The sequence below is a fragment of the Podarcis cretensis genome, assembly GCF_951804945.1.
Source record: "Podarcis cretensis genome assembly, chromosome: 14".
NCBI classification, from domain to species: Eukaryota; Metazoa; Chordata; class Lepidosauria; order Squamata; family Lacertidae; genus Podarcis; species Podarcis cretensis.
Window position 1 is genome coordinate 24626676 of NC_137183.1, and position 72089 is coordinate 24698764.

A 72089-nucleotide genomic window follows, 5' to 3' on the forward strand; every position below is an offset into this window, starting at 1 on the left:
TTCTTACATATGGAGTTGGTTTGAATTGTTTTTACACATGGAATTGGTTTTAATGGTTGATATTTTCTGCTGTGAAATTGCTTTGAGATATTTCGTGGGAAGCAATTCATAAATGTAATCAAAGAAGTAACTAAAATGCACTGTACGTTATCTTAGCTGCTTTGAAAAGTGGAATGGTGTTGTTGTTTTTTTTTAAAAAAAAAGTAAAATAAATGTGTCATTTTCCTCCAGCCTGTTTGGACTTTGGGCAGCATCGTAACACCACACACACAGCAAAAAAAAAAAAAAAAAAGAAAAAAAAAGAAAAAAAAAGAAGACCCTCGAGACAACAGGAGAGAACATCACTTTTTTTTTTACAGCAATAAAAATACTTTGGCATCTACCCTCTTCTTTCTGCTTCCGTACTTGAATGGTGAGCTGTAATATCATGGGAGCCAGTGCAGTGTAGTGCTTAGTACAGGATTCACCAACCCTGCCCCCTGTAGCTGTTTTGGATTACAATTAGCCCTGCTATTTTATGTGCACAAACATGATTTCCATTCATGACTTGGACTGTATGTACACCATACGTTTAAACCACAGTCCACACCCCACCCCAAATAATCATGGGGACTATGGTTTGCTAAGGGTGTTGGGAACTGTAGCTCTGAGATAGGTGCATTACAGCTCCCAGGATTCTTTGGGTGGGGAGGGGAATTGTGCTTTCAAAGTGTGGTTTTCCAAACCACAAGCATGAGCGAAAGGATTCCAAAAGAGTTAAAACTTCTCTCTGTCTCCCTTTCTCTCTCTCTTTCTCAGGTGACCTTTCAGGCATGTAGCAGCAAAGAAGTTAATACACTTTGCACATGTTAGAGAGCGACAGGTGGCTGCTAAAGCCCCCCATCTGAGCTGCCTGCATTCCTCGCTTTTCAAACTGGTGGCCCTGGTATTCGGGATTTATGCTACCTCCCCCCCTTGCCCCCGGCTCTGACTGACAAGCTAATCAGTGTGCCAGAGAGCCCCTAAGCTATTGATTCCAATGTAACAGAACACCTCCCAGTCAATGGAACGGCAATGAAATGCTTCAGCAGCGAAGAAAAGAAGGCAATAGACTGTTGAGCAACTTGGAAGAAATTTGCTTGCTGGTTGCGCGGCAGATATGAAAAGACTCTTGAGGAACAGGCTTCAATAACCAGGTTATTAAAGGGGAGGGGGGCCCTGAAAAGTCACAAAGTCAGGCATTGGGTGAGCAGAGAGGCATAGTTAGGGCACAGTAAGGCATACCAAAGAGGAGAGAATAAATTGTCCCCTCGTGGTGTCAGTGCTGTTTGACAGTGGGACGGACTCCCTTGGAAGGCGGCAGACTCTCCTTCATTGGAAGTTTTTAAGCAGAGGTTGGATGGCCATTTGCCAGGGATGCTTTAGTTGAGATTTCTACATTGCAGGGGGTTTGACTAGATGACCCTTGGGGTCCCTTCCAACTCTACAAATCTATTATATTTTGATTCAGTGGCTTCTTTTATGGCTGATTGGGTTGGCCCAGCCATACAGCAAGATGAAATGGGCTGTTTTAGGCCACAGAATTTAGGACAGGGGTGGGTGGGGAAACTCTGGCCCTTGGACCGTATGTGGCCCACTGCCTAAGTATCTGAAAGACCACCTTCTTTCCTGTTAAGATTTGAAGGGGGTGGGCTTGGTAGTTCCCCCACTCTCAGAAACTTGGTGAGAGTGTGGAAGCCCAGGAAAGGTCTTCCTCTGTGGTTGCCCTTAAGTTACAGAATTCCTTCCTCACAGGGGTGTTTCTGGCACCTTCATTATGTAGCTTCTGTCATATGCTAAATATGTGACACCAGAGATACATATTTTAGGATCCACCCTATTCTCTTGACTATAGTTTGCTTCAAACTGATTTTAATACTGTAGTGTGCCTTGGAGCCTTATGGTGAAGGGTGGGTAAAAAAAAAAATGCCTCAGGGCACTCCCGGGGAACTCACTTAACACAGAAGTGGCATATGAGATGGTTACCCAGGACTGAGGTATCATACCCTCCCAAAGCCAAGCCCTGTCTTTAGGCCACACCTCTCACAATATTGCTCCATGTGCCTCTTTGAATGCTTTTGCCAGACTGGAGTCTGCACTTGAACTTTGATAATGCCTCTTGATTGCCTCATGTGTGCGCAAACCTCTGGCTGTACTCTGTACAACTCTTGCATTCGTCTGGTTTTCTTGCTCCTCTGATAATGCCAATATTCTTTTCTTCTAAGAGGGTGTTCACCTTGCCCATATGTATGGCAGGAGGCCTACCTGTTTAGAACTCACTTGTCTTCCAAGTATCCATGAAGCCCAGATTTGTCTAGGTGCTGGGTTTTTCTACTTGCCCAGGACCCCCACCCACCCTGCCACTTCCTGAATACTTCATTTATTATCTCTCTTTTTGTTCATTTTGAGTTAAGCTACAAATACCGTTCAGAAGAAAAAGTAACGGTCCTCTGATTGGGTATTTGAGAAAATGTTCATCACTCAGGCAATTGGCCACACAGAAATGTTGGTTAATTTTTCAATGACACCAAAGTGGCTGACTTGGCACAAAGTGTAACTGACAAAATTAGTCTTCTTAGGAAAGTTTTAGAAAAACAGTTAATCAATTATGACTTCTTCTAGTTTCATAGGAATGTAGGGGAACTCCCCCCCTCCCATACCCCTTCATCTGTCTCTGTCCGGGCACAGTTTCATTCATGCAATGTTAGCGGTTTTTGTTTTTCCGTAACCTGCAGATGCATAAATCTTGATGTTCCTCTAAACTTCCACTTCCATCTTCATGGATTTCTGTGTAAATCACTCCACTCTCAACTTATACCTTGTCCCTTATATGTCCAGTGGGTCGCTGTTGCAGAATTTATCATTGCAGTCCCTAAAATATCAGAAGCCTGCTCCACAGTAACTTGGAGCAGAGTTTTCATGTGTGGTGCTCTCTGTTTTGTGGAAGAGCATCCCTGTTGAGATATAACAGGCACCCATTATTTGGACAATTGCAAACATTTTGGTTTCATCAAGCTTTTCCAGCTGGGAAGATATCCCTGCCTTAGTTCTTTATTTTGTATTGTTTTTGAATCTATCGTTAATTTTTTTTAAAAAGTATTGTTTGTTTGTTTTTTTATTATTAAAAATGTGGATTGCCTGGAGACTCATGTGAAAGACAATTAATAAAAATTAAATAAGAAATAATGCAAGTTGCATTATCCAGTTATTCTCAATGCAGAATTCCTGGCTATATTTAGCCATTTGTTTAGACTGGGAATGATGACTCATCCGTGGAACAACACAGTCTGAACTTGTCCCAAGTGATGCAGGCTCACAGTGCAAAAGGCTCAACCCTGAAGACATGCTGGATGCCTGGAACCCTTGTAGACGATAATCAGTTTAGTCTACATGAAACCGGAATTCCTGCAGCAGCACTTATGCACTCCTCCCGAAAGAAAGAGAAGTCCATCTTTTTTTTGAAGTTGAATGCAAACAGGGACCAATTCCTTTGCAATCAGCCGGCTCGCAAAGGGCTTACTGTTGGCTTTAGATTAGCAATGAAGTCAGTGCTGGCGTGGCGGCCGGCAGCTGTTAATGCCTATCGCTTGCTGTTGACAGGCATTAATAAAAACCTAATCTGAGGAAATTATGAAAAACCTTGCCTTTATGCAATCTGGTTTATGTTTTGGCATGTGGCAAGAATTGGATGGGTTTTCAGGGGAAAACGCCGGTTCCAGCTTCTCCCTGCTCCAACTGGAAGCACCACGCATGCATTTTGTTTTATTTTTAGGTGTAACTGACCATGATGTTATAATGTTGCACCAGCAGTGAATGACACTCCTAAGGACACTTTTGTTAGCATGGTATGTTGAGAAACGGATCCTTTAATGCTGTCCCTCCCCTGGGGAAAAAGTAAAAAAAAAACGACTCTCAAAAAATGTGGACTTCAAATCATGGCCTCAGATTGTTATGGAAAAGAGAAGAATTGTGGTCATCATTGCAGGAAAACAGGTTTCCTGAAAACCAAGGCCACTCCTCCTGTGTCATTATACTAATTAAAGCATTAGGAATATCCCAAAGCTTTCAGAACATGAGATGATATGACCCAACCTTGGGAGCTGAACCCTCATCAAGCACACTGCTTCAAATACAGGGGGTGGACATGTGGCGTTTTGGCATATTTACTGTAAATTCCAATCCACCAATTACAATGGAAGAAGCAATGCCACCACAGATATATGGAAGTTAAGGACACAATCTATGAAGGTCTTCTTCACAGTATCCATCAAACTGAATGAAAGTTGGACAAAGTATGCCTCTGGAGTGTGAATGAGAGCTACCTTTGCCAACTCCCGTTGCACAGCTCCTCTTCCTTTCAGTGAAACTTGCTTCAGGGAATGTCCTACAGGCTTCTGTGTCATTTTAGCTAGAAAGCACCAACTGCGATCCCCATCGCTGTATTGCCTTGCTTTGTGTATGCCTCCACTGTCAGAAGCAGTATGCTTCCAGTTGCTGGAAAACACAGGAGCGGGGAGCACTGTTGCACTCAGGTCCTGTTTGCAGGTTTCCCCAGGGGCAGCACATCCTGTTTCGCCACGTGGGGTAAAAGAGGAAAGTGTTGTCCCTGCTGTACCCTTGCTTCCCAAGTTGCATGGTGGCAGGTTCCATCAAGATCTCTTGAGAACGCCACAAGATCTCATGAGAACCCTGATGAGATCTCACGAGAACCCAGAAACCACTGCCACTTCTTACTTCTCCAGTGGTGGCACCCACTGGATTCTACCAACTGAGGCAGCTGTCTCAGTCTGCCTCATGAACAGGCCAGCCCTGGGTTTCCTCCCACAGGCATCTAGGTGGCCAGGATGCTGGATTTGATGGACCATTGATGCAAGGCGCTTCTTATGTTCCTTTGGACTACCACAATCCCCATGGGTAAGGCTTATTCAGGATATATGTAACTGCTCTTTGCTGATTCAAGCCATGAGACCATTAAGCTTAGGAGGCCTCTGAATGCCAGTTGCTGGGACTCGCAAGGGAGTAGAGTAGTGCTATTGTGCTCATGTCCTCCTTGGGGGTGGGGTTCCATTGGGGCATCTTGGGGGCCACTGTGAGAACATGGTCTTTTAGCCTGATCCAGCAGGGCTTTTCCTGTGCTCTTCTGCCTGTGTGTGTATACAGACGAGAGAGAGTACAAAATAAAAAAGTACTCCCTAGAAGAAAGGAGACAAGGAGAGAGAGAGAGAGCCAACTGCACACACACGCACACACAGAGCACTCAATGTAATAAAGTCAATTTAAAATTTGTTCTACCAATCTTTTGCATCTGTAATTTTCCCATTAAACGTAAATGCCCATGAGGCATGCCATTTGCATTACATTGCATTTGCAGTCTTTAAAACAAACTATAAATCCCCCCTCCTTGTTTTGTGTGATTGATGTTGTGTGTATAAATACCACCATAAACCTCAAAGGGGGCTAACAGTGACAGTAAATTAAAGTTTTCGAGTCTGCCAGTATCACAGCACTTGAGCCCTTGATCTTAAGCAGTGTTGTTAACCCCCATCTCATTGCCCTACTGAACTCACCTCTCCCTCTCCCTCTTTCTCCAGCTCTGCCCCTCTTTTAAATTTCTTGGGTAACACCTCCACATCCATAGAAGCCACACGAGTGGCGGGAAAATGGATTTAATTAAAACAAGGCTCTGCATCTGCTCCAATGTGGCCCAGAATTGTGCAGATATATTTAACTTTTCTGCAATGGGGGAGGCTGAGTGGAAAGATACGGGTGGGGAGGGGAAGCATGGCTGAGCTTCCCCAAACAATCATCAGCAACTCCTCAGCTCATTATAAAGCCCTCCTGAGAGTTTGTTGCTCTGGTGGACAGCCACCTCTGCTCCATCTCACTTTTTGTACGTGGTCTGCTCAGGCCAAAAGCAAAATAAATAATACCAGTAGAGGCTGATCATTAAGGCTCATGAGGAACTGCCCCACCAACTTTGGTCTGCCCTCAGATAGTCCCCACCTGCCTGCCTTCTTACTTACATCCTAAGAATATAAGAAGAGCCAGTGGTGTAGCATAGGGCGGGTTGCCCTGGGCACAAAATTGCTAGAAGTGCAGAATTTCAACACCTACTGCTACCTCAATACAGCTGCACACTTCCATTGCTGGGCTCTGTGGAAAACAGGTTCTCCATGTGAACCTGGAAGTGACCTCTCCAGACAAGAGAATGACTCTTCTCTTATATCTGTGGCTTTGATCTCCTGGGTGACATGGATGCTGTTAGGCAGTCAAATGAGCATGTGTACTCTATCTGTTGCCCTCCCACCCACCTACCTGGCACCACCTACTGCTGCCCTACCAGCCCTATTGGGTAGCAACTACCACCAAAGAATACCCAGGATGGCAGAGCAGAGGGAAGGGAGCTAACCTCATCCATTTGTGTTGTATCTGACTTTTTGAGGACATCTGAAGGCAGCTCTGTTTAGGGAAGACTTTAAGGATTGATGCTTTTATTAGATATGTTGTAAGCCACCCAGAGTGGCTGGGGAAACCCAGCCAGATGGGCAGGGTATAAATAGAATGTTGTTGTTGTTATTGTTATTGCATTTTCAAAGCATTTCCTATTCTCCCCTGTCCCATTGGGAAAAGTCATGTGGCCCAACGTATCTGTCAGCAATGAACATTATGGTGGGCCTTCACAAATATTTTTCTGCCCATGAGCTTTGTTCTCTAATGGGCAACCTTTGGTTCGGGAGTGGCAAACCACTGGTGAGTGGAGTCAGAGGCAAAAGTGGGCAGAACAATGGGTGTGAATTTTGTGTTTGTGCAATTTCTGCACATATGCACCCCTCTCTATCCTCCTTGAAGGAATGCACGAGGTGTTATCAGAGTTCACACACACATTCCAGATGGGCAAAAACACCCAAGGAATGTATTGATGTTGAGAAGGGATCTCCCAAGGGCCAGATGGAGAGGGATTTGGCCCCTGGGCTGAAGGTTTACCATCTCAGTCTTGGTAAGGCCAGGCCAGACCAAGATGCTAGACTTGAAAGGAAGGTAGAAATTAAGGTTTTGGTTAACTGTGGTTCCATTATAAAAACAGCTTTTCACATCTCACAGTGAATGATAATGTATAAACGAAAGGATCACAGATATAGTCACTCATATTTTCTGTGCACACAAACACAGAAATCCCTTAGAATTATAATTGTACTTATGGCCACTCCACCTTCTTTTTTTAAAAAAACACAATCCCATAAGCCAAAAATCAATTTTTAAAAAATAACTCCAATCAGTCTTCACAGAGGGTACAGGGATATGTCTGGATTCTTACAGGATTTGTAAAGTCTTCTAGGAAATTATTTTTCAAGACCTAGGTCAAAAGAGGAAAGTGAGTAAGAGAAAGAGATGAAATGAGGAAGAGAGAGGTGAAACCCAGGAAAAGAGAAAGCTAATTAATTAATTCAGGTTATTAATCTACCCCATATGTCCTTGGAGCAACTTGGCTATGGTGGAAGGTCCCATGTTGATACTGACTGATGTATTGGCTAATATTTGTACATTTCTGAGTTGTTAAGAAATTCATTTTCAGTGCTATAGGGCTACACAACATATGATGCACAAACACTGCACCATATCACAACTTAAGCCCAGAGATTCCATTCTAGCCTACAGCTTTTGGATGAACAGAAGTGGAATTGTCCTGTCCCCCCCCCCCCCCATTTTCTTATTTTATTTGTAAGTTGTCCTGACTACTTCTTCTTCTTCTTCTTCTTCTTCTTCTTCTTCTTCTTCTTCTTCTTCTTCTTCTTCTTCTTCTCCTTCTTCTTCTTCTCCTCCTCCTCCTCCTCCTCCTCCTCCTCCTCCTGCTGCTGCAACACAAGCCTTCTTTTCTGAAGTTTTATTTTGACATCTTATTTGCACATATGGATCTGCACTATGCATCTTAAGAAGTATTAAACCTTAAACAGTCATGGCTTCCCCTTCCCAAGAATCCTGGGAGCTGTAGTTTGTTAAGGGCACTGAGAGTTGTTAGAAGACTCCTATCCCTTTCAAAGAATTACAGTTCCCAGAGCGGTTTAACAATTAATGCCTCTTCCCAGGGAACTCTCAGAGTTGTAGCTCTGTTGTGGGAATAGTGGTTTCCAGAATGCTTTGGAGGAAACCATGGCTGTTTAAAGTAGTATGATACTGCTTTGAATGTATGCTACAGACAGGTCCTAAGATCTGTCTTTCTTCATTCTATGTGTTATGTTAAACCAGGAATGGGGGGCCTCTGGCCCTCCAGATGTTACTGGACTGCAAATCACTTCACCCCTCACCATTGGCCATATTGACTCAGGCTGATGTTAGTCCAACCAACTGCTTGAGGCCACCACACTGGCCACTCCTGCGTTAATAGAGGGGATACTGGCAAAAAATTAAGGCTAGGTTTACTTTATCCACTTAAAACACAGTGAGGTCATTTCCTTTCACTGCATTTCAAGTCACATTTGCATCTTGTTGTACACATCAGAGAGGGGATGGGGATGTCTTCACCCAATGCACACCACCTGTTTGATTTTTCCATGCTTGCAACCACCCCCTCTCCCATAACTCCTATTCAGGAAACTGTCTTCTGTGCATGCATGATGGCTGTCTCAAATGTACATACCTGGCTTAACTGCAAAGCAAACATGGCTCAGGTTTTATAGTCCAAATGGAGCTAGCTTGATGTACAACACACCAAAAACAGCAATGTTTGTTTTAAAAACAACAGGACCAGGATCAGTATGGATTTTGGCCAGTGCTGAGTGTATGTAGATTCAAAAACCAGCAATGGGAAAGCATAGCATGTCAAATAAATGGTAATGTGCACACAGCCTTATTCTCAAGTGCTTCAGTAGTAGAGCACATGCTTTGCTTACAGAAATGCAGAAGGAAAGGTTTGAGAGACTCTTGCAGTTGAAGTAGACAAAACTGAGCTAGATGGATGAGTGAGTGGTCTGGCATGAAATGAGGCAACTTCAGTTTGCAAACGCACATACACACAATTCTAGCTGCACAAGTAGAATAGGGTTTCTCTCTCATGCTAGGTGAGGAAGGCTTCTCAGAGCTTGGGTAGACAAATTCTGAGGCTATGTGATTTCTTTCTCTGAAGACTTGAGTGTTGAGTGTGCCACTGGTCTGGCTCCCCAGTCCTTTGAGCAGCAGCGACTCACCTCATTCAATTTACACTTCTCTGAATTTTGCAACACGGTATTCCAGCCAGATAATACACACAAAAATGCATACATTAGGATAAAGTGTACATACAAATGCATATGTTAGAGAAAAATGAGATGAAGAAATGCATTGCATTAGGGAAAAATACTTCATAAATATGTGTGGATTAGGCATGTGTACAAAAATGTACATATTTGAAGAATTTCACACAGAAATGCTGATGAATTTTGCCCTGGTAAATGTGGTTTTGTTCACCTTGCTTGGCTGGAGGGCTACACTGCAGAATTCAGAGAAATGCACATTTTGATGGCTGGCTGTTTTTTGTTCCTTTTATTGTTTCAGAAAGTGCAAAATAGGTAGGGTCACCTTTAAATGAGAACTGAATCAAATTTCTCCATCTATATCAACAATGCTTGTTTGGAGGACTGTGATCTGAGTCTTGAGCTTCTCTGGGGGTGGTGAACAATCAAGATTTATTGGAGTCTTCAGCACGCTGGGAAATGAAGCCACCGAATCTCATTAGCATGCCTATTAAAAAGCAGAGTCTGGGGTCCATCTCAGAAAAGATGTATTCCTTTTTCAACTGTGCAGCAAACTGTGAAGTACAATAGGGACTTGAACTATTTTAAAATGCTCTAAGCTTAAGAAAGGTTAAGGGGGGAAATGATGATCCCTTGCCTCACTGCACCCCCAAACTTTTTTTTTAAAAAAACTACCTCATTGTTTCACACAGTTATCATATTTTTTTTTAAAAAAAACCAAACTATATATTTACTTTCTTCTAGATAGTCAGCCCCTCTCTTTGATGCCAAGGTTGAGGGATCGTGGTGAGTTATTTAGGAGAGAACACAATGGGGGGGGGGGGGACATGAACAATGACCACTTGAATTCAAGTTAACCCCAATTATAAACTTTCACCTTTGTTAATTGGATTAATTTGTCAGCAGGCACAGCATTATGGAAATACACCAATCCAACTTTTGCACCATTTATTAAGAGTTCATGTGTGCAGTCCCCAAACTATTTATGTCAAAATAATCCTGTTTTCGACTGAATGACCCTGGAGTGAACAGAGGCATAGGAGCATAACTGCCTCAGACTGAGTCAGACTTGTACTCTGTCTAACTCAGTGTGATCTACTGTTCGTTTATTTATTTACAAAAATATTGCTATACCACCATGTCACGTCACAGTAGAACAATACAAATAAACATTAAGGTGACTGGTGAATAAATCTAAACAGCTGCAAAGGCTGGTCTGCATAAAAAGGTCTTCAAGAGATATCTGAAAGTTAAACGTGAGGGTGCTTCTGTCAAATCTCTGCTGGAAGAGGGTCCCACAGCACAGGACCAGTGACACTCAATGCCCAACTTCCAGTTGGGCTCAGTCAGGCCTCTGTAACATGTGGGACAACTAATAGCACTCCTCTGGAGGATCTCAGTGATCCTCTAGGATATAAGTTCACCCAAGTTGTTCAGGGCTTTGTATACCAGCACAAGAGCCTCAAACCTGCCTGGTCCAGTAGCAGCCAGTGTAGCTGTTCTAACAGAAGTCTCATATGCTGGTGCGCACCTGCTCCCATCAGCAGACTAGCTGTTGCATTCTGCACAAGCTGGAGCTTAAAGACTAGGTCCAAATACAGCCCCACACATGGCTTATTGCAGTAACCCAGAATTTTTACTGGTGGACACTTCTTGGATCTCATGTTGAGACCTTTTCCAATTTTCTACCAGAGGTTCTTTTAGTGGAGAAGTCAAGACAGCATGTATTTTTTAATGTTTTTATTGCATTTGCATCCTACCTTTTCCTCCAAGGATCCCAAAGTAGTTGTCCTCCACCTCATTTAATCCCCACAGCAACCCTGCGAGAAAGGTAAGGCTGAGAGGCAGTAACTGGCTCATGGTCACTCAGTGAGCTTCATGTCTAAGTGGGAATTTGAACCTTGGTCTCCTGGGTCCTAGTCCAACACTCTAACCGCTATACCACACACACACACACACACTAAGCTATGGTCTCTCCCATTGCTTGGAGCAAGTTTACTGTACAATGGGGTGAACTGGAAACAGTTTTATGGAGGGAGCTCTCAGTTTGTTTTTTATTCCTTGATCATAAGACATATGGGTTCAGTGACAGATTTGTGGATGAGTGTAGACTAGGGATGGCAAACTTCAGGCCCAGGGGATGCAGGTCACCCCTGTCCCAGGTTTCTCTACCTAATCCTTGGGACTCTCCTGTTACTCTTTCTGCAATGGGGTCCCAGCAAGGTCCTTGTCTCTACCCTCCTCCTCCACATCCTTCTTCAGATACAAGCCTCTTCATGTTATCTCCCATGTCCTCCACTGTTTGCTATCTGCATCCCCATGAGCTCTGCTGTTAGTTTTAGATTACACACCCACCCACCACATAGGTGTTCATCCCCTTGCTCTTTTAAAATTGTATGGTCTCCACACCAGCATGGCTTTGTTCCATCAGACTGAATCATCTTTTGCCACATCTCCTACACATGCCCATTTTAACTTTGCAACCTTTTGACAACTACATTCAGCATCCTATAGCAGACCAATCAGCACGAAAGAGGAACTTTTTAGCCACTGAGAATAAGTCTTCCTACCCTTTGTATTGATTGGAGTGAAAGTCAGCCACTGAGTATGGCTCCTAGGCTCACTCTGGAGAAGGCACATGGGATGAACACAGAGGAGGTGTTTGTAAAGCTAATCACTTAGGAACACTGAAAAAGCAAGTTGCTTCAGTGTCAAGAGAAGGTGTCTTCAAGTTCTGTTATATCACTCTGAAAGAAGATATTGGAACACTCCAAATTATTTGCTCATGTATGCACACAGAAAATAGCAGATCTAGCTGAAAGGCAGCACACAGCATTGATCATTGTGATGAACCCCTAATTACTATTCCTGTATAATTATAAGATTATTGCATAATCTTAGAAGGAGCTGTGGCAGTGATGGCTCTGTGCTACCATGAAGAAACCATGCACTTCTGTTTTTTTTTTATAATAATTTTTATTAATTTCCACACATATAATAAAGAACAATATAAAACAGTATCACATCATACTCATCGGTTCTTACCCTTCTTTCTTTGACTTCCCCATACCTCCCCATCCCTGCATCCTTGTTTAATAATTCTTTAGCAACCCTTAAGTCCATTGTCTTAGTTCCCTTTCGTAAAAGTTTCTTAAGTTTTTTTGTTTACTGCTGCAATTCTTTAGTTCTTACCCCCTGACATCCTAACATTCCTCAATTTTGCAATTATTTTTAAGATATATTTTGAAGTTCTTCCAGTCCTCTTCCATTGTCTCTTTCCCCTGGTCCCGGATTCTGCCCGTCATCTCGGCCAGTCCCATAAAGTCAATCACCTTTGTTTGCCATTCTTCCAGAGTAGGTAGTTCTTGCGTCTTCCAATACTTTGCCAGTAGAATTCTTGCTGCTGTAGTGGCATACATAAAGAAAGTCCTATCCTTCCTTGACACCGCTTGGCCCACCATGCCCAAGAGGAAAGCCTCTGGTTTCTTAGGAAAAGTCCACTTAAGGACCTTCTTAATTTCATTATAGATCATTTCCCAGAAAGCTTTAACCTTTGGGCAGGTCCACCAAAGGTGGTAGAAAGTGCCTTCAGTCTCATTACATTTCCAACACTTATTATTAGGCAAATGATAAATTTTTGCAAGCTTGACTGGGGTCATGTACCACCGGTAGATCATTTTCATAATATTTTCTCTTAATGCATTACATGCAGTAAATTTAATACCGGTGGTCCATAACTGTTCCCAGTCAGCAAACATAATATCATGACCGATATCTTGTGCCCATTTAATCATAGCTGATTTCACCGTTTCATCCTGTGTATTCCATTTTAGCAGCAAGTTATACATTTTTGATAAGTTCTTAGTATTGGGTTCCAACAATTCTGTTTCTAATTTTGACTTCTCTTTCTGAAATCCTATTTTCCTGTCCTGTTTAAACGTCTCATTTATTTGATGGTAGTGCAACCAATCTCGGACCTTAGGCTTTAGTTTCTCATAACTCTGAAGTTTCACCCTTTCACCATCGTGTTCTAAAATCTCATGATATTTTGGCCATTTAGAATCCATATTAAGCTTTTTTACTTCCCTAGCTTCCATTGGTGACACCCACCTAGGGGTTTTACTTTCCAACAAATCTTTGTATCTAATCCAAACGTTATACAATGCTTTCCTTACAATATGGTTTTTAAAGCTTTTATACACCTTTACCTTGTCGTACCATAAGTATGCATGCCAACCAAAACTATTATCGTACCCTTCCAGATCCAAAATGTCAGTATTCTCAAGAAGTAGCCAGTGTTTCAACCAGCAGAAAGCTGCTGATTCATAATAAAGTCTTAAGTCCGGCAGGGCAAACCCCCCTCTATCCTTTGCGTCAGTTAAAATCTTAAATTTAATTCTGGGCTTTTTGCCCTGCCAGACAAATTTTGATATATCTTTCTGCCACTTCTTGAAGCATTCCATCTTGTCCACAATCTGCAACGTCTGGAATAAAAACAACATTCTAGGCAGTACATTCATCTTAATAGTAGCGATTCGGCCTAGCAAGGAAAGTTTCAGCCTTGACCATATTTCCAGATCTTTTTTAACTTCTGACCAACATTTTTCATAATTGTCCTTAAATAAGTTCACATTCTTGGATGTTAAGTTTACCCCCAGGTATTTTACCCTTTTTGTTATCTCCAAGCCTGTTTCATTCTGAAAACTCTCTCTTTCTTCCATTGTTAAATTTTTTTCCAACACTTTCGTTTTTTGTCTATTCAATTTAAAACCTGCTACTCGACCAAATATATCAATTAATTCTAATACTCTTTTAGTACTAGTATCTGGCTGTTGCAAAGTCAATACTAGATCATCTGCAAATGCTCTTAATTTATAATGTCTAACTCCGACCTGAACTCCTTTAACCAACTGGTCCTTTCTAATCATGTTTAACAATACCTCCAGGACTGATATAAAAAGCAAAGGGGATATTGGGCAACCCTGTCGTGTACCTTTTTCTATAGGTATTTCTTCTGTTACCACATTATTTACAATTAATTTGGCCTTTTGTTGAGAATATATTGCACCTATACCGTTTTCAAAACCTTGGCCTACCCCCATCCCTTGGAGATTCTTTTTCATAAAAGTCCAACAAATATTGTCAAAGGCTTTCTCCGCATCCACAAAAATCAAAACTGCTTTCCTATTAATGTCAACATCCAACAGCTCCAAAATATCTATAATGTTTCTCACATTGTCTGACATATGTCTACCTGGGAGAAAGCCTGTTTGGTCCTTATGAATCTCTTCTGCTAAAACTCTTTTCAATCTTTTTGCCAAAATGTCTGCAAAAATTTTGTAATCCACATTGAGTAAAGATATAGGGCGGTAGTTTTTAACCTGGTTCTTCTCAGTCTCTGTTTTCGGTATAAGTGAGATGAAAGCCTCTTTCCACGATTCAGGTGCCTTTTTCCCCTTCAAAATTTCATTGCAAACTTCCTTCAATGGTTGTGTCAGCCATTCTTTCAACATTTTGTAGTATTTGGCCGTCAGGCCATCTGGTCCTGGTGATTTTCCCAATTTCATATTTTGAATGGCACCCTCTATTTCTTGTTCTGTTATTTCCTCATTTAAGATCCTTTTACTTTGTTCTGAGATTTTTGGTAAACCGTATTTTCTGATGAATTCTTCTATTTCTTGCTCGTTGATTGGCCCTTGTGCATACAATTTCTTAAAAAAGCTTTGAAAACAATTGTTGATCTCATTGGGTTTATGGATAATTTTTCCATCCATTTCTAAACTTGTTACAGTGTTCATTTTCTGCCTTTTTTTCAATTGCCATGACAGAAGTTTCCCACATTTATCCGCTGATTCAAAAGTTCTTTGTCTCATTTGCCTTATCTTCCATTCTATTTGTTGGTTCATAAGCTCCATGTACTGCATCTGATAGAACTTTATTTCTCTCAAAATCTCATGGGATTTAGGTTTAGACCTCAACTTCTTCTCTCCTTCTTTTATTTTTTCTAAAAAATTTTCCTTCTTCTCATTTTGTTGCTTCCTCTTAATAGAATTTTGTTGAATTAGGAAACCTCGCATCACGGCTTTACTTGCGTCCCAAATTATTCTTTTTTCCACATCTGTTTTCCTGTTGATCTCAAAGTAATCTTTTAATGTTTTAAGGGCCTTCTTGTGGATCTCTTCATCCTTAAATAGGGTGTCATTCATTCTCCATCTAAAGGATCCAGTTGTTGTTAGTTTCATCTCCATCTTCACCGCATTATGGTCGGAGCACGTTTTTGGACATATTTCTACTTTTTTTGTTCTTGGCGCCAGACTACTAGAAATCCAGATTTGGTCTATTCTTGTCCAGAAACCATGCACTTCTGAATTTACCACTGTACTACTGATGCCTCCACATTAGTTAGTGTATACATGACAGCCACTTTTTGTGAGATCCTGCTGCTGCAGAAATATCCATTGTCCATTGCGGGACAGCCTGTTTACTCAATGAGCACCTCCGTGTGAAAATCATCCAGCAACAACACAATTGCAGACAAGGAATAGGAGAATTCCTACTGTAAGTCTCTGGTACAGTAAATTTTGGGAAACTGCCAGAGCAGAGTATCCTACGCATGACATCCATGTCATCAAGGGAGAAACAAAGCAGGACGCCTTTTATGCAGAGTGGAATAATATTATTTTTCATACTAGTAAAACTGACAGTACAAGGACCCTCCCAGCCCATCACATGACAGTTTGAAAAAAAATATGTAATGATTAAATGACTGGGAATTATAATCAATTAGTGTTGGTGATAATGCTTTAAGTCATCTCTGTTGGACAAATATGATAGTGGGGAATGCTTTCTTCTATACTAGAGCCTTAACTAGAAACCAGAGTTTAGGGGTCACCAACCTTTTTGGACAAATGGACTCATCCGGAATTTTGAGAATGTGTTATAAGTGCCAGTCATAAAAATGGCTGTTGTGGAAGTGTGGCATAATGGCTGCTACATTTGAAGGAGGTATCGGGACCACAAAATGGTGCAGGCTTGCCCCTTCCATCAGCCACCCCATTACTGCCCCTACATCAGTCACCCCAAAACTCGCCAACAGAGAGAAATGATTTGCACCTCAGAACAGAAGTGAGGGAGGGAGTCAAATTATGGCATCCAATGAAATGTTGGTATGTTAAAGGGGGTACATCTAATTTAGGAGAGGCTGGGCCAGTTCAAAGGGGAGCTGAGTAGGAATCTAGAATAAGTCTAGAAATTGTGGCCGTCCAATGAAGCTGAACTCGGTGCAGATAAAAGTGCAGCACATTGCTAAATTATGGAATTTGCTCCCACAGGAGGCAGTGATGGGCACCAACCTGGATAGCTGTAGAAGAGGATCTGAGAAGTTCATGGAGGACAAGGCTATCAGCTTGATGGCTATGTTCTGTCTCCACTTTCAGAGGCAGTATGCCTCTGAATACCAGTTTCTGGGAATCTGAGGTGAGCAAGAGTGCTGTTGCACTCATGTCCTGCTTTCAGGCTTCCTACAGGCATCCGGTCAGCCACTGTGAGAACAGGATGCTGGACTAGATGGGCTATTGGCCTGATCCAACAGACTCTTCTAATGTTTGCATGTTATTGTGTTAAGAGCAAACAGCCTATTGTGCAATGTGAGTTTTTCAGGGGATACTTACTGTGACCTTATTGGGATGCCATTAGAAGCAGTGGCAGGCATACTTTTAGGTCCCATCTCAGTAGCTTCTGGTGCATTACGTTAGCTCAGCTGTCATCCTACTGCAGTTCTTGGGCCCTTTGGCTCAGAGTTTGTTTTGTTTAACAGTGTTGCTGATAGTCTTAATGGTGTTCTGCTGCATACTGCTGAAGGAATGGCAAAGGGCTGCCATCTCAGTTCTCTGAGAACAGAGTGCCTCTACTTATTGACCAGCATGAACAGTTAATAAAATAAAACTGTGAAGCACTTTTGCCGTGAATTATTATCCTAGCTCTCTCCTTAGAAATAGTCACCCACCCATACTACTTGGAAGCAGGAGGGATAACAATTAGTTACATTCCACTGAATATTCCATAGGTTAATAAGCAAAGTTGCAGACCCTGATTTCAGTTCATAATTGGTGTGTTATGTCTTCATTCCAGGGGGAGCAGAAATATCTGCCTCAGGCACCAAAACAAACTGCTTAGCAGACTATTATGGCATTAAGCAGTATATAGATTTAATAGTAACATCAATAGCAATAAATATGTTGTTTATAGATTCAGGTAGGTAGCCGTGTTGGTCTGACACAGTTGAAATAAATAATAATAATAATAATAATAATAATAATAATAATAATAATAATAATTGTCCAGTAGCACCTTAGAGACCAACTTAGGTGCTACTGGACAATTTTTTAATTTATGTTGTTTCTGTTATACTGTTCTCTAGTTTCAAACTTCTGAATTGTTTCTCATTGCAAATTTTAGGTGAAAGCCATGTTGATGACGTACACATTCATAAGCTGCTTTATAGCCAGAGGCCATCAAAGCAGTATACAAAATGAATATATATATATAAATTCCAAAAGCAACAACCATTTCTACAGACTCTAAACACAATAAACCATTTCACCTATATGACACACTTATATCAGTTTTAAATCACATCCAATGGGATTTCCCTCAAGGAATTCTGGGAATTGTAGTTTAGGGAGAGATAAATTACTATTCAAGCAGTTTGAGCATGCAGTGTACATATTGTAGTGGCACCCGGAGATGCAGATGAACTGACAGAGTCCCTCCCTGGCGTTCATTGGGTCTTCTTGCCCATCCCACTCACCGATATTAGGCTTGAAACGAAGCACAAAACATATTGTGGTGTGTGTTTGGGAGTGGTGTGTGTGTGGTGCCCACAACTGTTTCTCTGCTTTGCAAATATGCATCAGTGGGCAAGCTCCTTACTGGGATAATGGGGTCCAGTTGCCTTTGTTTGCAGAGTGAGCAGCATTTGGTTAGTGAATCTGGGTTGGAGAGTAGACTTCACTTGTTACAACCACACAAAGAGAGATACTTGTAGGAAAGAAAGCAACAACGTTGTTCATTGTAGGAAATACATAATCTGGATAGAATAGTTTCTAGTTGTAGCCTAACTAGTCTAGGGTAGAACAAAGCAGCCATGCTTTGCTCCTTTGTTCTCCCAGAGGATGGTTAAAGAGGAAGTCTCATCTTGAGGTCTGAGAGAGAAGGGTGAGGAAGAGGGAGTTGTGAACAGGATACAACCTAAGACATGTCAGTCTAAACAACAAGAAGATAGAGAAGTAAGCTGATAGGCAGGGTCAGCAAACTTTTGCAGCAGGGGGCCGGTCCACTGTCCCTCAGACCTGGTGGGGGGCCGGACTATATTTTGAAAAAAATAATGAACGAATTCCTATGCCCCACAAATAACCCAGAGATGCATTTTAAATAAAAGCACACATTCTACTCATGTAAAAACACGCTGATTCCCGGACCGTCTGCAGGCCAGATTTAGAAGGCAATTGGGCCGGATCCGGCCCCCAGGCCTTAGTTTGCCTACCCATGGGTTAAAGGCACAGGGACAGTCCAGGAATGTGGAGACCTCTCACTCTATCTGCCATAACCCTATGCAAACCCCTCTTTTGCAAGTTGTACCAAAACTTCTAATACTGTCTTTAAGAATCAGGTCAGTTGTGGTCAGATCTTCAAGGAATGAAGGAATGATTTGTTTTTAAAGTTCTGAATTGGTTCCTAATTATTTGCACATGCATGTTCTTGCACTTGGGTAATTGTAGTTCTGTAGATGAATCTGTCAATTTTGGTTTCTCTCAGTTTCTCACTTTTCCCATTTCTGCATCTGTTTGTGATTTTTTTTTTAAGTGCTTGTGAAAAATCATCAGTATTCAGGCAGGAATTGTTCTTGATAAATATACTTTTTATGCAATTCCCCCATATATACATATTTTTAGCAAAACAACTTTCCCCATTAATACATTTTTGAATGCCATTTTCACTCATATATGCAGTACTTTTTTTCTAAAAAAATTGTTTAGGGGTACTCTCATTTTGACTCAAGAAAATCACCATTTTATAGTTCAAATTGGGAAAAATAAATACAGTAAATGGACAAAAGTACAAAGATTCACAAAATGTTTAGGGGTATGTGTCCCCCTGCATCCCCCCAGAAAAAGCACTGCATATATGCATGCTATCATCATCATCATCATCATCATCATCATCATCAAAATCATCATCCAAGGATCACAGGGCAGTTTACAGTACAAAAACTCAAAAATACGCAGCATAATAAACAAAACAATACCTGCCAGTTTAAATTAGTTTAATTAGCCAAATTCCTGGGAGAAGAGGAATATTTTTGCCTGGTTTCTACACACTTTATCCTCATATACACATTTTTGTATGCATGGTTTGGTAGGATAACTGCACCGCAAAATTCACCAAACTTTGAAGGAGAACTGCCTTTACATATTGTTTCAGGAAGTGTGACTTACTGAGTGTTGCAGTAAAAGGCAAACTGAACCAATTTCCTCCTCCCCCCATTCCCTAGTAAAGAGTTAATGCTGTTCAACGTCTTTCTGTGCTCACCCACAACGCAGCTGGCTTTGTAGTTCATGTGGTTTAACAGCAATGAAGGAGTGGTTCGGTCAGCACAAGGGGGTTTAGCATTAAAGAACTTTTGCATATGTTCCTACAAAGTTGTTGGATCTGGGTGTGTGTCTGGTCTGTCGAACACTGACTGTCAAGTTACATTTTAGACTGGAAGAGATATTTGGGAGGAAATGGCTCTTGATTCAGAATACAGCTGATTTTTGTGAGCTAGACAGATTCCTATGCCGAGTGAAGGAATGACAAATTTCAGTGGCATTGCTGCTTTACGTCTTACTTATGAGTTGTAGACCATATAAAAATAATGGACGTGACTAACTTAGGCCCATTGATTTTAATGGATCTACTCTGAGTTGAAGTAGTTGGGCACGCCCTATAGAAATATAATCCAGTAATTTGGTGTGTTGATGCTGGCTTGTGGTAAATCTAACCAGCAGCACTCACAAGTGAAGGTTGGGGTAAAAATGAAGGGTTTGAGCCCAAATTCTTGGCACATGCCTTATTTTCAGAGGAAGTGTGCTCCAGACAGCAAGTACCACCTACATTAAAGACCCTACACCAAGTCACAACAAGGTGAATGACAGGAGCATGAGGCATCACCAAGTGGGCATCAGCAAATGATAGCAGTGACCACATGAGGTGTGCAAGGGTGAAATATAGTCTCTCAGGTAACCTGTCCCCAAGTTGTTTAGGGCCTTAAACTTGGCCCAGTAGCATATTTGCAGCTAGTGTACTTCCTTTTGCAGAGGAGTTCTGTATTGGTGATTGGTTGTTCTATTCAGCAGCCTAGCCATTGGCTTTCAGACTATCCACAGCTTGAAGGGCAGCCCCACATATAACACACTGAAGTAATGGTGTCTTGAAGTTCCCAATGCATGGACCACTGTGGCCAAGATAGAACCCTGGAATGGTCAAAGTTGATAAAAGGCATTCCTATTGTGGGAAGAGGGATGCGGGTGGCACTGTGGTCTAAACCACTGAGCCTAGGGCTTGCTGATCGGAAAGTCGACGGTTCGAATCCCCGCAATGGGGTGAGCTCCCATTGTTTGGTCCCTGCTCCTGCCAACCTAGCAATTCGAAAGCACGTCAAAGTGCAAGTAGATAAATGGGTACCACTCCGGCAGGAAGGTAAACAGCATTTCTGTGCACTGCTCTGGTTTCTCCAGAATTGGCTTTGTCATGCTGGCCACATGATCCGGAAAGACAAACATCGGCTCCCTCGGCCAGTAAAGCGAGATGACCGCTGCAACCCCAGAGTCGTTTGCGACTGGACTTAACTGTCAGGGGTCCTTTACCTTTACCTTTTTATCATGGGAAGAGCAGTAGCACCTGGCCCTATCTGAACTTTGCAGTAAAAGAACTACCAGTCACAGCTACTTCTAAAGAACCATTGGAATTGTAGCTTGTTAAGGGTGCGGAGAGCGACAATTCTCAAACTTGATAGGGAACAGGAAATGGTTTTTAAACAGCTCTGGGAGTTGTAGCTCAGTGAATAAGGGGACTCTTAACAACTCCCAGTCTTCGTTTCAGTCCCTGGCATCTCACAGTGGGACTGGACCAGGAGATGTGGTGGTGGAGCAGTAGTGGTCACCTGACCTCATGACAACTGCATTGTTGCTGTTTACCATTGGAGGAGGAGGGGAACAATGAGGCGCTGGGGGTGGGGAGTCAGCACAGTGCAGTGGCATACAGGAGCACCAGATTGGCTCTGCCACTGCATTTGCACCACTACAACCTCCCCACATCCCTTCTCACTCCTGGTATGCAGCAGTGAGTGACTCAGCTGTTATGCAACCCACTACTGTAGGTCTGGGAATATCCCCTGTCTGAAAACACTGGACAGCTGCTGCCAGTCAGTGTAGACAATATAAAACAAGGGTTTGACTCTGTTTAAGGCAGATTTCTTGATTCCTTTCTTAATGGTAGATACTTGCCACCCTTGAATCCTTGTGGAGGAAGGGCACAATATAAATTCAAAAAGCAAATAAGCAATAAGTAATGCTGTTTCTCTCTCTCTTGTTCCGATTCACCAAATGCCACCCAAGCTGTGACCTCAGAGTTGTCCCTGAGCCATCTAGATCCCCTAGTTGTCTGTGGGAGATGGCAACACAACCCTTGTTCTGAAACAATCAAAGCCTCCCATGAAATGAGCAAACAAATTAAACCCAGATTATGGAAATTACAGAAGCCTTGCTGTTTTATGCAATGCTTATTAGAGATCCAATTATTTTGGGGATAATTTAAGGCTGCCTCTTTCCCTGTTGAACTGGCTCACCTGTTGAAAGCTGATGAGCTCTTGAGATGGATCAGACCCTGCTAATGTACGCTGACAGTAAATTATGAAAACAATAATCGTGGTTCACCGGCCCCCTTTTGTGGAAAACTGTTTATTCTGATTTCAGTGCCAGCTGCCTCAAACTTTAATTTAAGTGCTAGCTCGAGGCGAGACATTTGGAATACTAGTTGAGAGTGTTTTATAGCCCCAGCAATATGTTTTACTAACCTCAAATACTATGGTGATGATGATTTTAATGGGAAGTATAATTTGTGTGCTGGGGTTTTGGGGTGAGCTTTGATTTACCCAGAAATAGGCACATGGTTGGGGGGTGGGGAAATACTTTGTGGTTTCTGACTTAACTAGCTGCCAAATCTGAGATCAAATGAAGGAGTAAGCCACAGGGGGTGGTGGAGGGGGTGGCAGAAGGAGAGAGCTTCAACCTGAAAAGCAAAGGCATAGCAAATCATTTACCACACTACCTAGAGCTTAATGATAGATGGCTGTGCAAGCAGGACAGGTGGCCACGAGGGAGGGGGAAAGCTGGGTGGAGGGGCCATCAAAGCAAAACTTAAACTGGAAAGCCTGAGTAAGTGCTCCAACTCAATACTAGGAACATGGGAAGTCAGGCCAATGGCCCACCTAAGCTCCATACTGTCTACACTGACTGGCAGAAGCTCTTGTAATACCAGAGCCTGGGGGCATCCACCAAAGCTGAATGCAGGAAAATTCAGGAGAGTGAAAGGAGGCATTTCTTCACATAGAACAGAGCCAAACTCCCAGGAGATGTAGTGTTGACTTGAAAATAGCATTAGACAAAATCCACAATGTTTTCTGTTTTTAAGTATTCAATATTGGAGACAATATGCCTTCCAGTACCAGTTACTGTGAATCATAAGTGGGGAAAGCACTGTCATACTCTCCAACATTCCTCACTCCCACCCCCCAACTGACCCTCCTCAACACCCCCCCCCATTTTTTGTCCCCACCCTTCAGAAGAAGGGTGAGACACAATGGGACACAACACACATGCCCTCCAGAGTCCTGAGTAGACCCCTTAATCCTGATTTTATTTTATTCCTTGGTAGATTTACAAAAAGAAAAAACACAAACCAATAAGCAAATTTTAGAAAGGGGCAAGATTAGACATGGATGCACAGAGTATTAGAAAAAAGGACAAGACTCCTTGTGCTCTGCTCTAGTCCCCTTTTCTTCCTGCCCCTCAGAGTCATCGTGCCACATGGGGCTGGGCCTCAGCAGCAGCAGCAGCAGCAGCAGCAGCAGCTTCTCTTCCTCCTCACCTGCTCTCCAGCAACCACTATGAGCTGCCCAAGATGGAGGTTGGCAGCAGTGGCCATGGAGAGGCAACAGGATGTTCCCTCACAGCCATGGCCACTCCAGGCAAGCACTGGTTCATCCTCCTCCCCAAGCTCAGCACTGGCACTGGCAGGGGAAATAGGGACATAGGGATATAGGCTTCTCTCCAAAGTAGAATAGGTGGCCACACAAGACTCTTCTGTACCACATCAATGAAAACTATAATTCATATTTTGGGATTTTTTATAGGGTTCAGGTCTATGCTATGATCCATCTATCATACTTAGAAGTTGAGTAGTGGGGTGTCAGCTTCATCAGCCCTGTGTTTGAGTATGCAAGAAGGTGGATGCTTTCTTAAATAATCTTGTTTCACCAGACCAGCCATGAATTGGACTTTGTGGACTCTAGCCATTCTTATTTATGAACACACTGGGTAGAATGTTTGAGGACCCCCACCAATACATTTTGAGTTGAAGCATCCTGATGGGAACTTGGAGTGGGGGAAAAAAACACACTTAAATCAAAACCACACCTCCAAGGCACCCTGAAAAGGCAATTAAAGTCGTTTCCCCATGTACAGCAATGATAATGTTTCCTAAATGCTCCTAATTTTCAACATCTGTTATGCCTTGTCAGGAGTTCTGCTCCCCCACCCCAAAACAATTTTTAAAGATTTCTGCCAATGTAATTTAATTTAAAGCTTTTAATGTCAACTCAACGGGTCATGCAACTTTCCCCACGTCTGGGTTTGCCTCATGGAGACAAGGCAAGAAGTATGATGAATGCTTTTCGGCGGAGGATTTTTATTCAGAGCAAATTGCAATGGCATCTTGTTTCATTATTTGCAAAGCGTGCTTTGAAAACATTGCGCACTTCCCCTGTTCTCTTACATGTGCACACAGCACCCGATATTTGCAAGCCGTTTTATTGGTCTGGTGAGTTATTTGCAGTTCTCCTGCATTGCAGACAGTAATTCTCAACCAACGGCAATTATTTGCAAAGTGCTATTGTAACTGTTCCTCCGCTGTCTGCGGAACTGTTTGCTAAACAATAAACTCAATCATGCATTCATTTCGGCAAACGTTGCCCTAAGCGAGTGAGCGGACACAACATTGCTCCTCATTTCAGATATGGCCACTGAGAAATGTGCCTTGGTAGCCTTCAAACCACCACAGAAGCAATTAAATCAATGACCACCAAGCGTGCTGAACGTTATTTGAAAACAAAATTTCCACTGCTGAAACCTGGCTGAAGTGTCTTTCAACTTCCATTCTCCCAAGATTCCTCAGATGTTTCCCCTGAGGAGCAACCTCCAAACAGCAAATTTCACTTGAAGCCAAATTTGTAACAATCTTGACTCCCACAGTCTCTCCCTGAGAAATATCTCTGGTCTTATCAAAACCCATTACTGTTATGACACCCAACATAGCTCCACCCTCGAGGCAGCCCATTGGTCCTCCCTCAGCTGGCCTGGCTATAAATACACCCAGGTCCACCTGACCCTGGGTTCAGTTTCCTGACACCCAACCTGTGTTTGTTGTCTGCTGAACCTTGGTTACTCATTCAGGCTCCACACACTCTGTGGACAATATAACAGTTTTATGAAACAAGGTTACATCCAGCTTCTAAGCACCAGGTTTCTCTTAATCCAGGGGAAGAGAGGGAGACTCATTTTTTTTTGGGGGGGGTGGTGGTTTGTGTGGAAGTCATCCCACTTTAATATCATATGTGGAACTTTAATGACTCATTCAGGCCTTCCCTACTGGAATTGGGCAACCCTGTTACAGACCTGTGCTTTAGAGCCCTGACAGCTTGTTGTAGATACACTGGTGGAGGAAGAGGAGTGTGGGGGGAGCGCACCACCCCCAGCAGTGTGATCCTGGTGGGATGCCATCGTGGTTGCTCCCCCACCTGTGCTGGGCGCCATGCCACGCCCCTGTGGGCAGCACACCACGCCCCCAGGACACGCACCAGCCCTGCCCCTGCCTGCTCTCTGCCCCCCGGTGCCAGAGCATGAAGCTCCGCCGGTGTGTAGATATCCTTGTCTGGTGTCATCAATGCATTTGTAGAGCACAATTCCAAAGTCAAGACTGAGCAGACAATACCCTCTGTTTCCCACAACTTACTACATCATCCTCAGCTCCGCCTCACTTTTGGCTTGGAATCTCTCTGAAATTGGTTGCCATCAATGGACTGCTAAGTTGGAGACAGCTTCAGCTACTCCTGATTTCAGTTCTCCCTAGAAGAGGGCAAGGGCCATAGCTCAGTGGTAGAGCATCTGCTAGGCATGCAGAATGTTTCCAATTCAATCCCCTTGCCTGACTCCCTGACTGACACCCGTGAGAGCTGCTGCCAGTCATAGTAAGCAGTATTGAGCTAGTTGGCCTGACATAGGCAGCTTCCTATGTTTCTGCACTCAGAGAAGGGTAACCATCATTAGGTAAGGAATCCAAATAAAGCTGACAATGTCCCGATGTTATACAGTATGGTGCAATCATTCTTGGATTAATGTGTGTGTTTCTGGTTGCCACGTCTTAACAAGGATATTGTAGAGCTAGGGAAGGCCTGCATCTCAATGGTAGAGCATCTGCTTTGCATGCAGAAGGTCCTAGGTTCAATCCCCAGCATCTCCAGGTAAGACTGGAAGAGATGCCTGTCTGAAATTCTGAGCTAGATGGACTCATGTTCCAGCTCAGTATCTAAGGCAGCTTCTTACATTCCTGGAAGAGAGTCACCCCAATTTGCCGTATGGCTAGCTTTCCCTCCATTTTGGCTTTCGTGCGGACTGGCCTTGACACTCTCCCCAGCTACCAGTCCTTATTCGTCCAGGATTTTTGCTTCAGCTCCTGCATCCCCAGCATGGAGAGAGAGAGAGAGAGAGAGAGAGAGAGAGAGAGAGAGACTGAGACTTTGTGGGGCCATTGTGTGTGTCAGCACAGAGGTGGCCCATCTTCTGATGTGGTGACAGGGAATGAAGCTGTGAACCTTTCAGCATCAACCACGCCTGACATCCCTGACCAGCACAGGCTACCAAGGAGAGTCTCCCCCCGCCCCAGACGCCTCTTCAACCCGGCAGTCCCTCTCCACTAAAAGAACTCAAAGGTCAATTTTCAATGAAGTTCTTACTTACTTGAATCAATGTCGCCTTGATTCTTTGTGAAGGGTGCAGCAGGCATAAAATGTGATATTGATTCTCGAGATGCAGAGCGTTCCTTTGTTCCTGGCCGTTTCAAAAAATGCAAAGTATTTCTTTCATCCCACTGCAGAGCATGTCACCTTAAACAAACTTGAGGTCAGCACCCTTTCCTGCCATTTCATGTTGGCTTGCACTGGCTCCTTCTCAGCCCTCCCTCTTTTTTTATATATATCAACTCTCTTCTCGCTTATATCTTCCTCTCCTCATTTTTAAAAAGACAGACTCTCTTCCTCTTATCTTCTATTCTAATTTCTGTATTGCCCTCCGCCTCTTGATCTCTGGAGTACTCTTTGGATTCTGATCTAATTTATCATATCCACCTCTCTCCACAATGCTGTGGCTCTTACCCATCCTTTGACACAGAAACTCTTTCCCACCTGATTCCCTGTTGAGTTTTAACCATTTATTGCCAGCCTTTCCACAAAATCTGCTTAACAGTACAGTAAACCCAGAAAACTCCCCCCCCCCACTGCAATAGGACCTCTTTGCACAGTTTTTCATGTAAGGTTCTCAGTTTTGTTTCTCCAGGTGAAAAGGCTTGGAGACAAGGCATCGAAAGAATCATCTTTACCCATGTGAAATTGCCCACACCTTAAATCAGCATCAGAGGCTCTGCTGAAGAGTCCACAGTCTTCAGAGGGGAGACAGGAGGCAACCATTGACAGGGCCTTTTCAGTGGTAGCACTGCTTTTTCTTAGAGCTCAGTCATCAGGAAGGGCTGCAGAACCTTTGCCAGTCAAATCAAATCAAATCAAATCAAATCAAATCAAATCAAATCAAATCAAATCAAATACCCTTATTGGCATCACAGTATAAAACATTTCAGGTCACTGGGATATCCTTTGCCAGTCAGTGTTGATAATACTGAGTTAGATGGACCAATGGTCTGACTGGTATATGGCAGATTCCCATGTTTCTAAATTCAGGTGTAACCTGATCTGATAGGCTCCTTCTAGTCTAATGTACAGGTCAGAACTTAGGTCACATTTGCACCATACATTTAAAACACTCTCGTACCAATTTAAAAGTCATAATAGCTGTCAGGATAGGACAGGAGACTACTCTCTGCACTTTCCAAAAGCAGTTGAATACATATTTGTTCTGCTAGGCATTCCTAGCTGGATAAAAAAAGGTTCTTCACCATGAATGTCCTCTTGTTAGGCCCTTAGTCTTGTGTTTTTAACTGCTTTTAATTATCTGAGATGTCAATCGCGTTGAGATGGTGGTTTAGAAAACAATTAATAAATCAATGGTAACAACAACAACAACAGTAATGGACCCAACCAATTCTGGTTTAGTCTCCATTCACGTTTCTGCCGAGTTATGCAAGGGGTGGAAATGTGACCAAAGGAGCAGGGCTGGATCAAGAAATTTTGCTGCCTGAAGCAAATGATGAAATGATGCCCTGCCATTCCCCATACAGAAGTGGACTGGACTGGCAGTTGCATCAGCACTGTGGTGGGATAGCCTTCTTTACAACCCCAGAGGGCAGGAGGCTGACTTAGTACATTCAGGGCAGGACACACAGCACGTTTAACTCTTTCCTCCAAAATCTTGTTGCTGCTCCTTGTCACCCACCATCTTTCACTTGAGGCAGCTGTCTTATTCTGCCTCCTTGCTGAGGATGGGGAAGGAAGCCAGCAGACAGTGCCAGACCCTGGACCGGTTGTAAGTAGGAAAGCAGGCAGGTGGGGAACTGGCTGAAGGCAGACTGAGGTTATTATGGGAAGTGCAGCAGCCTCCACCAAATGGACTGATGCACCCTTTCCTACTTAGCAACTTAGGGTTTTTTTTTGCTCGGTGGTTTATATAAGGTTAACATAGTAGGAAAAATAAAAAAAATAAAAATGGATATTTTATATATAGTGGAATTGGGTAGTTAAGGAAAGGGTACAGTTTGCTTGCTACCTCAGGCTTGAAAATTTTTCTTACATACTCCAGCACGAAGAGTATTAAAGCAGAATGTAGTGGAAATGCAATATATGGCAATGAATGTCTCCCAACCAGCAATTTAGCACTGAAGCTGAGGGCAAGCTGCCTGTGCACCGACTTTTAATACCCAGACGATTTGTGGCTGCGCACAGTTCCTGCCTTAGGCCAGAGTTGTGCTGGTCTTCTAATGGGTCTAGTTTGTTTGACTGTCAGAATCGCAGAGGAATGGGGAGCAGAGAGAGGCCCTCATCTTGCAAGCGGAAGAGATAATTAGAAGGTCTGTCACGGGGAGAAGGGGGCCAGAGCACTTCATGGGCTGTCAAAGGGCGGCAGTGGCTTGGGAGAATGTGGAAGAATCTAGGGCACACAACAAACGCTTTTGCATTTGTGAGCTGCATGTTACCTACACAAGTCACTGGCTCGCGACCCTATGGTTTCGGGAGAGGGCACGGCCACAGAGACCAGGGCAGTGTCCAGCTGCTGCCCCTGGACAACAGCTAAGAGAGGGTGGAAGGGGCGATGCATGGATCTGCTGCCATGGATGAGCTTTAGGGGATCTCCTCGCTTGCCCAGGGTGGTTTCTGCAATGCCTCAGAGATTTGTGCTTTGTTTGATCTTCAGCCTGTGCCAGCCTGATTATAAGTTGCTTCCGTGGTAGATAACATGCATAAGAGAATGACATGCACCTATGAGTCATAAGAACACAGGAATCTGCCTTATACTGAGTCAGACCTTTGGTCCATCTAGCTCAGCACTGTCTACACCAACTGGCAGCAGCTCGCCAGGATTTCAGGCGGGAGTCACTCTCAGCCCTACCAGGAGACGCCAGGAATGGAACCTGCAACCTTTTGTAAGCAAAATGGATGCTCTATCACTACGCTATGGCATTTAATCGATATTTATATATTTAAAACGTACCTATTACAAGCAAATCTCTAAAGCAATTTCTGAACATTGGCTTACCAATGTCTGTTTTGTGAATGACCACTGCTATGCACTTAATTATCGCTGTACTTTTTACATTTCGTTTCATTTAATTTTTTACTGTCTCCCCCCACCTCACCATGTATATATATTGTTTATTTATTTAATTCATAAAATCTATACACTATTTGATGGTGGTTTTTTTGTTTTTTTAAAAAACGTTTAAAAAATTAAAATCAGCACACAATTAAAACAGGGAAAATTAAAATCAGCAATCAAACTGACAATCAGGACACAAAAGTTGCTGAGCTTTTTTGGCAAAGTTGCTGAGCTTTTTTGTTTTGTTTAGCCAAATTCTACGCTTCTGACATAGTTGCTATACGTCTGGATTTTCCCGGACATTATGTGGCGGTTCCTGCCCGGACCCTTTTTCCCACAGAAAAATCCTAGCTATGTCCGGGAAATTCCTCTGATGAAGTGCACTGTAGTCTATGAAATCTAATACAATTATGAATTTGTTAGTCTTTAAGGTGCGACAACACTCTGTCATTTTCATTCAAGTCATGCAATTTTATCAGATTTTTTTTAAAAAAAAAATGTGATTGCACTTTTATTAAGTTCGTAAGTTCTGCTGGTTTCTGGAGGTCTGCTCTAAGCATGACTTAGGACCCAACAAAGTGGTACTCAGAGTACAACTCTCAGTGGCCCATTGAAATGATCAGACCTAAGTTAGTTATATATGTTAATTTCAATGGGTCTACTCTAAGCAGAACTAACACTGGATACAATCCAGTATCTGGATCCAAACCCTATACTTTTGCAAGATGCACAAAAATCTGCTTTTCTTTTAATATATATATATAGAGAGAGGGGGCGGGGAGAAACTGCTTCTGCCATGATCAATTGCAGTGCTGCCTTACAAGCTGACCATTCACTTGTCAGATATAGGATCATGGTTTGTTGATGCTGTAATTGATTTTTTTTTTTAAGGAATAAAATACATGGCTCATATTAACGGATAAAATATAGCCTCCGCATGAGAAAACATTACCTTGAAATATTAGCAGTGTAATATGTTAATTTTGATGGGAGGATGTGACTTCTGATATATATGGGGAGATGGAAATTTCCCTGCACATTTCCTGGCACTTCCTGTGTCAACATAATTCTTAGGAACTTGCCTGCACTATTTTGTGATGACTTATATGATGATGTATAACAGCTTAAGAGGGTTTAAAATGCAGTATTTTGACTAATGCAGTTTGGTAAATAGCTCACAAGACAATTTTTTCACCACCTTCTTAGTTTTATGAGACAGTCCTGCTAGTCTCCAGTATTGATAATAGCAATTGCATAGTAAAAAAAATCAGAAACATTCAGGAATGTTGGCAAGCATCTGCATAAACTCATATAGCCATATGAAATGCTATTAGCAAATATAATTATCTTTATGGATACAGTTTGTTCATTGTTGTCTCCCCATCTGTAAAAAAAGTGATTGTAAGATCCTGAGGGCAGAGACCTAGCTGCGTGCGCATGCACACACTTTTCTTTCTTACTGCACAAAACACTATGTGCATAGATAGACCTATATTCATCATCATCATAGGTGCTAAACAAGCTCATATTATCTGCAAACTGGAGGGTTAATAGGGTTTACATTCTTTTTTGTACTTCAGCATTTTGAAATTATTTTTTTTGCCCACTGAATTTCCATGAAGACATGCCAAATTTCTGTTAAAGGTTAAGGTGCCCCCCCAAATATGGCAAATAAGACAAAAAGGAGGTGATATGAAATTGAACCAACTTATACACACACACACACACACACAGAGAGAGAGAGAGAGAGAGAAATCAGAAACAAACAATAAAACATGTCTTAGTTTTTAAAACCAGCGGCATTAAAAAATTCATATCTGAAATATTCCCACCCTCTATCCAGCACCAAAAGAGGTTTTTTTCCCCTTTGAGCAAAACTACAGTGTGTGTGTGTGTGTGTGTGTGTGTGTGTGTATATATATATATATATATATATATATATATATATATATATTAACACTTTATATTCTGAAAACTTTGTCATTGTTTTCTTCAAAACTCCTTGAGAAATATTGGTGTGTATAATATTAAAGCTGTATTTACCAAGTTAAAATAAAGAGGAGGGTGCTGATCATGCCAAGGTTACAGATTTGATCCCTGTTTGGGATGGCTGCATATTCCTGCATCACAGGGGGTTGGACAAGATGATCCTCGGGGTCCCTTCCAAATCTACAATTCTGTGATTCTGTGATTCTATTTCTTTAGGTCAAAATATGAGACCATAGTGCATACACAGACACATACACACACATGCCAGGGTGGCTATGTTCTGTCTCCACTGAATGTCAGATGCAGTTGCTGGCAGTCACAAGTGGCGATAGTGCCGCTCTTGAACTCATGTTCTGCTTACGGAATTTGCAATGGCATCTGGCTGACCGCAGGAAGCACGAGATGCTGGACAACAAGGCAGCAGATAGTGAGCTCCAGCTTTATGGAGGCATTTGGAGCTGATTGGCTCAGTATATCACCTGGCCAGGTGTGTGGTGCAGCTTGTAAATTCTGGCTGGGTGGAGCTTCTGGTCGGTGCAGCCCAGCGCATGCTTCCTTTATCTGACCAAGCTGGACTATTCAGATGTTACACTCAGTCCAGGTTCAAGCTGTCTCAATAGTGGTACAAGTATTTGTGTGAAAGAGTGTACACTTGTTTATTTGTACAGTTCTGCACACAGATTGTACACTGATTGAACATCACATATGAATCATTGTCTGAATGTAGAACTCAACTATTTGTGTGCATAGTTACAGATCATGTACTTGTTGAATGTAATGTGTGAACATCTCTACTAACACAGGGGGAGATTCAGAGAGCTGCTTATCAGGGCTCTTCATTCAAGATCCTTGAAGTCTTCTTACAGTATCCATACATTCCCCTGGTGTGTTGTGTTGTGTTGTGTTGTGTTGTGTTGTGTTGTGTTGTGTTGTGTTGTGTTGTGTTGTGTTGTGTTGTGTTATGTTATGTTATGTTATGTTATGTTATGTTATGTTATGTTATGTTATGTTATGTTATGTTATGTTATGTTATGTTATGTTATGTGTGAGTGTCTGGAGGCGGTTGGAGGATGGATGGCGGCTAACAGATTGAGGTTGAATCCTGACAAGACAGAAGTACTGTTTCTGGGGGACAGGAGGCGGGCAGGTGTGGAGGATTCCCTGGTCCTGAATGGGGTAACTGTGCCCCTGAAGGACCAGGTGCGCAGCCTGGGAGTCATTTTGGACTCACAGCTGTCCATGGAGGCACAGGTCAAATCTGTGTCCAGGGCAGCTGTTTACCAGCTCCATCTGGTACGTAGGCTGAGACCCTATCTGCCTGCGGACTGTCTCGCCAGAGTGGTGCATGCTCTGGTTATCTCCCGCTTGGACTACTGCAATGCACTCTACGTGGGGCTACCTTTGAAGGTGACTCGGAAACTACAACTAATCCAGAATGCGGCAGCTAGACTGGTGACTGGGAGCAGCCGCTGAGACCATATAACACCGGTCTTGAAAGACCTACATTGGCTCCCAGTATGTTTCCGAGCACAATTCAAAGTGTTGGTGCTGACCTTTAAAGCCCTAAACGGCCTCGGTCCAGTATACCTGAAGGAGCGTCTCCACCCCCATCATTCTGCCCGGACGCTGAGGTCCAGCGCCGAGGGCCTTCTGGCGGTTCCCTCATTGCGAGAAGCAAAGCTACAGGGAACCAGGCAGAGGGCCTTCTCGGTAGTGGCGCCCACCCTGTGGAACGCCCTTCCAGCAGATGTCAAAGCGATAAACAACTACCTGACATTCAGAAGACATCTTAAGGCAGCCCTGTTCAGGGAAGTTTTTAACGTGTGATTTTACTGTATTTTTGGTTTTTATGGAAGCCGCCCAGAGTGGCTGGGAAGGCCCAGCCAGATGGGCGGGATATAAATAATAAATTATTATTATAATTATTATTATTGTTATGTTATGTTATGTTATGTTATGTTATGTTATGTTATGTTATGTTATGCTATGCTATGCTATGCTATGTTATGCTATGTTATGTGTTATATATATACATATATATATATATATATATGGAAGTAAGTTTTCTCATACAAACTTGAAATGGTCCCTTTAAAAAGGAATGTTTCTACACCCTTTAAAAATAGGGGCAGGGAATAACACAAGCTAGTACATAACCAAAATTTAGCTCTTCTTAATTTAGCTCAGTCTCTTCTGTAAAGTTTTAATGGTAAGAGCAGTTATCTAGATGCGACATTGCTGAGAGATACTAGTCGGTGTCAAGTCTGAGTATGAAAAGCCTGAACACTCTGCACACTTTTTGAATCTGGTCCTGTTCACTCCCACGATGACGTCACCACCGGAGGTCTGCCCACAGCAGAAGAGGCGGATTTGGTAACAGTGTGCACACCTTAGTTTAAAGATGAATTTGCATTGTCTTGTGCATTCCAATCACTGTGAAGCTGAAAACAAAACAAAACACGTCAACTGCTTTTCTTCTATTTCTTCAAAAAGAAATAGGACACACACACTACTGAGAACTTCTTTTGGACATGGGTTAAAAATACAGCATCGGAAACACAGTGAGTGCATCTTAAATTAAGTGTGAACATACCATTAGTCTCTTGAAACAGAGTTTTCTGCCACAACTTTGTTGTGGCATAAGCATCTGTGGCTCCAAGGCCACTTTGCCAGATGCATGAAGTGAAATCTCAGCTGGCAGGGATATAAGGGTGGGGAGTGAGGCAGGAGCTCAACGGCAAGGGGATGCAAACATTAGCAGCCAGTGACAGTTAGCACATCAGTGTATGTTAAATAGGTACACCTATGAGTGATAAGTGATGGAAGGATGTCTCTTAAGTCCACTGTTGAAACTGAGAGGGCCTACGAGTGAGCGTGTTTAGTTGGACTGTACTTTCAGCACCATTGTGCATGTTTTGTTAAGTTCACTGGTAGTGAATCTCTCAAACATCATGAAATCTACTTTTTTTTCTAGCATGAAAGGAAGGAAGAAGGAAGGAAGGAAGGAAGGAAGGAAGGAAGGAAGGAAGGAACTAGTGGAGTTATTCCATCCTTTAATGGCCTTCTCAGATGCTCCTGTTTAAGCCAGAGAATGGTCCAAAGTAACATGGCACCCTTAACAGAACAGAAACGAGAGAGCAGGACTGTGTACGTCAAGAGGTAACTGCACAGAACCCCACTCTATGCTAGGCCTCTGCAATCAAAATTCATTGGGGTCATTTTGGGCTTTGATAGTCAAATACAGCCAGAGGGTGTGGGTCTGAAGCTCTAGCTGAACAAGTAGTCCACCCCCTCTCTCTTGAGAGAGCCATTCCCTGTCCAGCTATGGCTAGTCTCATTTGTCTCCTGCACTGTCATTCACAAATCCACTCTGTGAATCTCTTTAAATGTAAAGCAGCTGCTGCGTGCGGCAGGGCTGGCTTAGGATCTCTCAACAGACAGCGTCTCAAAAGCCGGCCCTGAATGCTGTCCATCCCATAATGCTCCTCATTTGGAAACAATTAAACCCTCCATTGGAGATCTTCTCAAAAGGACCCCATTCCATGAGCCCTCTAATCTGCTGAAAAACCCCGTCCTGTTTTTCCCTCTTCCACCCCCAGCCTTTGCTTTTGGTCAGGGAATAGTCACCGTCTCCTTTAAGAACATCTGAGAGCTGGCAGCTGCTTGGCAGACAGTAACCATATCCGTGGTGGGGGAATTTGCCATCTTAATTTTATTTATTTTGCTGCACTCATCCGTACGGCTCAGAGAAAGCCAAGCCAGAAAGAAAGAAAAAAGCAAAGAGAAAGCAGGCCGGCCTTTGCTCACACGCGGGGCGTTCCTACACGAGTCCACATTTCCTTGGGCTCTTTCCCTGGATCACGGGGGTCTTGTTCATTTTACACATGTTTGCCATCAAGCGCAAGGCCTCGGTATCGCCGCGTCTCAAGTGATATGATGAACTTGAGATTAATCTCTTCTAAGGAGAAGCATCTGGCTCTGAGCTAATAAAATCTCAATTTGTAACAGGGCAGGGGAGCTCACAATCAGAGAGGCCTCACTCCATCGCTTTGACACCCGAATTGGCATGAGGAGCTGAATCTTCCTTCTTGCCTCCCTAGGCCACAGCCTTCGCTTCCTCGAAAGCCTTGCGGGTTTCTTTGGAATGCCACCCTTCCCACTGTTAATCACATCACAAAGCGCTGAATCCTGCTGGTCCAAAGCCTTTCCTCCCTGCTCCCCCCCCAACCAAACGGTTTGTTAGCCAGATGTGGCAGACCCCTTGCTGGGACGTTAAACTGGCAACACTCTTGATCCAGGCAGACAGACACTCAATCGGCAGCTTCTGGAAAACTTCCCTCTACACTGGGAGGCTTCTGACACAAACCAGCTGAAGACATTGCAATACCAGAAAGTGCGGCGGCTTGACTGTGTGACAGATTGGCAACACATAACGCTGACTCGGAGTCCTTCATGGAGGGAGGAGAGAAGGAGAGGGAGGATTGCAAAACTGCTCATTCATTGTCCATGCGTTGAGCCACTAATCACAGTTTACATTAGGCAATTGGATACTATTTCACTACAGAATGTATCTGCTTACTGGTTCCCTCACCTTCCTGAAGCATGCATGTGTGAATTAGTGCATGGGCAGATGAGGGGCCTGGGACTGGCTAAAGGGCAGAACTGGGCTGTCTTTACCCGGGGGTGCAAGGGGTGTGAGGCACCCGGGTGCCAAATTCTGGGTGGCGCCAGGCACCCACCGCTGAAGCCACCTAAGTTCTTAACTATCTAAAGGTAAAGGGACACCTGACCATTAGGTCCAGTCGTGGCCGACTCTGGGGTTGCAGTGCTCATCTCGCTTTATTGGCTGAGGGAGCCAGCGTACAGCTTCTGGGTCATGGCGCACAGAAACACCGTTTACCTTCCCGCCAGAGCGGTACCTATTTATCTACTTGCACTTTGATGTACTTTCGAACTGCTAGGTTGGCAGAAGCAGGGACCGAGCAACAGGAGCTCACCCTGTCACAGGGATTCGAACCACTGACCTTCTGATCGGCAAGTCCTAGGCTCTGTGGTTTAACCCACAGCGCCACCCGTGTCTCCCACAGCGCCACCCACGTCCCCTTAACTATCTACCTGTTATGAAATAATAAATAATTTTGATCAAGCTAGAAAATATAGTAATATCTAGGTATTACTGAAATATATACCTACTGTTTCACTAAAGGACTTTCGACTTTGTGTGCTCATTTACCAAGGATGGGCTGCACCAGCGGCGGAGCTTATCATTCACAATGGCATTGCTTGATTCAATGTTGGCGCTTGTCATTCTCAACGGCACCGTGCATGTGAAATTAACTCTTACATCCAAATATTATGTTACGTATTGTATTGAGCTGCACTGCTATGTCACGACTGATGTTTCTCCTGATTAGGTGCCTAAAAAATACTTATAAGTTTAAGTGTGGTGGTGTTGTATACTAAAGTATAAGTGTATTGTAAATAAATGAGCAAATAAAAAAGTTTGTTTCTTTTTCCTCCCTTCTATCGTAAACAAGAGATAAGGTATAAGCGTGGTGTCTGACATAAGCATAATAAAAGTTAATTTGGGGGCTAAACTAAATTTGGGGGTGCTGGGCAGATCTTTGCACCCCGGCAGCGCATATGCTAAAGACTGCACTGGGGCTGCAGTTCTGGCTCTAGACCTGTGGTTCCCAATGTGGGGCACATGCCCCACAGGGAGGAAATTTGATTTTTATGGGGGGCAATTCAAGAATGAGTTATTAACAGTGAATGGCCTTTTAGGCTTCCTCCATGTGAATAGGAGTTCACTTTTTGAATAATAAGAATTACATGTCACTGGAGGGGGGGGGGAAGGATCAGGATTTTAGAGATGCTTAGGTGGGGTATGGCCAAAAATAGGTTGGGAACCACTGCTCTAGACTTTCAGGGCCCTCCACAATGCAGTATCAAAGAATTTCTGAACCATTCGGGGTACAAAATAAGCAGGGAAGCACACTAGGTCTGAGGTACAAGATGAGAGAATACTTCAGAGAAGGGATGAGCAGATCTAACTGTTTTGGTTCTTTCAGTTTCTTGTTTTCTAATCATAAGAGTAAGTTCTCCACATTTCCAAATCTGTTTGTGATTTCTTGTAAATAATTTTTATTGGTTTTACAATTTCAGATTCAACAATTATTTTCCATCAAAAGAAAAGAATGAGAAATACAAAATATCCAACATGAAATATAAGAACTAAAACAAAAAACAAAAAACATATTTTCGGAGGTTCTCTTTAACTTCCTGACTTCCCTCCATTTCCTTTCCTGGTTCATTGACTATATATATTTTCTGCATAATTATACTTAAACCTCTTTTTTCTTATCCTTGTTATTTTATCTTAATTACATACCACCAGTTTTTATTGTTTCAGTCCATATTTCCTTCCATAAACTTTATCTTATTTTAACTGCTTGCAAGTGTTAAAGCTGCCAATGTTTCTACTTGTTTACGATGTTTTTGTACATATACAATAAATGCCTCCCTTTTTTAAAAAAAGTTTCTCAATGTCAATGTCTCTGAGCTTTTCTGTAAGTTTTGCCATTTCTGCATTGTCCATCATTTTCAATTGCCATTCTTCTATTGTTGGTATCTTATCTTCCTTCTACCTTTTGTTTGTGATTTCTTTAAATGAAGTCATCGTGAAATTTTATCCTCATCTTAGTGCAAATTTCTCCCGTTATACACATTTTTGCATGCAATTTTTCATTATGCACATTTTTGCAAGCAATTCTCCCTTATGAGATGGAGTATAGAAACTTAAGGAGTTGCTTTATAACAAGTCAGATAATCGGTCCATCTTGCCAAGTATTGTCTGCACTGGCTAGCAGAAGCTCTCCATGGTTCCAGGCACAGGGTATTCCCAGCCCTACTTGGAGATGCTGAGGATTCAACCTTCTGCATCCAAGGCTCTTACCACTGTGTTTTGTTTTTTTCATATAAATTTTTATTGGTTTTCCATCAATTATACATATATACAGTCTAGATTACATAAGTTGCATATAACATAGCTGTTACAAGAATCATATATATAGTACACAGTTATTTTGGGCTCTGCCGAGCCTCGGACTTCCCTTCACTTCATTGGTAAGTATCAGATAATTTCTAAAGTTACGTGTTTTATATCCTTTACATATTTGCCAAACACAGTTACAGTTGTTCCAACCCTGCCAGAGTCATCGAAGTTCTATACTTATCTCTTATATACGTCAGATATTTGTTCCAATTTTCATGAAACTTCTGGTCATCCTGGTCTCTTAGTCTTCCTGTTATTCTAGCTAGTTCAGCATAATTTATCATCTTGATCTGCCAGTCATTTATAGTAGGTATTAATTCCATTTTCCAGCTTTGGGCTAACATAGTTCTAGCGGCCGTTGTGGCATATAGAAACAGATTTTTGTCCTTTTTTTTGATTTCCTTGCCAACTATTCCTAGCAGAAAAGCTTCAGGCTTTTTGGGGAAAGTATACTTAATTTTTTTTTTAAGTTCGTTGTAAATCAGTTCCCAAAAGCAAGGCTCTTACCACTGTGTTATGGCTCATCCCTTGAAGGGGAGGAATTTTGCATTTTCATAAATACATGCATCAATGTATATCTATATCCCCATTTCTCTGGAGAACTGCATCAGAACATTCAGAGAAGTGCAGTTTTCGAAAGGCAGCTGTGTTTTGGTTTGCACATTGTTTTGCAAAGTGCAAAGTTCACCTTAAAATCTCAACCAAACTGAATTTCTGCTCCATCCTTACATATCAAGAACTTTAGGAACATAGGAAACTGCCTTATACTGATTCAAACCATTGGTCCACCCAGCTCAATTTCATGTGCAATGGCTGAGAGCAGCTCTCCAGGTTTTCCTTACCCTGCCTGGAGATGCAGAGAAATGAACCTGGGATTTTCTGCATGCAGTGCAGCCACTCAGCCACTGAGTGTTCTTGAGATGGGAGCTTAATATGAAAGAAAACAGAAATCCTCTCTGTAAGCAAAAAAGAAATAAAATAACAGGTTAATATAAAGATATAATATAATATTTTATTATTTATGCCCTGCCCATCTGGCTGGGTTTCCCCAGCCACTCTGGGCGGCTTCCAACAGAATATTAAAAACACGATAAAACATCAAACATTAAAAACTTCCCTAAACAAGGTTGCCTTTAGATTTCTTCTAAAAGTCAGATAGTTGTTTATTTCCTTGACAGGGCGTTCCACAGGGTGGGTGCCACCACCAAAAAGGCCCTCTGCCTGGTTCCCTGTAACCTCACTTCTCACAGTGAGGGAAACGCCAGAAGCCCCTCGGTGCTGGACCTCAACGTCCGGGCTGAACAATGGGGATAGAGACGCTCCTTCAGGTATACTGGGCCGAGGCTGTTTAGGCTGTTTAGGGCACCAACACTTTGAATTGTGCTCGGAAATGTACTGGGAGCCAATGTAGGTCTTTCAGGACTGGTGTTATGTGGTCTTGGTGGCCACTCCCAGTCACCCGTCTAGAAGCCTTATGAAGAAGTCTCCCTTGCTCATAAGAAAATAAGAAGAACCCCATGAACAGTTGGAGGCAAGCATTCTTGCCTCCAACTGTGGCTAGCAGCCATTGATAGTCTTCTCCTCCATGAATTGCTCCAGTCCTCTGTTAAAACCATCCAAGTTGGTGGCCACCACTGCCTTCTATGGTAGCAAATTCCACAGTCTAACTATGCACTAACTAACTAACTAACTAACTAACTAACTAACTAACTAACTAACTTTATTTTATGTGTCCTGAATCTTCCAACCTTCAGCTTCATTGGATGTCAGTGAGTTTTCATGTTACTGTTTACACTCAATATTTTCTAGCTCAAGATTGTCTACACTGACTGGCAGTGACTCTTGAGTGTTTCAGGTAGGGGCCATCCCAAATCCTACCTGAAGAAACCATGAGTTGAACCTCCTGCATATTCTCTATATGTCGCAGCCCCTTCCCCTTAAAACTTTGATTTTAAGGAGTCAGTATGAATTCTCAATGATATGGAGAGCACCCAGAAAAGCATATTTAAATTTAGCAGCAGCTGGAGTTAACTTTTTCTCCATTAATAAGGGAAGCAACAAGGATATTACAAGAATAGACGCTTCCTTCTCTGAACCTACGGATTTAAAACATGCACACACCAACACAGAGACAGAGATAAATAAATCATGATCTTGACAAAATGGGATCTTGCTGAGGATAAAAAGACATTTATTAGGTAAATAAACTGTATTAGTCTAACAAGCTGGCATGTAGAGACTTGGTGCCTGAGAGGGAGGAAAGGGGAGAGTTGAGGAAGAATGGATTACTCATTGAGGCAACTTGCCTGTGCCACTAATAAAATTAAGTGTTGGAAGAAATGTTTTAATTTCAGTGCAAATGTTCCAAGCTATACCAGACCCCTCCCCCCTCTGCCCCCTCCCAGCCTAGACTAATCCATTTAGAGACAAATTTACATTTTATTTCCCCAAACCCATTAGCATTAATATAAAGGTCAATGCTGAAAAGGCAGCCTCCAGAGCTAACATGCCAGTTTAAGGCACTCTCTTACCAGAGGAGGCCACAGCAGGTCTCTCACCCACTGAGGCTGACAAGAATTTGTAATTTAAGAGGTTGCGCCTTCCTCACAACACTCTGGCAGAGAGAGGGTGGAAGCACTAGCACTGCTAACTCCGAACCAAGATCTGAACTTTTTATTTTTATTTTTGCAACGCGGAAGATGCTGATGAAATTTGGTTATAAAAATGCATATAGAAATACACCATCCTCGGACCGTCTTCTCTATGTGCTTAATGCCCTGCAGAGGCAGTCTCTGTCAGTGAGTGTACACTACCGCCTGCCAGGGATGGGTGCACAGCATGCTGGATGTTCAGGGGCAGGGGAGCCTGCTGCGGCCACGCCACGCCACCCTAGCCCTTGCCGCTGCTTCAAGGGCACACTCACAGTGTCCTGGCAGCCCTAAGCAGATTCACGAGGCTGGTGTCGGACTGTTGGATCCCAGCATCAGAAAGTGGCTGTGTGTGTGTGTGTGTGTGCATGCAAACATGTGATGGAGCCCAGTGGAGGAGAAGGGTGGTGACGCCACTGACGCTGCCTCTCATCCTCTCTGCTGCTTCTGTCCCCAGGCAAGGCCTGACCCAGGAGTGGAGTTGTGGTCAGCTGGTGGTGTTGGGACATCGAGCCTCCACAGCTCCCTCTCGTGCCGGAGCCAGACCCATGACAGGTTCCAGCCACAATAAGGGAGCTTGTGGTGGGGGTAAAGGTAAAGGCTGTGGGTAAAAGCCTCAGCGCCTAGGGCTTACCGATCGAAAGGTCGGCGGTTCGAATCCCTGCGGCGGGGTGCGCTCCCGTCGTTCGGTCCCAGCGCCTGCCAACCTAGCAGTTCGAAAGCACCCTCGGGTGCAAGTAGATAAATAGGGACCGCTTACCAGCGGGAAGGTAAACGGCGTTTCCGTGTGCGGCTCTGGCTCTGGCTCTGGCTCTGGCCAGAGCAGCGATGTCACGCTGGACACGTGACCCGGAAGTGTCTCCGGACAGCGCTGGCCCCTGGCCTCTTAAGTGAGATGGGCGCACAACCCCAGAGTCTGTCAAGACTGGCCCGTACGGGCAGGGGTACCTTTACCTTTACTTTACTAAAGGTACCCCTGCCCGTACGGGCCAGTCTTGACAGACTCTAGGGTTGTGCGCTCATCTCGCTCAAGAGGCTGGGAGCTGGCGCTGTCCGAAGACACTTCCGGGTCACGTGGCCAGCGTGACAAAGCTGCATCTGACGAGCCAGCACCAGCGCCGCACACAGAAACGCCGTTTACCTTCCCGCTAGAAAGCGGTCCCTATTTATCTACTTGCACTTAGGGGTGCTTTCGAACTGCTAGGTGGGCAGGAGCTGGGACCAAATGACGGGAGCTCACCCCACCGCGGGGATTTGAACCGCCAACCATGCGGTCGGCAAGTCCTAGGCGCTGAGGTTTTACCCACAGCGCCACCCGCATCCCTCTTGTGGTGTGGGTGCACCCCCTCAAAGAAATTGTGCCTGGGACTACGGCCGCCCAACTCCCCACACTACGCCGCTGTTCTCTGTGGCAGCCTCTAAGGCTGTTGTACTCCCTCCCCAGCCTACGCTTGGTTCAGAAATAGCAGTTAGTGCAGAATGTGCTGTGCAGTTATGCAGCACAATTGTTGATGGGTGCGAGAGCCTGTCAGGATATTGTAACCCTGCTCAAAGATCTGCACTGGCTGCTGATTTGTTACTGGGCCAAGTTCAAGGTATTACTATTAGTACCTGGAGCCCTCAACAGCTCTGGACTACCCCAAACATGCCCACTTATCTGCTTTGATCAGCAGAAGTGACACTGTTACAGTTGCCACGTAACGTCGGTTCCACCCTTTTAAACTGACAGGATGGCTCAGTTGGTTAGAGTGTGGTGCTGATAATGCCAAGGTTGCAGGTTCGATCCCTGTATGGGACATCTGCGTATTCCTGCACTGCAGGGGGTTGGACTAGATGATCCTCAGGGTCCCTTCCAATTCTATGATTCTAACCTACAGGTTCAAGGAAGTAAACAAGTCTTCTTTTAATCTTTTTGTTGTTTACCTTATTAGCAGAGAAAAATGAACTCCAGCTCATGCCAGATTAAGTATAATTTTAATTTGTGTGGCTGTGAAAATGGGTATCTGTTCCTTAAACCAGGAGACCCTCAGGCTGAGGGGCCAAATGTGACCCCCAAGCCCCCTGTCTCTCCAGGCCGACCCCCTCCCATAGGCCATAACCTCCTTAAATGTTTTTGCCTGGGTGGCATGTGTCCTTGAACTATGATAATACCTTTCTTGCTGTCTGTAAGTTACAGGGCGGTTTTTTGTGTGTAGAAGCTAGCGTACTGTACAAAAAGGTAAGATTCGCATTCATTGCTTCACCAACCTTTCCTCTGACCCTGCCCACCAGTGGCATGCAGCCCTCAGAGTGTTGCGTGGCAAGTTTCCTCCCCCATGTGAAATGAAGACTCGGACACATTGTTTAAGGTTAATGGGCGTAAAAGGCCACAACTTTATTGATTACAGAATTGAAGGTATTGGCCTTAGGCATTGGCTACTAACGACTACCCGGCATGGTGACCGGGAAGGGTTGAACACAAACCGCGGGGGTCCTGTTGAAGTACGCCAACTAGGATCCCACGGGTGTCACCACTCGGGGGCGTGCCGGAGGCCCTACCTCTCTAGGCTTCGGACAAGGCCACGCCCCCCCTGGGAGTCCTTTACCGGACTACCCCTTCTCCTTGGGGGAAGGTGATGGCGCTTCCTTCCCCCCCTCCATTTGCATAACAACTGCCCCAAGCCAATGCCTAACCGCCGATACCGCGAAAGTTGTGACGATTGCTACGAGGTAAGCGAAAAAACCAAAAGGCCAGAAGTGCGCCAACTTGGAAAAATTCCTACCAGGCCCCTTGCGGCGACCAACCGTAGTCCATAGCAAGGTCAAATCTAGCTAAACCTAAGGGTGGGCGGGATGGGAAAACCGCTCAGCTGCTGGGCGAGGAGGAAAAGAGGGCGGTCCCTAGGCGTGCCTGGCCTTCAGTAGCCTAGGCCGCACCTCCCCCGCCCGCCAATTGGCGGGCTGGGTTGCAGGCACGCCAAGGGATTCCCCCAACTCTCGCGGGGGCGAGGGAAGCCCCCACGAATGTGGGAGGAGCCTGCCCGCAACACCCTCTCCTCAGCAGGATCGGAAAGGGCTTTGCCTAGGAGGAAATGCAGACCTTGGGTTGCAAAGGATTCCCCACCTCTGTTGCAAGGAAAGAAGAATATGGACCACAGAAAACAAAGCCGCCTGCATCTGGTATACTGGTTTGGTTCAGAAAACCCTTTGAGACCTCGTTTAGTCTGAGCAAGTTCAGAGTTTACTGCAAAAAACTAACAGGCACCTTTCAGCACTATCTCAGTCTCTCAACTTTCCCTCACTTTGGGACATGACGGGTTTTCTTGAAGTGGACATGTGCAGAACTTACGGCCACTCATTTTTTGCAATGGCCTATGGTATGTAGTGACCTATGGTTACAAGAAATAAATATTTATCTCATTTCAAAGAATGAGACTCCATAGTTGTGGCAATAATTTGCCCACCAGTAGGACATGGACCCCAGAAAGTTTTCCAAAAGAAAAGGTGGCCCTGAATCTGAAAAAGGTTCTTCACCCATGCCTTAAACCACACCCTCCTACATTTTTCCGATGAAAATAGTGATGTTCTATTTAATAATATTAACAACAACAATAACAATTTTATTATTTGTACCACGCCTATTTGACTGGGTTGCCCCAGCCACTCTGGGTGGTTTCCGACATATATAATAACAAAACATTAAACTTTTAAAAACTTTCCCATACAGGGCTGCCTTAAGATGTCTTTCAAAGGTTGTAGTTACTTATCTCCTTGGCTTAGGGGGTCATATAACTCCATACCCTCCAACATTTCTCCGATGAAAATAGGGATGTCCTAAGGAAAAGTGGGACATTCTGAGATCAAATTAGAAACTGGGATGGCTTCTGTAAATCTGGGACTGTCCCTGGGAAATAGGAACACTTGGAGGGTCTGTTGAAGCAGGCTTCTTGATGTGGCCTGACACTAATTTTTCCACACCAAATTGCAAAGGAGGGTTTGATGATCCACTTTTTTTGGATGACAAGGTTAATGTCCCACACAGCAATCTCCCTTTGCTAGTATAAGATGAGAAAGTGCTGCAAGCTTCCCTCTTCTTCCCTACTTGTTCCATCTATCAGCCATTCCATTCCGTTAACCCTTCTTAGAAAACACACAATGTATAAAGCAATCAATATTTTCCGGCATCCTTCTCTTAATGTCCTGCCACTCAGCTGGTTGAAGAGGGCTGGGGCCGAAGAAGCAGGGGGCATGGTGTGTGGGGGGGAGGGGGGAAGCCGATGGGTGGAGAAGAAAGCTGTACGCGATCCTTATGGAAGCCCGTTAAAATTAATTGGAAAAAGCTTTTAAAGACCCCAAGACGAAGACCAAATGGATCTCAGGCACACTGCCTCATCCCTGACGCCAAACGGGGGAGGTCACAGTGAAGCTGTAGATTTATGCGGAAGGCTACAGCGATGGAAAATTGAGACAAAAGCGTTTGGATTTTATTATTCCATTTACTCTGACCCGGGGCCAGCGAGGGGTTTGGGGAGCCTGGTTTATGTATTCAGCTGGTTGCCACACCGACCAGCATTTGGAGGCACTTAAACACAACGGCCGCCACACACACCCAGCTAACAGCTGTAACAACACCGTATCAAATACAGGTTAGAGTGGAAATGCAGGCCCAGCGTCTCCAACAGGTGCACATGGAAGGCCCTTTCCGACTGCCTCGCCCCTTGGAAATGTTGATCTTCATGCTGTGGGTTTTAGAGAACCTACAGGAGAACTGTCACTGGGAGTCTGCCGCTCAAAAGGCAGATTTGTCCAACAAAAGAGAGCCCTGGGTGGGCAGATGAATCTGAGTCTACAGTTTGAAGTGAGCCAAGGCTGAAGGACCGGTCATGTTGCCTCTGACCAATGACTCAGTCCAATCCCAGGGGGAACCATGTCAAGGGAAAGGGATCCTTTAAACCCCCAGTACAAACAGCTGAGAGGCTAGGCAGAGCCCTCTCCTTTACTGTGCAGCTAAGATTATAGGGAAGGGACAGAGCTCAGTAGCAGAACATCTGTTCTGAATGCAGAAGGACCCAACATCAATCCCTGACAGCCTCTCTAGGTAGAGCTGGGAGAGACTCTTGCCTGAAAGCCCAGGAGCTGCTGCCAATCAGTGTGGACAGTATTGTGCTAGATGGACCAATGGTCTGACTGGGGATAAGGCAGCTTCGTAATTCCCTGTGTTGGCTCACATTGCTCTATTCCCCCACCGGTCTAGGCAAAGGGAAAGAAGAAAAGGGGTGCATTCTGGGAATCACAGAATGGGGGCAATGGAATTTCCTCCTACTGAAAACAGCAGCTCAAAGGAGAGATTTTCACCTGAATGTCACAGGTGAGGAGGTGGTTAAGCCCCCAATCCTCAGCAGCCACAACCCTAGAAATTGTCAGCCGACATACTAATTACTGTATTTTTTGCACCATACCACTCACTTTTTTCCTCCTAGAAAGTAAGGGGTAATGTCTGTGCGTGTTATGGGGGGAATGCCTATGAGTGGAAGGGGGGATCTGCTGCAGTCGTGAGCAGAGGATCCATGGTTCCCCTTCCCTCCCTCCTCCGTGGCTTGCTTTGAAACAGCAAAGCGGGAGAAGAGTCGCTGAGTGGGGAGGAAAGAGGGACAGAGAGCCTGCTTCTTTAAAGGAGCAAAGCTCCTTCTTTAAAGGAGTAAGCGGCTCCTGTCCAGTTGGTTCCTTTAAAGCAAGCAGGCTCTCTGTCCCTCTCTCCTCCCCACTCAGCTTGCTACATAGCAGCAAAGTTTTTCAGCTCGCTAAGCCGGGGATGAGTAGGGAGGAGGGAGAAAAGCAGAGCCTGCTTGCTTTAAAGGATCAAAGTGGGAGAGGAGAGGAGCCTTCTCCCCTTAAACCCCTCTTCTGCATTATTAGCAGCATCCTTCTCCACCCACCCCATGCGTGTTCCTTCTCCCCTTAAACCCCTCTTCTGCATTATTAGCAGCATCCTTCTCCACACACCCCACGTGTGCTCCTTGCCCCTTGAGTGCTTTTCCTTCCCTCCCCACTTAAAACGTGGTTACAAAGCACGGATCCACATGGATCCTCAGGATTTTTGCACTGGGTCACCCCAAATTCACCATCAGATCACATAGCATGTCCATGGCTACATCTTGCACCAAAAAAATCACGCACCCACTGTTGCCTGGGGCTGCAGTGGTGCAAAAACGTGGTTACAAAGCATGGATCCACATGGATCCTCAGGATTTTTGCATTGGGCTACTCCAAACTCACTGTCAGATCACATAGAATCATAGAATCATAGAATCATAGAGTTGGAAGAGACCACCAGGGCCATCGAGTCCAACCCCCTGCCAAGCAGGAAACACCATCAGAGCACTCCTGACATATGGTTGTCAAGCCTCTGCTTAAAGACCTCCAAAGAAGGAGACTCCACCACACTCCTTGGCAGCAAATTCCACTGTCGAACAGCTCTTACTGTCAGGAAGTTCTTCCTAATGTTTAAGTGGAATCTTCTTTCTTGTAGTTTGGATCCATTGCTCCGTGTCCGCTTCTCTGGAGCAGCAGAAAACAACCTTTCTCCCTCCTCTATGTGACATCCTTTTATATATTTGAACATGGCTATCATATCACCCCTTAACCTCCTCTTCTCCAGGCTAAACATGCCCAGCTCCCTTAGCCGTTCCTCATAAGGCATCATTTCCAGGCCTTTGTCTGTGGCCACAGCATGAACCACAAAAATCATACATCCACTGTTTCGTTTAGAATATTTTTTTTCTTGTTTTCCTCCTCTAAAAACTATGTGCGTGTTATGGTCGGGTGCGTGTTATAGATCGAAAAATACGGTACATTTTTCCTTATGCACACCTTAGATGCATTCAGGGCTAGCTTGGCTTCAGGTAGAGCCCCTCTAGGAACAGGAATGCCCTTAATTCTGCATAGGAGTGCAGAATTGTGCCATAATTGCCAACTGCTGGAATTCTAACAGGGAACAGTGGAGTTTATACTGAGTCCTTTGGTCTCAGTACGCTGACTGACAGCAAATCTCCAGGGTTTCAGTCTCTCCCAGTCATACCTGGAAATACTGGGCATTGAACCTGGGACCTTCTGCATGCAAAGCAGGTGCTCTACCACTGAGCTTGGGCCCCTCTTCTCTATCAGTTGTAGCAGCAACCTGCCCCCTCCTGTTCCTATACAGTGGTACCTCAGGTTAACAACTTAATTCGTTCTGGAGGTCCATTCTTAACCTGAAACTGTTCTTAACCTGAGGTACCACTTTAGCTAGTGGGGCCTCCAGCTGCCACTGCACTATTTCTGTTCTCCTCCTGAAGCAAAGTTCTTAACCCGAGGTACTATTTCTGGGTTAGCGGAGTCTGTAACCTGAAGCGTCTGTAACCCGAGGTACCACTGTATATGGTCTTTCTAACCTTCCCCTTTAACTCTTGTTTCTTTCCTGCCTCTTAAGCCCCCCCCCATCAGTGCCCCCCTCCCCGCCACAACCCTGTGGCTTCAAAGTTGTTTAGACAACAAATGGAGTGAAGCACTCAGTCTTGTATGACAGGAGCTCATTGTATGCAATTTTGCTAGTCGTGCTTTATTTTGTGTGTCTTCTGGAAAATAATCCCCGTCCTCAAGGGTGGAGCCTGTGATGGGCCGAAGGAAAGATGGCCTCAATCCAGAGACCGCTGAGTGGGGAAACCGGTGTTACTCCGGTCTGCAGAAGTCACTGCAATTTGATCCCTGTCACAAGGATTAGACTGACCCTCATGGGATTGTTTTTATGAGCTGACTAGCCAACTGTTTGGTTTTCAAAAATAAATTAGGAAGGTAATAGCATGAGCATATATTCTGGCTGGGTTTTTTTTTTTTTTTTGCCTCTTGTTAGTGTTGTTTCCAAACAGGTATAGTCAGGTAAGGCACCACAATATGAACAACAGCAGCTAGTGGTCTAGTAACAGCAGCTAGTGTAGTTCAGTGCTAGAGCATCTGTTTTCCACGCAGAGGATTACAGGCTCAATTCCTCGCAATTGCAAATAGAGCTACGAATGTCTGCAGTCCAAAATCCTGGAGAGCTTTTGCCAGTCAGTGTAGGCAATAGTAAGCTCAATGAGCCAATGGTCTGATTCAGCTTCCTATGCTCCCATGCAGTTTCTTGGTGCTGAAATATACCCATCCCTACGTCTGTTTATGCAGGATATTATGTCGGATATGCTTCATTAAAATGAGCATGACAACATGTGTCAGGTGCTGCTTGGGTGTGGCTCAGAGAAGTTCCTGTCCTGGCAGGTGATAACCTAAGAAGAGCCCTGCTAGAACCAGCCAGTGGCCCATCTGGTCCAGTGTCCTGTTCTCACATTGCCCCACTAGATGTTTCTGGCAAACCTGCAAACGGGACCCAAGCACAAGAGCACTCTTCCCTCTTGAGGTTTCTAGCAATTGTTATTCAGAAGCATTAATAGCAGGAAGGGCCCAGATTCAAAGCCCTGCTCATCCATAAAGTGCATCTACTCCAGCAAAGCAACAAACTTCTTTGTTGAGATAAAGTTGCATGATGTCATGTATATTGCCCTGCAGTTCCTGGAGGAACCTAGGGATGTAATGAAATGTTTATTTTCTTCTGTTTAATGTATCTGTATCATGTCACTTTTAGCAAAGCAACCTCCACACCAGGACAAATGAAAGCAAAGATGCATAAGAAACAAAAGAGCATTGTATAACAACAACAACAACAACAACAACAACAACAACAATGTACCAGTAATAATAATTTATGAATTGGGGCAAAAAAGGAAGACTTAAGAGAGGTTGCCTCTGGTTGTTGTTTTTTGGAGCGATTTCTAAATGGAGGATGAGGGAGATGATATTTAGAACAACTGTCCTTTGCAAAAAGGAGAAGTAAAAAGTTACACTTTCATTCTAACTTCTTTCGTATTCTCTCCCTGCTGCTGCAGTTCTATAGACATGCAGAGGACAAACACAATATCCACCTCTGTTAAGCAAACCGGTGTCCATTCCTGCAAACAAAGAGAAGGGGGATAATATGTAAATTTCTTTTTCTTTCAACTCTCCCCTTTTCCTTTTTGTAAAAGAGAATCACCCTCCCCACCACATTATTTGAAAATAGCCAGGCTGCTGCTAGAGTAATGTTCTTAGATATAAATTGAAATCCTTTTTGATATTTACACTACTGATTTCTGCACTTTCTTTAATCTCCTCTTTCAAATTAATAGACAATAACAGCAGATTCTTTCTTTGGCTGGCCTGCCGCTTGTTCATATTTACCCAAGTGTCTAGAGAGGAGATTGTACACATTGCTCTAATCCACCTGGCTGTGTTAGTTAAAAGCCCAGATAAAATCAGCTGCACTTAAATCTTAACCTTTTAAGTCTGAAATGTTTTTGAACGTCTGGGATCATGGCAACTGTCCGGAGGGAGGGAAGGAAGGGGACAGAAGGAAGGGGAGCCCTCCAGCATTGCAGGGCTGAAACAATTTGTTTTCTCTGCCCCCCCCTGCCCCCATGCTCTTAACTTGCATGGATAGTCCACACAATCAAGTAAAACAAAGAGGACTGCAACACTTTATAAGCAAGGGTGGGGCAACTTGAGGCCCTTAGCCTAATTTCATGTGATTGGCAAGGAAGGAGAGATGAGAAATAGGAAGAAAGGGGGTGGCAGAAAGAGAGAGTGAAGAGGTGGCGGAGATGGGGTAGCAAAACAGAGAGCAGAAAGGGGGGTGTCGGAGACCAAGAGGAATGGCAGAGACACCCAGAGTAAAGGGGGTGTCAAAGAATGAGAGAGGGGGAGAGAGCAAGGGGGACAGAGAAGGGGTGACAGATGCACAGGGAAAGGGGGTGTCAGAAAGCAAGTGTGAGAGAGAAGGAGGTGTCTTGCTCACATTTAGCCATGGCCCCACCCACTTTAAATTTAAGTCCTGCTGGCATGAGGCTCCCAACAGATTTCCTTCAAGGGAATGTGGCCATTGGCAGAAAATATAAAGTTTCCCCACCCGCTGTTTTTAAAATTCTGATATATTTATTGTGGCAGAGACTTACAGGAAGATGAAGACCATTATATATAGATGTCTGGGGAGGCCATGGGGAAGGGCACCAATGGGCACCAATGCCACAGGGAATTTTGTCAGGAGACACCACTTCTCTACTTCCTGCTCCACAGGGTTACAGTTCAGTGGATGTAATCTCACGCATTTCAGGTCAAGATGCAAACACAACAGAGCAGAATCTTTGTGGCTGAGGGCACTGAGGGTGTTGCCTTGGAGAGAATAACTCTTTCAGCTGTTGAGCTCCCAGCTGTGCTGTGCTCTCGGTTTAAGAACAGCCCTGTTTACAAACTATTCGGTATATGAACTCCGCAAAACCGGAAGTGGTGTTCTGGTTAGCATACTTTACCTCGGTCTACGAATGGAAGCCAAATGGTGGAAGAGCACTGGCAGTGGGAGGCCTCATTAGGGAAAGCATGCCTCAGTTTCAGAATGGCTTTGGTTTAAGAATGGACTTCCGGAATGGATTAAGTTCATAAACCAAGGTACCACTGTACATATAGAGGGCACAGTGTTCTTGATGGAAGATACTGGTATTCCCCATTGCATTTCCAAAGGCCCAACAGCAGTGCACCAGGGAATGCTAGTTTCTGGGCAGGGAAGGTGCGAGTGAGCGAGAGTGCTATTGCCCTGTTTGTCAGCTTCCGGAAAGCCAATTAGGATGAATGAAACATAACCAATTTGTTTTATTTTATTTATTTCTAAGATTTCTTACCCACCCTTCACCATAAGGTCACAGGGTAGGTTACAACAATATAATATACAATTAGAAGAACAAGTAACTCATAAAACAAGCAAAACCATTCCAGATGGAACAAGATAGTTTGAATTTAACAAAAGAGGCAGGTCCCCACAAAACAAGATACCTTAACTTCTAGAGGTCAGGGTGAAGAGGTGCCTATTCAGCATATGGGGAAAGCTGTGCAGTGAAGATGCTAGACAGGCCCATCTTTGTAGAGAAGGAGTTCCACCACTTAGGGGCTGCCACAAAGAATGCCTTCTTCTGGGCTGCCATCCACCGCACTTCTGAGGGTGGCAGAATCACTAAGAGAGCCCCCCCTTCTAATCTTACAAGGTTGGTAGGGATTTTATTCCATAATTGTTGAATTATTATGAGAAATATTTCTTTGCTTCACTCAGATTTAATTCCATTTGGGACTTTTGATTTTTGCAGTGTAGATGGTGGAGGTTGTAGCCAAAGTAGGTCTAGGCTAGCTTCCTGTCACCACAAGGGTTTCCTATGTAGGTAAGTTTTTAATGGTTTATGTTTTGTTGTTTTGTTGTTTCTGTATATGCTGGAAACTGCCCAGAGTGACTGGGGTACTACCCCCCCCCCCATCATCATCATCATTATAGAATTGGGCCGAATCTGGCTGAGGTGAATTCCATAATGATTTCTAAACAGGTTGGGTGTAGTAAGATGTTGTAAGTGGATCAGTAAAACCAATAAAAGTCCTAAGAGAGTTTTTGGGAGAAGGGTCTCTTTCTTCTACCTGATCTCTGATGAATTGGTAGATCATTCCTTTCTTTCCATTTCAGACAATCCTTAATCTTCCTGGAGGTCTTAAGAGCAGTGTCATAGACTACATCATAAATGCTTCTAAGTTTACTGAGCATGATTTCAGCAAACATTGCTTCATTGATGCCATGCATGAGCTGGCAGTGCTTCAGAAGAGTACTTGGAGATAGGGGTTTGGACTCCTTCATGCTTTGCTTTGGCAGAGGTCAGCAACACACACACACTTTCATAAACAGTAACCCTAAAATTATTCAAAAAAAATAAATTAAAAAATTCCTTCCAGTAGCACCTTAAAGACCAACTAAGTTAGTTCTTGGTATGAGCTTTCGTGTGCATGCACACAAGGAGGGTGGACAGCCTAGCTGGTAAGGGGTGTGGCCTACAGAGAAACCTGAGGGCCATATAGAATGCTCCAGAAGGCCACATTCAACTGCTAGTCCTGAGGTTCTCCAGCACTTCAGTTGTGGATTGACATATAAATCTCTCCTGTATTATAGATTTCTATTGCAGTAATAATTTTCATAAAGCAGCCATTATTGGTACCAGATATGTTACCATGAAGCTTATACTTCCAGCAGTGGGCTTAAATCAGTTACGTTTTATATACAAGACTTGAAATAGATCCATGCAGTGCTTTGCCATGTATATAAGACAGTTAATTTGCAAAGCACTCTGTAATAAAAATATTATCTATTTTATGGCTTTTCACATAAGAAATGAGTCTAATCTTAATCATAATGAATGCTGAATTACTCTGGCCATACCTAGATGATGCAAAGCACTTAGAAAGGTAGCTTTTTAGTGGAACAACTAAAGGTCATACAAGTAATAATAACATTTAACACTTACTGTATATAGCACGTGTTGAGTGTTCAGAATGCTCCACATTCATTCGTCACACCAATAATACATAAATATATATACCATTAGCATTAGTGTCTGGTCTCCTGAATCTTTCAGATACCCTCAACATAAAGCTTGCATCATACTACAGTAGGAAATCACAGTAGAACGAGGTGGCATTGTGTGCATGCCTGTGTGTCATAGTGTTGGGGCTGTTGCTTGGTGTGACCTGGCCTGGCTGGGTTGAATAGCCATGGGAAATGGCCACACAGTGCAGCCTAATGAAGCCCTCATCGTGTCAGGTAAGGAACCCGGGGGTGGGGCGTGGGTGAGCAGGGGCATGATTTCCTCAAGTGGGGGCATCTGTGGGGAAGGAATGCTCACTGAACTCCCTCTTTCCCCTTTCACATGTCTGCACCTACCCCCCCCCCCGTGGCTCCTCTTCTGCCTTGCAGGGTTGCATCACCCTCTTCTTCTCCTTCCCTACTTCCTCCTGTTCTCCACCTTCTTTCTCCTTCCATCTCTGCTTTTTATGTGAGGGAAGGTCTTCCTTCCTGAACTGGGCAAGCCCTGGGAGGGGGGCTTTATGTCTTCCATTCCCACCCCTCTTTTGGTGGTTGGGTGGATGTGCTAGATGCATGCAGAAGACACACACACCTCAGCATCTCCTCATTGGGCTTGGAATGTCCTTTGCCTGAAACCCTGGACAGCCACTGCCAGTCAGTGTGAACAATAGTGAGTTAGGGCCTCTTACCAGCTCTTAGCGCCCTTAGCAAACCACAGCTCCTAAATTTGTTTGAGAGAAGCCATCACTGTCTAAAAACTGTATCATGAAATGTATTGTGTGAATGGGGACATTGTAAGGAGATTCCTGTTCCCCTCACAGAGCTACAGTGCACAGGGTGAGCCTAAGGAAGAAAAACTGATTGTTAAACTACTCTGTGAACTTCCGGGTTGGCGCCATCGCCGAATGGCGGACTCCCTCCGAGCTCCGGAGGGAGCCTGCTCGGCAGGGGCTGGGTTCTACTGCGCCGGCGACGCGGGGACCCTCAAAAACCATGGGCGCTGAAACCCATGGGCATGGTGACTCGGCGGGCACCGTTTGCGCCCCCCCGACCCGCGAAGGAGCCTTTTTAAAGGCTGCGGAGCGGGTGACGGGGGGGGGGTGCTGTGAGTCCTCCGCTTCCCCTGCCGAGTGAAGCTGCATGCCATTCGACGGAGAGCGCTGACTTCTTCCATTGAAAATTTGGTCTTTAAAAGAATAACCGGTGAGTAATTGGAACTTGGATTAAAAAAGGGGGAAAATTCTATTTAAATTCGGAGCGAGCGGGGGAGGTGCAAAAAGGAAGTCAGCCTCCCCCCTGTTGTAGAGGAGCTAAAGCAAAGGATTTGACAACTAAGATCGAGTGTAACCTTTTTTTGATAAAGTTATTAACTTCGCGATGGAAAATTATAAGACTGGGCTGGAGGAGAAAAGTGGAATGTGAATTAAAATGCAACCCCCCCCCCCCGGAAACCCCGGGAGCGATCTGAAAGAGCGCCGGGAGAGGAGAAATAGAGGTTTTGACAGCTGTCAAAGGAGCTGTCAAAGCGGAAGAACAAAAAGAGAACTTTGTTACGAGGACTTTGCTGGTCACATTTGTTACAAATTGGATATAAATTGTTTAAAACAAGGAATAATAAGTTACTTTGACTGTTGGGTGTGATCGGGAAGGAAACTGAGTTACTATAATCCCTCTAGAGGAGCTGTGGGACACTACAAGTATTGTTGGCATAGAATTTGAATAGGACTTTTTATCGCCTGGGAAACTGCAGAAATGGAACACTATTTTGTCTACAGAGGTCTACACACTAAAGGAGACAATAGATTTATCTATTGAAGAATGGAAGGGACTTGACGTAATGTTTTGTTCCTGAATAACAAAGCCTCTGCAGAGGAATTAGAAGCTTTTTGGAATTAGAACATTTGTGCAGGAGAGCAGGGGGGGGGAAGAGGAGGAGAGAGAACAACAAGAACAACAAGAATAACAAGAACTGGACAAAGTTGGAAGATAGACTCCTTCCAAGATTGGACATTCGAAACCAAAGATGACCAAAAGATGGCAAAGACTAATAAAAAGACGGCAAAGCGGACTGGTGAAGGACTGTGGTTTAGATGTGGGAGCTCCAGGATGACAGTAGACATTGATGGACATTGGGAACGCAACCGGGAAAGGGGGGAGGGAAATTTGGAATCCAAAGGGTGTTAAATTACATTTTATTCTTTTTTTTATCTTTCTGTTTATCTTAATCTGTACTGCATATTAAAGACGGGAACTCGTGGAAGGGAACAGGTTGATTTTAGGGGATGGGAAAATATTTTTTTTAAATTGGGCCAATGATAATAATTTTAAAATTTGGGGTAAGAATTTGTTGAATCTATTTGAAAGAATTGGAATACAAGAGGGGGATGGGAGGGGAAGTCCTGGAAAGATGCCAGTGAAAATAAGGTTTTAAATTTGGATGTTTTTCTTTTTCTGTTATATTTGAAAATCTTTAATAAATATTATTAAAAAAGAGAGAAAAAAAAGAATTGTAGCTCTGGAAGGAGAATAGCACCCCACAGCTCCCATAATTCTTCACAATGAGCCATGACTTTCTAATGTACCACGGCAGCACTTAAAATGTATGGTGCAAATATGACTCCAGTCTTATAGACCCTTCGTCATGCCATTGATGACTCCAACCCTAGATGTCGCTGTTCAAGACTATTGCAATGTGACTATTTATAGCATATTATTATTATTATTATTATTATTATTATTATTATTATTCTGAAGTTTCAAACTAACATGACTACTGAGAAAAATATTGGGAAAGGGGATGTATGTGTACATCACCCCCCTGCCCCATTTTGGGTTCTTTCTCTCTGTTTCAATCTAGCTTCAACAAGGGTGTTTATAGAACACAGCATAATGGAGCATTGTTTGGCTCGGGATTTAATTTCCCTCCATCACAAGCTGCCACGGCAGCCCCTGTCATCACGATTGGTCACACTTTTTGTGCGCGCTATATCTCGCCGAAAGTCACAGCCCCTCCTGGGTTGCATAATCTCCCTCGTCTGGAGCGGAGCTCCCTTGACATTATAAGAAGCGGAGAGGGGGGAAGTCAGGGGCCACCATTGTCAGCAGAAGCCTCTCTGTCCTCAGGCTTCCCCCATGCCCCCTTCACTCCGTAGATTCACACACACTGAGCAAAGCAAACTTAAGAGCCAAAGCACATGCAGTGCTGTGTTCCTGCGTTTTCTATATTTTTGAGTCTAGAGGCAACCCCATTGGTTGATGGGAGGTGTAATCCAATCCTCTCCAATGGTGGGCCACCAACTGGAGCACTGCTGAGGGATGCCACTCAGTCTCACCAGGGAGCCAAAAACCCTCTGAAAGGATTTCATAAGGAAGTGAGGGGGAAATAAGAGAAAGGCCAGTTTGGATTAAAGGAAAGAGCTGACCCTAATCTTGACCCAACCCTATACTAAATTGATGGGCTTTTTTGGAGTGGGGGGTGAGATAACCCTCCATGAGTGGCCATTGAAGCTCAGTAGGCAAATCCCCTCCTCCTCCCATTGCCCCCCCCATCTGTCAAAACTGACAGCTGGTAAAATAAGACAATTTTATTTTTAACCATTGTGTGATAAATCATTTCTCCCGCTAATGCTTCATAAGTGAGGAGCAGGTTGTCGGAGAGTTAAGGTTTCCACACAAATTCTCACACCCACAGGGAAGGGCGTTTATTTGATCTACACACCAAAAAGTAAAGGTAGCGGTAAAAGCTTCTGCAGGGTTTTTTTCCTGGAGATGAACTGAAAGCAAAATTTCACCCCCCACAGAGGGAGGATTCGGCTTGTCTGTGTTCACCACATGAGTCATCGCTTGGATGATATGACTAGAATCTGGGTGGCTGTGCACCAATCAATTCCCAGCATGCCATTTTCCAAGCCTGCAGTTGGTGGTTAGAGCAGCCTCCCCACCAACCTGATGCCCTCCAAGTGTGCTGGGTGAAAACTTCCATCAGCCTCAGCCAGCCTGGCACCACTGAGTCCAAACTGGCTGTGAAGGCTGCAGTTGATGGGAATTGTAGCCCATACTGGCTCTGCTAGCTGCAGTTGGTAGGAGTTGGAGTTACAAATGGCCATGTTGGCTGGGGTTGATTGGGGTTGTAGTCCAAACTTGCTGTGCTGTATGGCGTAAGGTTCCCAGACGTCCCCGTTTCCCGGGGCGGGGACAGTCCCCGGATTTACAAATAAGTCCCCATACAAAATCCATTGAAGTTGAAAAGTGTCCCCAGATTCACTGAAAAAAATCTGGTAGCCTTAGTATGGGGTGATGGTTGTCCTGATGGTAGTTCAACATAGCTGGAGGGCAACAGGTTAGAATGAGGGAGTCAAAGTGTTGTCCTGTTGACCAGGTGAGAGCAAACAAGGCCAGGTTCCTACTGTAGTCCACCACCTGGCCTGGCCATTTTTCAGCCAACAACAGAGCCTGATGTAGAACAACCCTGTTCTCTTCCACAACTGGAGAAGACTTCAGGGTCTGAGCACAGACAGAAGTGATACACTCATTTTAAGGAATTTACTCTTTATTACAGAACTTGAATATTTTGGCACTAAGAATGAATAACTCAAGTGAACAAATGGAAAGGAGATGAATTTGATCTCTCTCCTTTCCCTGGAAACAAAATTATCTTTGATGGCCTTCAAAGCATACTATCTTGCACTGGTATAATAATAATAATAATAATAATAATAATAATAATAATAATAATATATTTCTACCCTACCCAACTGTCCGGGTTTCCCCAGCCACTCTGGGTGGCTTTCAACAGAACATTAAAAACAGAATAAAACTTCAAACATTAAAAACTTCCCTAAACAGGGCTGCCTTCAGATGTCTTCTAAAAGTCAAATAGTTGTTTATTTCCTTGACATCTGATGGGAGGGTGTTCCACAGGGTGGGCGCCACTACTGAGAAGGCCCTCTGCCTGGTTCCCTGTAACCTCACTTCTTGCAGTGAGGGAACCACCAGAAGGCCCTCAGTGCTGAACGTTAGTGTCTGGGCAGAACAATGGGGTGGGGGGGGGAGATGTTCCTTCAGGTATACTGGGCCGAGGCTGTTTAGGGCTTTAAAGGTCAGCACCAAAACTTTGAATTGTGCTTGGAAACATAGTGGAAGCTGACCTTTCCTTTTCTTATGCAGGCATACATCTGCATGTCTGAAAGCCAGATTTCAATAAACCTTCAAAAGAAGGAACTTAGCCAGGAGAAGACTGCACTGCAAAAGCTTTACAGTGCAAGATTTGGCTGACAGTGGATACAAGTGGGGAAAAAAGATTTTTAATAGGTTATGGCAATAAGACATCTTTGGCTTCTAGTACCCTGGATGAGGTCTTGCTTCCGATTTAAGTTTTCCTTGGAATACTCTCCAAGTTATTAATCCTTCTGTGCTCTCTCTAAGCCAGGGGGAGCAGTTGTCAGCATGCTTTGGGGGCCATCTCTGAACATGCTGGCCTGCTGCTTGGTATAGTATTTCTCCAGGAAGATCCCTTGGGTGGTCTTGTCTTGTGAAGGCAGAGAAGGAGAGATAACGGAATCCTTTCAAGCATGTTGTTGCTGGTCTCTGTCCTTGGGAGGGGCACAGATTCACCTTGAAGGAGACAGATTGCCCCCCAAAATGCAAAACAAAATGTAGGAAGAGGTCGGGAAGAAGGGCAGCCAACTCAAGCCCCTCTTGAAAGAAAACACTTTTGCTTGTGTGATACTGAGTGGCTCTATTTCATTGGCACCGGGGTTTCCCACAGCAAAAAAATCCACCCTGAAACCCACACATAAAAATAAGGTCTGAAACAGGAAAGATGCAGCACAGCATCACCAGCCAAGCATAGTGGCCTACCACATGTGTGGTGTGGAGAAAGTGGATAGGAAGAAGTTTTTTTTACCTTCTCCTATAACACTAGAAAGGGACGCAGGTGGCGCTGTGGGTTAAACCACAGGGCCTAGGGCTTGCTGATCAGAAGGTCGGTGGTTCGAATCCCCATGATGGGGTGAGCTCCCATTGCTCGGTCCCTGCTCCTGCCAACCTAGCAGTTCAAAAGCACGTCAAGGTGCAAGTAGATAAATAGGTACCGCTCTGACGGGAAGGTAAATGGCGTTTCCGTGTGCTGCTCTGGTTCGCCAGAAGCGGCTTAGTCATGCTGGCCACATGACCCGGAAGCTGTATGCCAGCTCCCTTGGCCAATAAAGTGAGATGAGCGCCGCAATCCCAGAGTCGGTCACGACTGGACCTAATGGTCAGGGGTCCCTTTACCTTTATAACACTAGAACCTAGGGGCATCCAGGGAGGCTGAATTTGGGAAAATTCAGGACAGACAGAAGGAAGTCCTCCATACAGCACATAGTTAAAACCATGGAACTTGCTCGTACAATATGTAGTTATGACCTCCAGCATGGATGGCCTTAAAAGAGGATTAGAGAAATTCATGGATAAATCTGTCAGTGGCTACAAGAGACAATATCTATGTCCAGCCTTCACTGATGGAGGCAATCTTGCTCCTAAATACCAGTTGTGGGGATTAACGAGTGGGAAGAATGCTATTGTGTTCACGTGTTTCCCACAGGGGCATCTGGTTGACCACTGTGAGAATAGGATGGTGGAGTAGATGGCCCTTGTCCTGACCCAGCGGGCTCTTCTTATACTGTAAGCAACAAAACAATTGAAACATGCTACCCTGGACTTCTTTGGAAGGAGAGGTGGAATATAATATGAATAAAGAAATGTAATGAAAACATCCCAAAATACTACCAAAATCTAAAAGTATCAAGAACTTCTAAAAAGTCTAAAAACAATTCCAGTACAGATGCATACTGGGAAAGAGCTCAACCTGAAAACTCATCAGAAGAAGACCTTCAGTAGACACTAAAATACAACAGAGATGGCAGCTGTTTAATATTGTTATGGGCCATCCCAATCTCAGAGTGGTGTGAGATTCCAGGGGTCTTGGCACTCAAGCAGGGAGACTGCAGTGTCTTTATGATATGTGGTATATTTACACCTATTTATACATACCTGAGTCAACAGTAGAGGGATTTCCAGCATTCAAATCACAGAGACACAGCACTGGATTCAACAGCAGCCAGACAGCCATCTCTGTGTTTCTTTTTTTTTATGATAATTTTTTATTAAGGTTTCAACAAATTTTATAATAACACAAAAAGCAAAACATCACAACAACAATACAAACAAACAATACAAAACAGAAATCAAACAAAATTAAAAGGTTCAATTTTTGGTTTCATACAGCTTTCTTTCCGGACTTCCTCACATCTCCCTTTTCTGTTTTCAAATTTCCAATTTAATTTTAGCAGATTATTCCCCTATTTTAACCATATTAATATGTCTTAATTTCTTTTAAAGTTAACCATTCCTGCTGCTATCCACTCATCTTTTTCTCTTCCCTCCTTAGGTTAACTAAACTGTGGTTCTCTTATTTGTTACTAATGAAACATCTTTGCATATTCCTTCAGCTTTATCACTAATGCCACATTGTCTCAATATCCTGCATCATATTAACATTCATATAATTTACAATGTTTTTGCAGATAATCTTTAAATTTCTTCCATTCTTCTTCTATTTGTTCTTCTCCCGTATCTCGGATTCTGCCAGTCATTTCTGCTAAGTCCATATAGTCCATCAATTGCATCTGCCATTCTTCCAGAGTGGGCATATCTTGTGTCTTCCAATACTTTGCGATGAGTATTCTTGCTGCTGTTGTTGCGTACATAAAAAAGGTTCTATCCTTCTTGAACACCTTCTGATCAACAATGCCCAAAAGGAAGGCCTCTCGTTTCTTCAAGAAGGTATACCTAAATACCTTTTTCAACTCATTATAGATCATTTCCCAGAATGCCTTTACCCTTGGGCATGTCCACCAGAGGTGAAAGAATGTTCCCTCAGTTTCCTTACACTTCCAACATTTATTATCGGGCAAATGGTATATCTTTGCAAGCTTGACTGGTGTCATGTACCACCTATAGATCATTTTCATAATATTTTCTTTCAAGGCATTACATGCCGTAAATTTCATACCAGTGGTCCATAACCGTTCCCAGTCAGCAAACATAATATTATAACCAATGTCTTGTGCCCACTTAATCATAGCTGATTTAACCATTTCATCCTGAGTGTTCCATTTTAACAGCAAGTTATACATTCTTGACAATGTCTTAGTTTTAGGTTCTAACAATTCCGTTTCTAGTTTTGATTTTTCCACCTGGAAACCTAGTTTCTTGTCCATGTTAAAAGCCTCTCTAATTTGGTAATAATGTAGCCAGTCTCGCACTCTATCTTTTAGCTTCTCGAAGCTCTGCAATTTCCATGTGTTTCCTTCCTGTTCTAATATCTCCCAATATTTCGGCCATTTGGCCTCCATATTGAGCTTTTTCAGAGCCTTAGCCTCCATAGGTGACAACCACCTTGGGGTCTTATTTTCTAGCAAGTCTTTATATCTTATCCAGACATTAAAAACTGCTCTCCTGACAATATGGTTCTTAAATACTTTATGAACTCTTACCTTGTCGTACCACAAGTATGCATGCCATCCAAACGCATTATTAAACCCTTCCAAGTCTAGAATGTCAGTGTTTTCAAGAAGTAGCCAGTCCTTAATCCAGGAGAAAGCTGCTGATTCATAATAAAGCTTCATGTCTGGCAGGGCAAACCCCCCTCTTTCTTTAGCATCGGTTAATATTTTAAATTTTATTCTGGGCTTTTTGCCCTGCCAGACAAATTTAGAAATATCTCGCTGCCACCTCTTGAAACAATCCATTCTGTCCACAATCTGCAAAGTCTCATCTCTGTGTTTCTTTTTAACAGCTTGCACCAGTCAGTCCCCAGAACTTCTGCCCCTGCTCTTCTTCCCAGAACCCCGTGCCAAATACAGCTTCCCCTTCTGCTGACATCATCATCCACTGTAACCCTGGCAACCTCCTCCAATGTGCCCAGCAGAGTCTTCTGCCTTGTTGATGGCTTCCATTGATGGGTTAAGGACTGGCTATTTCAACCTTTGTTTCTTAATGCATTCAGAATCCCCTTTCATAAGTTTAGGGTTGGAGTAGGCTTGTTTGCATCCCCTATATCCCCCCATTCATGTTGGCATTCTTTGTTCAGACATGATGCCCAGGCAGGACTCTTATGAATGTGGCTTGCCAATACATTATGTTATATTGTTATATTTCTAGAATTGATATGTGTTTTTCTCGGGTGTATGTTAGCACATATGCTATTGTTTTGCTATATTATGGAATTGTTGCAATGTCATTGTCCTGCTATGTTATTACGAAATTGTTTTCATAGTGTTTATTTGAAATGCACTCCTCTTTCTTTGCTGTAAGCCACCTTGAGCATGATTTTTGTGTGCAGAAAAGCAGCATACGAGTAAAATGAATGAATGAATGAATTTAGCCTCCCAGGGCTAACAGTTTGTGGAAGGACTGTAACTCAGTTGCAGTGCATCTGCCTGACATGCAGAAGGCCCCAGTTTCAAACTTTGGCAACTCCAGGTAGAGCAAGGAGAGACTACTGTCTGAAACCCTTCAGAGCTGCTGCCAGTCAGTGTGGACTGTACTGAGCTAGATGGACCAATGGTCTGATTCAGTAGATGGCAGCTCTTTATGCTCATATTGTACACTGCAGAAATCTGACTGAAGCATTCGAATCTCAGAGGAGAATGTGAATAAAAACCCATTGGATATGATCATCCAAAGCCTATTCAATACCAGGCCTTGTTCTCTAAGGAGTTAATGGGAGGCAGGGGGTCTGAGAGGGGTTGAAGTCCAAAGCTGATGGAGTCAGGAACAGGGGGAGGGAGGGAGGGAGGGAGGGAAGGAAGCGGAAGAGTGGATGAGCTGACCACGACAGATCCCCAAAGTGCAACAGCTGTTCCTCGTCTTTGAGGAGCGAGGATCAAGACGAGAATATGAGATAGGCAAACGTTGGCTTAAACTTTCTTCTCCCTTTGATTGTCCTTGGACATCTGCCCCCATCTCCCGTCAAGAATGCTTGCCAGCTGGTTGCTCAGAATAACAGCCCTGCTCACTCTCCGAGACCTCTAATACTTTAAGCCAACGAGTCGCCACTGTGTGCCTCCCGACTGAGGCGGAACTATGCTAATGCCTCCAGCTCATTTCGCCTTTCTACCCTCTCCAGCCAAACACCGTTGCTTGTTTGCGCGATTTATTTGGCTCACGTGCTAATTGGCTTTAATTTGTTGGCCAATTGGATTTTTTCACGTGCCCCCCCCTCTCAAAAAGAAGAAGACAGTTGTGGACAAAAGAAGAAGCTTTGACTGAAGAGCGTGGGATCCAGGGGCTATTCAGCCTGGTTTCTCATGCCACCGGCTCTTTATGCAGATGTGTTAAATCTTTGGGCAAAGGGTGTCCTAGAAAGATTGCTCAAGCATGTCCTTTTTCTTCTTTCAAATAATATTCATTCATTCATTTTAAAAAGCACTTTATTGCCAATCAATCTGTATTGCTGTCAAAGACCAGACAACAGAAATAACATCAGCAACATAGACTACATCAGCACCCAAGGGCCGGACGCGAAAGACAAAATTAAAAATTCCCCATATACTTATTTACATTAAAAACAACACTCCTTCAGCTAAAATCCATTATCCAGAGTTTAAGATCAGTATTTATTCACCAACCATCGCTGTCACTGCAGGCTCTTTATTGCTGTATAAAAGGCACCTGGTAAAAACATAACTTTTTTGTTCATGCTTTTGATGGGCTATGATGACGATGGATTTGGTTTTAGAGTGGCTGTTATTTTGTATATTTTTAAAGAAGCCCGTGTGTTTCTGTATGATTGTATCTAGAGTATGGACACAATAATACAGAAACACATCATACAGAAATATAATGTATTTATTACCTTATATAGACATATATTGCAAGTCGCTTGGAGACCCTTGTGCTGAAATAGGTACTAAGTATAAGGCCCCCATCTGCACTTTGCATTTAAAGCTGCATCGTGCCACTTTAGATAAGATGGCCCCTGCCTCCCCCCCCAGCTGTAGGGCAGCCAAGGCCGCGTGCAGTCAGTATGGGTGCTGCTTGCACAGCGTCTGTACAGACAGCCACTCTCACCCGCTGTCCATACGGGCGTCCATATGGACTGCCTCTCACACGCCGACCATACAGGCTGCCACACGTGCGCTGTCTGTACAGACGTCATGGTGCACCACTGGGCGGTTTGCCCTGCCCCTTGGCGTCCTGCCCTGGGTGCCAGAGAGGATTCCTCCGCCACTGCTATGAACAGGGCCTCCCCAGGCAGTCTTAACATTGGGGTGGATTGATAGTCCCCATGTACCTACAACTGCATCAATCATATGTCTGGTGCTCAACTCTGTATCCTAAACTTCATTAAAAACATGGCTCTTGATCTTGTGTGAGGCTAAAAAATTGAGACTATCGTCTGATGAACTTTTGGCACAGGACTTGTGTGGGAGAGAAGGCTGGAGAACTCCTTGGCTGGCTGCTCGTACAACTAAAAACATATAAAGAGCCTTGCTGGATCAGGCCAAAGGTTCATCTAGCCCAGCATCCTGTTCTCACAGTGTCCAATTACATACCCTCCAACATGTTGAGTCCCAAACTGGGATGCACATCTTCCCGTATGCGTTCCTGCAGGAGTCACATGAACTGTGCGAGACCATGGAGCTCAAAATGTGCACTTTTGCTTTCAAAGTGCCCCAAAACACACGTTTTTGGGGTGCCATGTGAGATTGTGGTCCTGAAAAAAGCACGGGAGAGATTTGAGCATGAAATCACATGAAATCACAGTGACCAAAATGGCTGCCATGCTCACATGGGATTTCCCAGTTTTTCTGGGACACTTGTGGGGTATGCAATTAGTTGCCTATGGGAAACCCACAAGTAAGAACCCCAAGCACAAGAGAACTTTCCCTCTGCTGTTGTTTTCAGCAGCTGGTATTCTACCCCCAGAGGTAGAAAATAGCCGTCATGGCCAGTAGCCATAGCATTCTACAAGAAGTAGAACAGCATTATGCAGATTAAGCACATCTAGAATAGCATTATGCAGATTAAGCAGACCCGGTGCACCATCTGGCCCACTTTTTGGCCACATCAAAGAGGAACTCTCCATAAACGCCTATTAACAATGTAATTAATTCAGACAAACAAACCATGATGCCTTTTTCAGAATGGAAACAACAACAAGGAACATTTCAGCAATGTAAAAAAGTATTCAGAGGACAGAACTTCCCAATGCAAAAATGTCACAGTAGAGCCCAGTTTGGCATCATGATGTGTCTTATTTAGCTTTTTTATCAACAATTTGATGATGATGATGACGACAATAATAATAATAATTCTCCTATTGCAAAGTGGAGAGAAGGCACGGCAAGGCACGGCCATCCTTCAAAACCTGCGCTTCTCTGAATTTTTCAGAGCAGAACTTCAGCCAAGTAATGTGTAGAAAAATGCATATACTAAAGTATGCATAAAAATACATATATTTAGTGAAATTAACGTGCAATAATGCATTATATTGGGGAAAATATAAATATTATGGAAGGTGTGCTTTGCACAAATGTGTGTGTTAGGAGAAATGCATACCATAATGCTAGCAACTTTTCATGAGGCGTTAACAAAATATTTCCCTGGAAACTGTTTTGGAAATGTGAACTAAAGTTAAGATTGAAAAAAATGAGAGACTGATCTGGATTCCTATCTGCATGATTGTCTAGAACAGTGATTTTCAACCAGTGTGCTGTGGCACCCTGGGGTGCCTTGAATGATGGTCAGCGGTGCTGCAGGCAACACTGGCCACTGTCCTTCTTCTTTCCCTCCCTCCTCTGATACCCTCTCGCATCTCTGTCTCCCAAAGGCTTGCGCAGCTATTTGTTGCAGTGGTCCTGGCTACAAGCTCCACAGGTGAATGGTGCCTCTGGGACTGGTCAGGGAGTGCTGGTAGCCAGGACCTGAAGCAGCCTCAGAGCAAGCATGTGAGGCAGCACAGCCAGTCAGTTCACCACCCCTTGCTGTTGGGAATGGACAGACAAGTCCCAGGCCCCTATGGGGCAGTGTGAAGAGGCACCTCTCTTTGGCGTAGGGTGGGAGTGCAGCCCAGAGACCAGGGGCAGCAGTAGCGCCTGCCCAGAGGACTCCCAAGGAGAGGAGAGAGGAGAGGAGGCTGAGGGAACACTCCATCAGGGAGGGTGTTTGAAAAAGGGTGAGAGGCTGCCAGCCCTGCAGGCGAGGGGTGGCACAACTGGGTTTCTGAGCCCCACAGGGGTGCCACAGAAAGAATGTAGTTGATCAAGGGAACCATGGACTCAAAAAGATTAAAAACCTCTGGTCTAGGAGGTATGGATCTTGGTCAGTTTGTACCAGAATTGGCCAGGACTGAATTTCTTAATTATCTCCACTTCACAGCTCAGGTTTCTTTACTGAGTCTGCTCCACCAGGTCTAAAGAGGAATGCAAAAGTTTGCTCCTTCTCATCTGTCCTAGCGAAGCTAAAGAAAAGGATTAGATGCGACTGGGTGGTAGTTGTTTCAGAGAAGGCAGTGCAATCCACTCCCCTGCACACATTTCTTTCCAATCTCTCTCTTTATCATGAAGCTAATGGTCTATTTCCAGCTCATCATGAGCTTTGCAGACAAATGGGGAGCACTGGGTTTGAAGAAGGGCTGCATTTGTTAGAATTTGAAGCTCAGTTGAGCACTTCAGTCTGCTGGCTGATGTTATGTAACATGGGTGACCGAGAGGGAACATCAGACCAACATCAGGGTGACCAGATGCAGACCTAGAGGGGAAATGCTGCAATCCACCCACCCACCCACCCCCACCCCTTCTCACCTGCCTTTTCTGGTATGAGGATCCCAGGGTGAAATAAAAAAGAGCATTTAGAAAGTTCATGAGTCATGCCACAGTAACATCGGGCATTTTGTTTCAGCAATCCGACTCTGGGAACTTCCTTGCAAAATTGCTTGGGGCTGACTCAGAAAAACTACATCCTCTGGCCTGATGCTTGGAAATTAGAAGATGGTTCTCTGAAGTTTAGTGTTATGTAGAAATCCATCCTCTGGGTCCTTGGGAGTTTTCTTCTTTTTCTGCAAACGAGGCTGCCATTTCTCTCATAGTGTGGAACACCTGTGAGACAATTTGTAGAATGAAAGGAAGAACACTCCCAAACCCTTCTCAGCCACCTCAGAAGTAAGCAAACCACGACAAAAACAAAACAAAACAAAACACCCTGCACCCCACCCCTGAGAATTTCACTGGAAGTTTCTCTCCATTTGGATAATTTCAGAATGCAAATTCTTTCTGATGGATGGTTAAAAAGAAGCAGGAGAAATTTCCAGCACAGAGATTCCCAAAATAACAGGAGATGGAGTCCTCTGAAGTCCTCCTTCAGCATAGCTTAACAGTCACTCATTAAAGCAGGAGGAGATGCTGCTGGACTCCACCCCACCCCCCATGAACCCCAGCTCATATGGCGAATGGTCAGACAGGGATGGTGGGAGTTGAAGGCCAAAAACATCTTGTGAGTCATAAATTCCCACCCACTGTCATTAAATTGACTAAAACTAGGTATCTCAGCAGGGACGCAGGTGGCGCTGTGGGTTAAAGCCTCAGCGCCTAGGACTTGCCGATCGAAAGGTCGGCGGTTCGAATCCCTGTGGCGGGGTGCGCTCCCGCTGCTCGGTCCCAGCGCCTGCCAACCTAGCAGTTCGAAAGCACCTCCGGGTGCAAGTAGATAAATAGGGACCGCTTACCAGCGGGAAGGTAAACGGCGTTTCCGTGTGCGGCTCTGGCTCGCCAGAGCAGCGATGTCACGCTGGCCACGTGACCCGGAAGTGTCTCCGGACAGCGCTGGCCCCTGGCCTCTTAAGTGAGATGGGCGCACAACCCCAGAGTCTGTCAAGACTGGCCCGTACGGGCAGGGGTACCTTTACCTTTACCTTTTAGGTATCTCAGCATCCCAGGGTCCTGTTAAGTTCAATAAGCATGGTGCTGAGGGGGTCCTGTGCGTAGATGCTTGGTGATGAGATATCCAGGGTTTGCATCAGTGGATTTCACAATGCCGTTCTCCAAACAAACTGTGTAGGAAAATGTATATATTTTGGGGGAAAGTATCCATAAAAATGAATGTGTTGATGAAAATAGCACACAGAAAAATGTGTGATGCAAAAAAACTGGTGATAAAAATGTGCATCCAGCTGCAGAAATGCACACTGAAATGCTGAGGATTTTCGTGTGGATTTTTTTTTTTCATTGACAAACTGAGGTGGGAGTGTGATGAATGGAACTGAATATTGGGGGGAAATGAAAAATGAAGTCCAAAATAGATTCATCTTGTTAATTTATTGGGAGGTATCTTAACTGATTCTCCTGCCCCCACCCCAAAAGCTGTACACCCCAGTATAGCAATCCCACCATCATTAACCTGGCCAGGGTGTAAGAGGGTTGAAAACTGACCTTGGGAAAGCAGAGCAGCAGAGAAGCATTCCCCCCCCTCTGCCATTAGCTCGTCACATTGGTATTTATGCCTCATTTTAACTAGGGTGCACAGCCAGCCATATTCGTATCCTTCATATTTAGCCAGAGCAACCTTGCATATGTTAATAGTAACAACACAGGAGAGTGTTGGTGTGTTTGCACTATATCAGTTGACACCTCTATAAAATTTTATATCAGATGCCTCTGGCAACAACGTCTTTCGGGGGACCTGAAAAAGATTTGCCCTTTCACCATTGCTTGCTTTCCTCATTTTTGCGAAACAGAATTCCCCGCTAGGCCACTCGCTTCTCTCTCTGTACAGGTCCAAATCAAGGGGCAGCTTAATCTCCCAATGTTGCGTAAATTCTGTGGCCTGGCTGCATCCCACACAGGGGCTTTGAGAAGTCTGTTCCAGGGTGTTTCAGGGGTTTGCAGCCTTTGGATAGCTTTTGTCCTGCTGAGTTTGGTGTGAGGTTGAGGGAAGGAAGAAGAGTCAGAGTGTTAGATTGTGACTGAATGGATATGAATTCAATCCTCACTCTGCCATGAGGCACAATGAAAGATCTCGATTTGGTCTCTCTCCCTCCCCCATCTCTCTCTTTTCTCTCTCTCTCTCTCTCTTCCCATAACTTATCTCACAGAATCATTGCAAGGATCATGATGAGGGAGGATGAGATAACTATGGACATTGCCTTAAACCTTTTGCAGTTGGTGGGGTGGGGGGAGGGTGGATGCAAATGGAATAAATGGAGAAAAAAGGATAAAATTAACTGCTATCATTAGACATACAGTGGTACCTTGGGTTACATACGCTTCAGGTTACAGACTCCGCTAATCCAGAAATAGTGCTTCAGGTTAAGAACTTTGCTTCAGGATGAGAACAGAAATCGTGCTCCAGCGGCACGACAGCAGCAGGAGGCCCAATTAGCTAAAGTGGTGCTTCAGGTTAAGAACAGTTTCAGGTTAAGTACGGACCTCCGGAACGAATTAAGTACTTAACCCGAGGTACCACTGTATTGCTCTGGAATGCAACCAAGTGACTCAGACTTCAGCAGGATGCCAGGAGGACTACTCTGAGGTAAAGAGCTGATGAAGCACAGCCTTCAATGAACTTCATCCACCTCTCTTTCTCTATTATTCACCCCCCCTCCCCCAAAAATAAAGTTGGGGAAAAGGTGTCTTAATCATACAAGAATGGCACCTGCACCGGCTGATTAACCCGGCAAACTTTGTGTTAGTAATTTAATAAGGGCGTATGGACAGGGGGGGAAAGGGCTGCCAACACTGCTGCTAAAAATAAGTGAATGTTGTAACAACAGACTCTCTCTCTTTCCCCCAACCAGCTTCCAGGCACAATGAATGTGCTCATAGCAGTTTCACATTTATGGAGCCACACATCTGAAATATGCATTACTGCAAGGGATGCTGGAGGGAGTCAACTTTTGCTACCAGTTTCTTCCCAGGCACAAATCAAAGCATCATGCTTGACAGGTGAACCCCTAAAAAAGGGTTAGGGGACCTCAGGCCCCAGGTCCAAATATGGCCCTCTAGGTGTCTCTTTCTGGCCCAAGGTTACACCCTCTTTTAGGCCACAGCCCTCACATGTCCTGTTTTGTGCCCTCCTTGAGTGTTTTTGCCTGGATGGCTGGAGGATGGAGAGAAGTGTGTTGGAGATGTAGAATCATGTGACTTTTGTTCTGCTGGAATGGAACCTGCTGTTGCTTTGCCCACCTTTGCCCACCAGCATGAAGGAATGTGGTCCTCAAACTGAAGATGCTCCCCGCTCCTGCAGTAATGGTTTGAGAACGAGCCATCAGATGAAATCCCTGCTCCCAAACAAATCCACGCAACTGTTCAAAACTTACTAAAAAACAAAGCACGAGAAAGTGAGAGAAACCAAAATTGCCAGGTTTGCTCATCTCTACTTGTGGACCTCTACTTGGCTTCCTTCTGAAAGCAATTGTGGGCCATGGAATAGCTTCTGGAAGGAATTGGATGGTGAGATAGGCTCCTGAAGAAGGAGGGGCAGTCCCAGCTGTTTAGGTCTGTAAAAGTTAAAACCCAGCTCCTTCAATTGGGCTCGGAAATATGAGGCTCTATAGTTGTGACAAGGCTACATGAAAAATAAAAATGAAGGTTTTGTGTTTGTCTCTCTCCGTCTGCTGTTCCTCCTTTTCTACTGGGAAATCTCAGGGGCCTGGCTTAAACCAGAGTTTGTATTGGGGTAATGGAAAATATGACCTCATTAGCACCAAGTTTGTCATTTGTTCCATAACAAAAAAGTAAATTACAGTGTATTAATGCAGTTTGTGTTGTTTTTAATGTGCACAGAGACACAATAAAACTTTTTTATTGGGGAAGTGTGATGACATGTTCGCACTTCAGGACTACCACCGGGGCTCTGATAGGGCGCACCAATTGGATGGCTCTGTGGAACACTCTTATAATGATGTAGTAAAATTTGACTCTGATGTAGTAAAATCTGTTTATGGCAAAGCTGTTTTCTCCCTGCAGAATCCTATCGGGCTAGGCCGGGGAGCTGAGTAGTGGAGTCTGTATGTTTGTGTGGAAACCTATAGAGCTGTATTTCTTTAAAAGGAAATGACTTGGATGAAATTTTTGAATGTTTTGGATTCCATCAATAAATCTGCCCATCTCACTCAACTCTTCCCAAAGATGCAACTCATGTGTTGTAGTGGGCAGTGTACTTCCAGGGCCTTCCCTTAGATGGGTTCCCCAATATTTTGTAGATCAAGCCGATTTAAGTACAGTGGTACCTCTGGATACGCACACCTCTGGTTGCGTATCCTTCAGGATGTGAATATGGCAAACCTGGAAA